The sequence below is a fragment of the Oryzias latipes genome, chromosome 2 (genome assembly GCF_053564925.1).
Source record: "Oryzias latipes strain Hd-rR chromosome 2, Olatipes_Hd-rR_3.1".
Lineage (NCBI taxonomy): Eukaryota > Metazoa > Chordata > Actinopteri > Beloniformes > Adrianichthyidae > Oryzias > Oryzias latipes.
Window position 1 is genome coordinate 261602 of NC_136238.1, and position 69717 is coordinate 331318.

Here is a 69717-nt window from a genome sequence, read left to right on the forward strand (position 1 = left end):
TGCTCTGCAGTTCCAGAAATCTTGTATTTTTCCAGGGCATTCTTTTTTGTTTTCAGGCCATCCTTTGAGTATTGTTCTTTTCAGTTCTTTCATGATTTCATCTGCATTTGTCTCTGTTCGTATCTGTTCTGTTCGGTCAGCAGTTACCGGCAGAGATGTCAGAATCATGTCCACATATGCTTGTATTTCTGCTCCTTTTCCGCTGTCTTCTTTTTCATCTGTGTCCACTGCTCTAGACAAAGTGTCTGCTGTGTACATGTACTTTCCTTTTGTGTACATCATGTGCACGTCATATTTCTGCAGCCTGATTAACATCCGCTGTATCCTTACTGGACAATCACTCAGTGCTTTAGACATGATTGACACCAATGGTTTATGGTCGGTTTCCACTTCAAACGTTTGGCCATAAACATATTGATGGAACCGCTCACATGCATACATGCTGGCTAACAGTTCTTTTTCTATTTGAGCGTACCTGGACTCTGCACCTGTCAACGCTCTGGATGCGTAGGCTACAGGTAGCCACTGCTCATCGTGTTGCTGCAGCAGCACTGCTCCCAAGCCATGCTGTGACGCATCCGCTGAAATTCTGGTCCTCTTCTCTGGATCATAGAACTTTAGCACCGGTTCTTGTGTCAAAACCTCTTTCAGTTTCCGAAAACTTTGCTCTTGTTCATGAGACCAAATCCATTCATTTTTCTGTTCAAGAAGACTCCTAAGGGGTGTTGTCAGGGTTGCCAGTTGTGGGACAAACTTGGCGAGATAGGTTACCATCCCTAAGAACCGCCTAACTTCATCTTTGTTGGTTGGTCTTTCCATATTGTTTATAGCTGAAGTCTTTTTTGGGTCTGGCTTCACTCCCTGTTCACTAACAACATCTCCCACAAAGGTAAGTGTCTTCACTCCAAACTCACATTTGTCTTTATTTAGTTTCAGATTTACTTCTCTTGTCTTGTCCAACACTTGTCTCAGTCTTTTGTCATGTTCCTCTCGAGTAGTTCCCCAGACAATGATGTCATCCATCATGGTCTCTACTCCTGGTATGTGTTCATATATCATGTGTATAGTCTTGTGATAGACTTCAGGCGCAGATCTAATTCCATATGGTAGGCGAAGAAACCTGTACCTGCCTTCGGGCGTGTTGAATGTACAGAGTTTTGAGCTCTCTTCGTCTAACCTCAGCTGCCAAAATCCTGACGAGGCATCTAATTTACTGAACCATTTAGCTCCAGCAAACTGTGCCATGATTTCTTCCCTGGTTGGTAACTTGAAATGTTCTCTTCTGATTGCTTTGTTTAAGTCTCTTGGGTCTAAGCATGTTCTGAGAGCTCCTGTTTTCTTTTGAATGACTACCAGTGAGCTGACCCATTCAGTTGGTTCATCTATCTTTTTGATGACCTCAAGTTTTTCCATGCGTGCTAGCTCGTCCTTCAGTTTTTCTCGCAGCGCAAATGGAACTTTCCTACATGGATGCACGACAGGAGGGACACTTTTATCCACGCATATTCTATGCTCTCCAGGTAAACATCCTAGTCCTTCAAAGCAATCTTTGTACTCTTTCATGAGCGAGTCATTATCATTTGTCACTTCTGGTGATGTCACGACAAACACTCTTTTGACTAGGTTCAGCTTTACAGACGTGCTTAGCCCTAAAATCGGTTGCACCTTCTTATCCACGACGAGTAGTTGTGCTCGTATCTTCTGGTTTTTATGTTTAAATGTTGCAATGCAGCCTCCTTTTACAGGAACGCGTTCGCCTGTGTAGCCAGTCACCTTCGTTTTTATTGGATTAATTTTGCTCTTCACTGTCAGTGTTTTGTAATCCTCTATCGATAACAGATTTATTTGTGCACCCGTGTCAATCTTGAATGGAATTATTGTTTCATTCACTTCAAGTGGCACTATCCATTCTTCTTTTTCTGCTGTGCCTACATGCACCATGTCCACAATGAACTCGTCTTCCTGTTCTTCCTCATCAACTGTGTGGACTTTTTGTCTTGTGGGAGCTTTACAACATTTAGCATAATGGTTGCTTTTCCCACAGTTGTTGCAAGATTTTCCATATGCAGGGCATGATCTTGGCTTGTGGCTGTTTCCACATTTGCCACATTTAAAACCTGCATGTTTCTCCTCTTGTTTAGGATATGTTTTACTTTTCTTTCTTTCTTTCTGTATTGCATGCACTGTTGTTTCATCTCTCCGAAGCTCTTTTGCTTGTGCTCTTGTGGTCTCTGCTGCTCGACACATAGAAACACACTTATCTAATGTAAGTCCAGTTTCTCTAAGCAGTCTTTCTCTTAGTCCATTATCGGCTGTACCGCAGACAATCCTGTCTCTCACCAGTGAGTCTCTCACAGTCCCGAATTCACATGTTTTGCTTAATGTGTGAAGCTCTGCTAAGTATTGATCAAAAGGTATTCCTTGCTTTTGATCATGGGTGAAAAACTTGTACCTTTCAAAGGTCACATTCTGAGTGGGTACAAAATACTCTTCAAATTTTGTCATTAGTTCTGCCAGAGTCAGGTTAGCTTCATCCAGCTGAAAGCTGTTAAATATATCCAAAGCATCTTCTCCAATAACATGCAATAGGATATTAGCCTTAAGTTTTTCATCACCGTTCCCTGCTCCACTTGCTGCCAAATAAATGTTAAATCTTTGCTTGAAACGTTTCCAGTTGTCAGCAAGATTGCCTGTCAATTGCATGGAAGTGGGCGGACTTAGCTTATCCATGGCGAGTCGGGGTATTTGGGCATCCACAGTCCTCTGCTGCTGTGCGTTATTCACCAAATCAGGAACAAAATCCTCTTCTGTTTGTTCAATTTCTCCCTCGGCTCCCGCTTCACTGTCACTGCTGCTCGTAGCCATCACTCGATGTAGCACACGCTGTCAGCCTGTTGCTCCTCGGCATGTTTTCACTCACAAGAATTTTTCTCTTTAATCTTGCTGCTCACTTCTGACACCATGTGTTGTCTTGCTTATCTTAAAGTAAGCCAAGTCAGTCGTTGGGTTTCTATGACTTTTTATTTAACAGTCTCTTTAACGTACTACACAGTGCATGGCTATCAACCGCTTCCTAGCTCTCCGCTCGGGGCACTCCCCACGTGACCATTCGCTATGCATTCCGGGTAACACATGCATGCTGGGTAATGGAGTTCAACATTACTACTTCAATACACAACACCCACTAAGTCCATTCAGGGTAGAGTGTGTAAGGGGACAGCCCTTTATGGCCCCACAATATCATGGTTTTGACTGAAAAGTGATGCCCTGACAGAACAACAAGGTGACCTCCTCAAAAACGGTTTAACTTTTATTTCCATAGATAACTTTTAAAAAAAATACAGACCCAAAACACAAGACTGTATTAATCATGTTTCCTGTTCTTTGTGGGATTAACATTTGGTGGGACAAACCGAAACTTTTGTTAGCACAAGAAATTGACAACATAAATATAATATTGCTCATAATGGATAGGTGCATAACCCACTGGTGGAGCATTTTCTCATGACCCAGGGTTTTTCTTTATGGTGAACAGTGTGAGAGATTTTGTTATCATTGTTACTGTTATTATGGCTATTGTTCTTATGGTTCTTATTACTGTTTTATGATGATTATTATTATTACTTTAACCCTACCCCTGGTCCTGTTTCTAACCCTAACCTTTAGTTTAATCTGAACCCTAATCCCAACCCTTAATCAGTTATTAGAAATTTAAATAATCTTAAACATAAAGCAATAACATGGTTGGAAGGAAAAGGTTTTGTTTCACGTGTCTTTTTGCCTGGTTAGCAGTATGCATGCAGGGGAGGGGCTTAGAACGCACAGGGCCCATGGCTCAGGACACGCAGGGCCCATGAGGCCGACGCGTGCTCCTTGGTAAGACAGTGTGAATAAAACAGCCACCTTTTGTCTCTCACTTCACTTTTACGCCTGTCCAGCCAAGTTGTAGCTGTTGTGGTGTGCATAGAGCCTGATGAAGGCAGAATTTGCCGAAACGCGTAGCGAGCACACTTTATTCTAATTTTGTATTGTTTATTTATTTATTTTCTTACATTTTTGTGAATAAAAACACTCATTTAAGTGGTTGTCCCGCTTTTTTCTTTTTTCAAAGTTTGCAAGTTTTTCTATTTTTGATTACATTCTTGCCTGGTGGAAAAACCGTAACACCTGCCATGCACTTCTACGACGGAGAGGAGGATGGAGGTGCTTGGACCACGGTGCGCTACGGGAGGAGACACTACAGAAATCCCCGTGCGCTCAGCTATAACCCTTGTGCTGTCTTAGGGGGAAGAAAAACATGGATTAAAAAAAAGGTAAGGAGGGGGGGTCATTTTAAAAACGCATACCCCCCTTTGGTATTGACCCCAGACAGGTACACCCCGGTACACCCCACCGCAATCGAAGAGGGTCGAGTTCCTGAAAAAATTTTTTTGTACGTTTCAGGCACCCTCTATATCCCCGACTGGTAGAGGGCGCCAAACCCCCCTTTTCTTTTTTGTCCCCGTCCAGCAGAGGCCGCCATTTCTCCATTTTAGTTATACCCCCCGACCACCAGGGGTCTTGTTTTCCACCGTTCATTTCTATACCCTGCCTCTAGGGGTCACTAATACCCCATTCTCTTTTATTGCCCTCAGCCACCAGGGGCGCCACTTTTTTAGCAACCACCTTCCTCCCGCTGGTTCGTGGGGTTCGATTGACCCCAAGTTTTTTTTTTTTTTTTTTGTGTGGCCACTGAGGGGATTGGCGCTGGCTCATGGGGTGCGATTGACCCCAAGTTTTTTTTTTCTTTAGCATTCACTCTTCTCTCATGGCCCACCACCTGGGGTCTCGCTTTACCGGTTCCCTTTCACCCGCTGGCTCATGGGGTGCGATTGACCCCAAGTATTTTTTTTTTTCTGTAGCATTCACTCTTCTCTCATGGCCCACCACCGGGGGTCTCGTTTTCCGGTTCCCTTTCACCCGCTGGCTCATGGGGTGCGATTGACCCCAAGTATTTTTTTTTTTTCTTTAGCATTCACTCTTCTCTCATGGCCCACCACCGGGGGTCTCGTTTTTCCGGTTCCCTTCCACCCGCTGGCTCATGGGGTGCGATTGACCCCAAGTATTTTTTTTTTTCTTTAGCATTCACTCTTCTCTCATGGCCCACCACCGGGGGTCTCGTTTTTCCGGTTCCCTTCCACCCGCTGGCTCATGGGGTGCGATTGACCCCAAGTATTTTTTTTTTTTTCTTTAGCATTCACTTTTCTACATCACCCTTGAGGCTTTTCGAAGTGTACTGTTTGTGTTTACGTTTCTTTTTTTTTTTTATGTGATCAAGAAAGGTCAAGAGAAACAAATGAACAAACCTAAATGGTTTTCTGCTGCTTTTTTTTTAAAAAAAAATAACCGGAAGCAATTTCGGCTTCCATAGTTTTCTTCTTCCGTTACTAGCTAGTTAGTTCAAACCAATTTGGTCTCCAGAGAAGATGCTCTGGTTGTTTTTGCTGTCCTGCAGTCTGTTTCTGTCCAATTCCGGACAGACAGTCAACGGTGAGTGGCTCGACCCGTTTGACATGCTAAACTACGAGGCGAGGACCAAAACAATGAAGAACTCTGAGGTTGGTCAACGTGGGATGTTCGTCAAATCCAATTTCTTTGAAACAACTTATTTTTTTGATATTCAGTTAATCTTACTTGCCCCACAGTCACAAGCCAGCAACACTGGTGCTGCTGATCCGCAGCAAAGGGAGAAGGTAAACCAGCCTGTGGCCCACTGTAACCCACATGTCATGGATCTACAGAAACAGGTTCGTGTTTGAACTTTCAAAGAGAAACTGATGGTTCCAACTCTGTACGGGGTCTCACGGACCCCGCGAGACAGCGCGAGGTGCCACTGTTTGGTTCCAAATCGGTACGGGGTCGCTGGGACCGTGCGAGACAGCGCTCGGAGCCTGTGTTTCGTTCCAACTCTGTACGGGGTCTCACGGACCCCGGGAGACAGCGCTCGGAGCCTGTGTTTCGTTCCAACTCTGTTCGGGGTCTCACGGACCGTGCGAGACATCGCGAGGTGCCACTGTTTGGTTCCAACTCTGTACGGGGTCGCTGGGACCCCGCGAGACAGCGCGCGGAGCCTGTGTTTCGTTCCAATTCTGTACGGGGTCTCACGGACCCCCGAGACAGCGCGCGGAGCCTGTGTTTCGTTCCAATTCTGTACGGGGTCTCACGGACCCCGCGAGACAGCGCGCGGAGCCACAGTTTGGTTCCAACTCTGTTCGGGGTCTCACGGACCGTACGAGACAGCGCGCGGAGCCTGTGTTTCGTTCCAACTCTGTACGGGGTCTCACGGACCCTGCGAGACAGCGCGAGGTGCCACGGTTTGGGTTCAAATCGAGATGGGGTCGCTGGGACCGTGCGAGACAGCGCGCGGAGCCTGTGTTTCGTTCCAATTCTGTACGGGGTCTCACGGACCCCGGGAGACAGCGCTCGGAGCCTGTGTTTCGTTCCAATTCTGTACGGGGTCTCACGGACTCCGCGAGACAGCGCGCGGAGCCTGTGTTTCGTTCCAATTCTGTACGGGGTCTCACGGACCCCGCGAGACAGCGCGAGGTGCCACTGTTTGGTTACAATTCTGTACGGGGTCTCACGGACCCCGCTAAACAGCGCGCGGAGCCTGTGTTTCGTTCCAATTCTGTTCAGGGTCTCACGGACCGTGCGAGACAGCGCTCGGAGCCACAGTGCGCGGAGCCTGTGTTTCGTTCCAATTCTGTACGGGGTCTCACGGACCCCACGAGACAGCGCGCGGAGCCTGTGTTTCGTTCCACTTATGTTCGGGGTCTCACGGACCGTGTTAGACAGCGCGCGGAGCCTGTGTTTCGTTCCACTTATGTTCGGGGTCTCACGGACCGTGTTAGACAGCGCGCGGAGCCTGTGTTTCGTTCCAATTCTGTACGGGGTCTCACGGACCCCCGCGAGACAGCGCTCGGAGCCTGTGTTTCCTTCCAACTCTGTACGGGGTCTCACGGACCCCGGGAGACAGCGCTCTGAGCCTGTGTTTCGTTCCAACTCTGTACGGGGTCTCACGGACCCCGCGAGACAGCGCGCGGAGCCTGTGTTTCGTTCCAACTCTGTACGGGGTCTCACGGACCCCGGGAGACAGCGCTCGGAGCCTGTGTTTCGTTCCAACTCTGTACGGGGTCTCACGGACCCCGCGAGACAGCGCGCGGAGCCTGTGTTTCGTTCCATATATGTACGGGGTCTCACGGACCCCGCGAGACAGCGCGAGGTGCCACTGTTTGGTTACAATTCTGTACGGGGTCTCACGGACCACGCGAGACAGCGCGAGGTGCAACTGTTTGTTTCCTAATCGAGACGGGGTCGCTGGGACCGTGCGAAACAGCGCGAGGTGCCTGTGTTTCGCTCCAATTCTGTACGGGGTCTCACGGACCCCGCGAGACAGCGCGCGGAGCCTGTGTTTCGTTCCACTTCTGTTCGGGGTCTAACGGACCGTGCAAACAGCGCGCGGAGCCTGTGTTTCGTTCCAATTCTGTACGGGGTCTCACGGACCCCAGGAGACAGCGGTCGGAGCCTGTGTTTCGTTCCAACTCTGTACGGGGTCTCACGGACCCCGCGAGACAGCGCGCGGAGCCTGTGTTTCGTTCCAACTCTGTACGGGGTCTCACGGACCCCGCGAGACAGCGCGCGGAGCCTGTGTTTCGTTCCATATCTGTACGGGGTCTCACGGACCCCGCGAGACAGCGCGAGGTGCCACTGTTTGGTTCCAATTCTGTACGGGGTCTCACGGACCACGCGAGACAGCGCGAGGTGCAACTGTTTGGTTCCAAACCGAGACGGGGTCGCTGGGACCGTGCGAGACAGCGCGCGGAGCCTGTGTTTCGTTCCAATTCTGTACGGGGTCTCACGGACCCCGCGAGACAGCGCGCGGAGCCTGTGTTTCGTTCCACTTCTGTTCGGGGTCTAACGGACCGTGCAAACAGCGCGCGGAGCCTGTGTTTCGTTCCAATTCTGTACGGGGTCTCACGGACCCCGGGAGACAGCGCTCGGAGCCTGTGTTTCGTTCCAACTCTGTACGGGGTCTCACGGACCCCACGAGACAGCGCGCGGAGCCTGTGTTTCGTTCCAACTCTGTACGGGGTCTCACGGACCCCGCGAGACAGCGCTCGGAGCCACAGTTTGGTTCTAATTCTGTTCGGGGTCTCACGGACCCCGCGAGACAGCGCGCGGAGCCTGTGTTTCGTTCCAACTCTCTACGGGGTCTCACGGACCCCGCGAGACAGCGCGAGGTGCCACTGTTTGGTTCCAATTCTGTACGGGGTCTCACGGACCACGCGAGACAGCGCGAGGTGCCACTGTTTGGTTCCAAATCGAGACGGGGTCGCTGGGACCATGCGAGACAGCGCGAGGTGCCTGTGTTTCGCTCCAATTCTGTACGGGGTCTCACGGACCCCGCGAGACAGCACGCGGAGCCTGTGTTTCGTTCCACTTCTGTTCGGGGTTTAACGGACCGTGCAAACAGCGCGCGGAGCCTGTGTTTCGTTCCAATTCTGTACGGGGTTTCACGGACCCTGCGAGACAGCGCGCGGAGCCTGTGTTTCGTTCCAATTCTGTTCGGGGTCTAACGGACCCCGCGAGACAGCGCGCGGACCCACTGTTTGGTTCCAGTCGGCGTTGGGTCTCACGGACCCCGCGAGACAGTGTGCGGAGCTACTGTTTAGTTTTAGTTAGTGTTGGGGTCGAACGGACCTACAAGAGAGCGTGTGGAACTATTTTTTTTTTTTAGTATACATTTTTAGCAGATTTTCACTGAGACTCTTTTTGTGAGAGATTAGGGTCCAAAGCTTCCTCTGATGGTCTGAGTCTCAGAACTCAGGTCAGTGTCCCTAAACTTGGGTCGGAGCCTCTTTGTAAGCCCCCTTGTATCTAACGCTACAACTAATTTTGTTTCTTTTGGTATTTGGTAAGTAAATACCATCGACTTCTGCTGACTTTTCCAACACACTCTTGTTTTGTTTTTGTTTTTCTTTTTGAGTAGAGCTGCATGAATGTTCTTTGGACCGTTTCATTTCCACCCCACTCTGTTGGTGCTACGGCGAGCGGGAGGTCTGGGTCATCAAAGTAACGTCACAGCAGACAGCTCTGGCTGCCATTCCTTGTATATGGTAATCACTTCATTTAACCTGTGTATATGCTGACCAAAATCATGTAACCTTTGTGTGTGGTAATCACTTTATCTAACGTGTATATACTGACCATTATACGATTAAAAATGTACACACCAATGTATTTTTTTTTTAATTTTTCAATCTTTAAAAACCGAGATTGTGTGATGTATCCAATAATTAGAAAAATATCTCTTCAAATAGTCATGTTGGGACAAAACCCATGAGCAAAAAAGAAAGCGAATATGCAACGTTGAGGTTCCAGTTTGACTTTTATTCGAACAAGGCAAAAAAAAAACTGTACAGTAGGCATCAGGGAACAAGCTCTATTGAGTTATCATGGAACTGGCATCTATACAACATGAGCAGTTAGCCATTTTGTTCAACATCCTACATCCTACTCCGTTTTTGGGAGCTCTCCCTGACCCGGACGATGCGCTCCGCTCTGCGAGACCTCTGAGTGGCAACGAGCCTCGGTAAGTCCTGTCTCTGCGGCGATACTCCCCTGACGACTGGGAAGTCGGTCGAAGGACGGCAATCTCCTCCAGATTGATTCGAAGCCCTCGGAGCAGAGTGTCGCCATCGCCGGACGAAGCTGCTTTTCGTTTCCCACGGACGAGACGGACCCTCGACGGGTCGGCGTGTCGACATCGTGGGCTCGGGCCGCCAGAGCAGAGCCGGGCTCCGATTGCTGGAGATCCCCTCGCGTGGGTTTCGGGGCTCCAGCCGTGGCGTCGCCTTCGTGCGCCTCCGAGCCTCGCTTCAGCATCCAAGGGTGGGCCAGTATGTCTTTCAGCATCGGTCTCTCTTCGGGCGTCCTGCTCAAACACCATTTTATCAGGGCCACGCAGTCCTCAGAGAGGTCTTTTTCGAATCTAAGCTCGCCCAGTAGGAGCTCCCTGTCGTTTCCAAATGGTATGTCCCCGTGCACCATGTCGTACAAAAGAATCCCCAACGACCAAACCTCAGATGGAAGAGCTTTGTAGCATCCTTGTGTGAGCCGTTCGGGGGGCCCATATGCCGCAGTCCCGTGGAACATGTCGTACACTTTGTCGGGTTCAAGAAATTCGGCGGAGCCAAAGTCGATGAGTTTCAGCTCGAGCGTCGTCAGGTCCACCAGCAGGTTTTCGTCTTTTACGTCCATGTGCACAACACCGCGGCTGTGACAGTGGAGCAAGGCCTGGATGACCTGACCTAAAAATTCTCTGGCCGTGTCCTCGCGCAGACGCTTACTGATCGTGATGTATTCGTACAGATCTTGCGTGTTCTCTGGCTTCTCCGTGACTATCACCCAATTATACAGGGTCTTGTAAAAGTCCAGCATGCGGATGATCCCAGGAAACGGAGGGTCTTTGGAGACCATTTCCAAGGCGACAGCTTCGAATGGCTTACTGGTCCCATCAACCTCGCAGCATCTCGTACGCGAGAGCGGGATAATCTTCAGGGCCACGGAAATCCCGTCGCTTCGCCTCTTTCCCAGAAACACTTTGCCGAAGCCCCCCTTGCCCAGGCAAAAGCTGGTCTTCCAGTACTTTTCCATGGCAGAAGGATTGATTTTTCTTTTTCTCTCTCTCGAACTGTCGCGCTCTTCACGGAGCAACTTCCCTCCAGTCTTTGTTAAACTCGCGTAAGGTTACTATGACCTCTCTTGGTTTGCACGGAACAAGTTTTAAAGGGCCTGTGATCCAAATCTTCTGGTCTAGTTTCCGTTTCCGGTCCGCCGCACTCCCGTCAGACTTCAGCGAGGCAGAGTCAGACAGAGAGGGAGAAGGAGGACACTGGAAGAAAAAGAGGAAACGTTAGAAGGTGGGGCCTTCATTCTGAAGGAGGAGGAGGCTGATTGTAAGCCCCCCCCACACCCGCTGCAGGGAGAGAGGGAGGGGCAAAGAGGACAGTGAGGTCCAACCACAGAGATTAAGACTCAGTGCAGCGTGGCAGATTTCTACCAAGGGCCCGTGCAAAGCCAGTTGTCACGCTGCAAAGAGCAACACAGAGGAGGGCAATCTTTCCTTTGCATACTCCCCTCATTTTCCACTTTGCAGAATCTCACAAGGCTTCGTGTTGCTGAACCTGGATCGCACAGCTTAGAGCTCAGGACCACGTAAGTGAGTTCATACTTTAAATCCTAATTGATCAACGGTTGGCTTTTCTCTTTTTTTTTTTCTTTTACAAAACAGTCGCCCTTTTCGAGCACAGCTTATCGTACCTCGAAGAGTCTAAAGCTGCCTTTGTCCGGGGTGAATGAGGGTCACTACTCCAGAGGCGTCTCTGTGTAACATTTCCAGCATGTGTCTCCAGTTGTAGTAGAACGCGGGCTTGTAGCTTCCCACGGAACCTTGAAAGTTGACAAGGAACCCTTGGTAGTCTCTCACCGATACCTCAGGCAGGCCCACGTCTGGTGCGAACTTCACGTTGAAGTAGTACACGGGGTCCGTGCGGGGGGTTTCGAGCCGGAGGCCCTGCGAACCGCACATCTGCGCGACCGCGGCGGACTGATTAAACAGCAGGCACAGGACGCAGCAGGAAGGCTGCGGCACGATGTTCGGCTCGCCGTCGCCCGAGCGCTGCACCTTATCTCGTTCCAGAACATATTGCTTGTAAGCCTCTGGGGACATCAGAGTCGTCAAGGGGCCCGTCCGCACGTTGACCAGCATTCCTTTGCAGGAGTTGCGATTAGCGCACCTAGGGAGCCCTCTGTCATTCAGCATCTCCGTGAGCAGGGCCCTGTCGTACGTGTTACGGGCCAGGGCTCGTCCCGGCACCGCGCGCTCCGCGAAAGATGCCATGAGCGGTTTCGGGTTCCTGGCCAGCAGCTCCAACACGGCCAGCACGGGGGTGCAGCGTGGGCACATGGGATTGGGGTCGCCGTTTGCCTCGCACGAGCATCTGCCCGGCCGAGGCTCGCACTCCGGGAAGAGGACGGCGAGGTCGGCAGACGACAGGTGTCTTCTCTCTGCCGCACGCTCCAAGACGCGAGCCTTGATCAGCTCCCTGCCGTCTGAGACTTTGCCCTCGTCCAAACATGGGGCGTCCGAGGGAGGCTCCGCAGCCCGTCGACCCGGATCCGCCGCTTCGCACCAGAGGGAGCGACGCGCGGATGGCTTCCCGCGAGGCACGGGTTTTGAGCACAGCGAGCAGGAGACGCCCTTCTCTCGGACCCCGTCCGAACAGCCCGGGCACATCCAGAGGCAACATGGTTTCTCGACGAGTCCTGCAAAACAGGCGCACGTGGAACAGATGAACCCGCGGAGGGACGGGCAGCTGCTGAAGTGAGGCTCCGTCAGGTACCAGTGTGGGTCATTCACGAAACAGGTCTCGCACACCCTGGCTTCGCAAGGACATCGGAGCTTGACGCCGGCTCTGCTCCTTTGCTTGCTGCCTTTGACCAAGGTCACCAGACACGACAGGCACTTTGCGCACCCCGACCGCTTGTCGACCCTCGCTCTGCCGACCTTGGACGCTCCGCCGACGTAGCTGATCGTGGAAACTCTCCTGTATAGATTCGTAGACTTGAGAGCGGCCTCCACTGAGGCCTTCTGACGCTTTCTTTTACACTCCATCAACAGTTCGACGGGTACCCTCCCTGCAAAGGCGTCGTGAGGGCCCTCTCGAGGAGCTTCCCCCTCTCCTCGCGACATCGTCGACATAACACCCGTGGCCCCCTCCGCCGTCCGAGGAAGCTCAGTCCACGATGGAAGCGAAGCGGGAGCTGTGCTGCTCCCTGTACAGGGCCTTGGCGCTAGACCCCGTGCCAGTGATCGGCGGCGTGCTGTACGCCCCCGGAACTGAAGGCGTGAGCCTGAGGTCTCTCGGAGAGGGCACGACCAACTGCTCCCACCACAGGTTCAACTTTAGGCATGCAGTGGACGCGTTGCTGCGACATGGCACGAAAGAAGGGCCCTGCACTTGCGCGCAACGGCTTAGCGCGTCCGCGGAACAGCGCTACAGAGGGGGGGACGGCGCAGATGTTCCGAACCCCGAACGCCGCCGACGGGGCGCCACCAAACCGGGCGGGCAGGGCTCCTCCCGCGAAATCGCCAGAGCCCAGTCAGAAGTCCTGTGGGCGTACGAAATGGAGCCGGTGGCAGCGGCGTACAGGTGGCTGATGTGCAACCGGAGCGCGAGATACCCCAAATGCTGCGACTCTGTGTTGGTCTACCAGGTAGACCGTTCCAGGACCCTGCCTCCGGGACTGTACGTGTACAAATCACGCCCATCCCACTTCGGATGCACCGCAGAGAGACCCCTCTGTGTGGTGGACCAGTTTAATTTTCGTGTCCAGAGACGGGGACCGGCTTCGTTGGAGGAAGAGCAGCATTGCTTCGAGAGCGCGCTGCCCAAGGAGATAACCCTGGAGCTCTTCCCGGGCCGCGACAACTTCAGCGCCCTGTACGTGATAGGGCGCGCCATCACGGCACCCACGCCCGAATACGGAAACAGGCTTTTCGGAGAAGCCCTGGCGCTCGACCTGGTGTCTCCGGAGACCAGGTCTGCAAGCACCACCTGATCGGCATGAGAACGGAGCAAGCCTGCGTGATAGACCTCCGCTGGAACTCATTCGACGTGATGAGCGCTTGCATGAAGGCGGTTCCGAAGATCAGGGGAATGCAGGCGGTGGTCTGGTCCAACCACGTGCCCGACCCTGTGAAGATCGAGTCCGATGTGCTGGCCTGGCTCTTCGGGTACGTCACCGTGCTGCCCGCGGCCGTCCGCAGCGTAGACTACAAAAACGAGACTCTCGGCGTGCGCTACATCATCGTAGACGTGGATGGTTTTTCGGGGACTCTGCCCGAGCCACCCGAGGGTGAAGCCTCCTGCTTCGCGCACACGTACTTCGAGGGAGATGTCGGGCTCGCCGCGGCGGCCATCGGTGAGCTCCCCGAGGCCTCGAGCAGGATGGGCTCCCCGCGGGCAGGATCTCCCGCTTTCTGGTACGAGCTGCCTGCATCCCTGGGCGCCCTGAAGCCCACGCCTTTCAGCAGCGGCTCCAGGTCTCGCCGTGTGTGTGAGCCGCAAGGCTTTCGGGACCAGTTCAGGACCTGGGCTCTCGGGAAGACGGACGGGGCTTGCTGCCTCGCCATAGCCGTGCAACACACCCTGTACTACCACGCGAGAGACAGAGAGTACAGACTGATGGTAACGCACACAGTGTTGGACGGCGACACCTCGCTGAACATTTACAAACTGTGACGCCGAGTCAAGATGACAGGGGGGCGCTCGTGATGCTTACATGGCGGGCGTCACGTGAGGGATATTAACAGACTTTTCAGACTTTTCTTCGAAGCGCGAAGCGATCCAGTGAAAAGGACGAGGCAAAGTTATAAAAACGCAGTGAAAAAAAAAAACTAACCGCGTCTGTGACAAATCATAATCATTATCATCATCATCATCATCATCTGAGTCCTTTCCTCTGTCTCTCACCCCTGCCCAACCATTCCTCTGTGTTATGTTTTTTTTGTCAGTTGCGCAGCTGAGCCCATGGATCCAAAGGACGGCGTCTCCAAGTGGCTGGTGGCAGCCGCAGCACTGCACGCAGGTGCTCTGGAACTCCACGTCGACCGAGACTGCTTCGACTGCGTCGAAGAGGCCATCTGTTACCTCTGCAATCGGGCTACGTGGGAGATTCCACCGGGGGAGCGGGACCGCCTCGCAGCAGAGCGCAGAGATTACTTCTACCACCCGCAAGACCTAAGGGGCTCGATCGGACTAAGTTCGTTTTTCGTCTCAGGCCAGTGCAAATATTGTCAGCTGTGCAGAGGGGTGAAAATACGTTTCGAACCATCGTTGTGTCGCCACGTGCTGGAGGTGGAAGATCGCTGCGATAACCGCGCACCGCAAGAAGTGGGGCTGAACCTGCGGCGGTTGGAACACTTGGCCACCCTCCACACTCCGTACTTCGTAATGCTCTTCGTCAGCCTGGCCAAAAGGAGGCGCTACACGTTTTACAGATCCCCCGGCGAGTTGAGGGACGTCGCCAGGCACCTACTTCTAGCGCTAGGTCCCGACGCATCCCGGCGCTCGCCTCACGACCCAGAAGAGGGGCTTCACCTTCATGCCAGCATCCTCAAGCTCTGGTGGAGATATCAGGACAAGCAGAGCACCAGGCTAGGCGTTTCGATTCCCTACTACTTCAACCTGGGCTCGGAGCTGGAGAGCTGGTCGTGGACCCCGTCGACCGACCGCTTCGAGCTGAGGATGCCCGAACCCCTCTACGGCTTCGTGAGGAACCATTGCCTGTTTCACGAGCTGAGGGCCGCACCCGGACCCGAAATGACGAGCCAAAGGACACAGAGTAAGCCGCTGGTGAGGGTGCGCGAGGTGCGCACCTCGCTCCACGGGGAGGTCTCCGTCGTCCTGAGTGTGTTGGTTTCCAACAAACACCTGGAGCAAACCTTGCACGAAGCCGCGAGGGCTTACGAGAACCAATGCAGAGCGAGGCGGAGGGTCAGGCTGAAAGACGAAGGACAGGTCTTTTCACCGGGGGTCGGGCAGCACTACCCTCAGCTCGATTGCATCGCGCTGGAGCAAGCGGGAGGAGCGCCGTCGACTGTCATGCACGTGGTGACAACGTCGGGGGCCGGGTGGCTGCCGCTCCACAGCTGGCTGAGGGAGACCCGAGGAAAGCAGGTCCGCGACGTCGTGGTCCGCAGAGCGCTGGTCTGCGTGTTGGACTCCCTGAGAGACCTCCGCTCCACCGATCGCCATCCTTGCAGAGTTCTGTACCAGAACGCAAAGGATGACGACTCTTACAGCCGCACCTCCAAGCTCTCATGCGCCTTCGTCATCCACCGACACACAGGGGAGACAATGTCGCTGCTCCCCTTAGTTTCCATGCCCGGGCTTTACAGGGCCTCTGCGCTGACCGACGACGAAGACAGTTTTCGTGCCGCGTGCTCCAACTTGGCGCTGAGCGTGCTGCGCGCCGGAGCGCTCCCGGACGATGGCTCGACAACGGAGGCCGCCATCTCTGAGTTTTGCAGGACGGGCATGGCGGACGCTCACCTCTGGTCCACGGTGCTGGATTGCCTCGGGAGACCGCCGCGGTCCGAAGAGACGGGGCGCTGGCCGCGGGCCACGTGGCTGGGGCCCGGGTCCAGGGATCGCAGCTCTTTGAGAGAGCGGTTCGACTGGTTGACGCGGTGCGACGGGGCCGCAGCGGCGCCCGGGCTCGCCTGCATGATAGAGGTCCTGAAGGAGGACGAGTTGTCCTCGCTGGGGCCAGCGAGGAGGACACTGGAGCGCTGTAAGACCCTGGCGGAAATTCTGTCTTGCCAGGCTTCGGGACGCGCCCGTGCCACCAGTCCAGCCCGAACCAAGACCGGCAGGAGGAAGCGCAAGAGTAACACGCTGAGCAATCCGCACGTCACAAAAAGCATGACGATGGATCCCTGTCAGCCGCTTTTTCCAGAGGCATCCCAGTCCGCGAGCCAGCGGACGCTGGAAGAATGCTGCGGCCTGGAGCACATTATGAAGATGAGCAGCGATCTGACAAGGGAACTGGCTCTCTCTCGCGGGTCGTCGAGCGAACCTTCGAGCAAGCCGCGGACCGTGACCTACCTAGACGCGGACGTGAACCCCCTGAACGAGGACCTCTTCTCTGCGGAATGGGAGAGATTGGATCGCCGCGCACCCAGAGGCTGCCACAGTTCGCCCAGTGCCAAGGTCGAAAAGCGGGACGCCCTCGCCGAGCTGCAGGACTTCGGACTTTGCGACGAGGACGAGGCGAGCTCCCTTCGCTCGACCGGCTCCCTCCACACGGCAGGCTCCCTCCACACGGCAGGCTCCCTGGACTGCATTGTGACAGACAACACTACGAATCTCTTCTTCGCCAGAACTGACATCGACAATTTCCAGAGCAGCGACATGGTGTACAGAGTCTTACAAGAGTCCTTTTACCCCGAGCAGAGCACGAGTGCGGACACGACTCTAACCCTTCTTCGCCTAAAATCGGAGGACCCCTTGCCAGAGACGACCCGGTGCGACGGAGAAGAGGCGCTCGTCGCTTCGGGAGGACTCAACCCCTCGGGAAGCGCAGATAGGCAGTCGCTTCAGGGCCCCATCCGAATGGAGGACAGTCGCGGCGAGGAGGACAGTCTCAGCTCGGCCAAACGCGAGCGGGTGCAGAAGGCTAATTGCATGAGATGGAGGTCCAGAGGGCTCTCGCGGCGGGAGAGGCAACTGTCAGACTGCGCCCGCTTTCACCCCGTCACTTACCTGGTTTCGAGGGACATAACCGATTTGATCAGCAACCTCACCGTGAAACGTCACTCAGAGGAGGACTGCGTCAGCAGGCCGTGCCACGGACTCAACAAGCCGGAGCGATGCGATGCGTGGGGCCCGGGCGCAAAGGACAAGCAAATGCAGCGGGGGCCAGCTGTATTGGACCTGGTACACGGATCAATCACTTGCCAAAGGTTTCTGTGGAGGATGGGCAGAGAGTACTCGCACAGGGACGGGGATATGACGAGACGGGGGCACGCCCGGTGCACGAAGCTCTCATGGCCCACAGGGTTTGCCTACGTGCCGGCGGTGGAGCGCACCGTGCTCAACTGCGAGCTCTCGGAGCAGTGGTACTTCACCGTGGACCTCTCCGCTCCGCCGGACCGGGGTTTCAGGCTCACGGAGATTCTCGTGGACAGTTTGCCGAGCTTGTGCAAGGAGGACACGCCACATCTCCTTCGAGTGCTCGGGAAAAAGACCAACTACCTGGGTGCCGTGTGCACCGTCCAGGACGTCCAGGGCTTGATCATACACAGGATTCACATGGCCTACGAGTCTCTGGTGAATCTGCTGGACATGCACACGCGCCTGCAAGTCCACTCCTTTGCTGCACGCACCTTCGCCCTACACTGCGTGACCAAAGACACGGAGGAAATGGCGCTTGGGGTGTTTGTGGGCGAGAGCCCCGGGTCTGTGAACCTCGGGTGCTCTAAGGGGTCGCTCGTGTCGTGGTTCTACGACGACAAGGTACTGCTGGCCTACCACGTGCTACAGTGCCTCCTCAGAGTTCAGATCCTTTCCCTGAGGGTTCTCGGCTTCACCATGAAGCGCATACAGCCGGCTCGCATTTGGAGGGTCAAGACGGGATTTAGGGTCGACCTGCTGGCGTGCCTTGTCGACACGCTGTACGTCTGGGACGGGAACGGGCCCGCATGGGGCGCCTTGGAAGGTCTGGCCGCCGTGTGGGAAACCCTCTCCCAGCTAAACCTGCGACAATACGTGCCCGACGCGGCAGCTGACAAGCTGAAGCGGGCGTACATCGCCGTTTTCGGAGCGTGCCCGCACTCCGCTTACGGCTCTCCGATGTGCTCAAAGGGCGGCCGCAGTAAGGAGCGCAGCTGCGTGTCGTGGCTCCAGGCCGGGGATATGAGAAACTACTTCAGAGAGTGGACTTTGCCCGAGGACGAGGAGCTCATCCACCAAGTGTACGGGCTGTGCGGCTTTTCCGAAAGAGCCACGGGACCGCGAAGCCCGCTGGAGGACGTGCTGGGTAGAGACGGACGATACGAAATGCTTTCTCTGCCCACAGAACAAGGCTTCGAGGTGCAACCCTACGGCCCGTTTGTCGTACGGATACAAAATCAAGTCATCAAGTGGAATCGGGTGATTGTGGTCGAGCCCGCTGTCGCCGGGCCCGTGACCCTCGCTCAGCTCAACCCGTTGGAGAGGTACGACCTGGTCACCAGAGCGCTCGCCGCCGCCTTTGCCAATCAGAACGAAGAACTCGACGGGGAAGGAGTGGCTGGAGACGGGTGGACCTCGAGAGGGTCTGAGCACACGCACGGTGACGGGGCGGGGGAAAGCTCTCTAGGGCTCCCTCAGCGGGAAGAGGACACTCAAAGCAGCATGTACTATTAGGTTTCATCCACTTCAATTTGCTTCAATTTGTAGCGCACGCACCGTCTCTCACTCGGCAACGGGGCAGTGTACCGAATGTTCCTTCTGACTGTGTAGTGACCCGTGTCGCTTCTACCGAGAGCAGTCGCCATGTACCATTTTTGCAGTTTACTTTATCTCGCATGAAGCAAAGAAACTCACCCTCTGACTGCATTGCGGTTGTGTTCATGTACTTGTGTTCATGTACAGTATTTCCAGTGTATTCCTTTTTCACAAAATAAAGAATTCAGTCGTGCACCACAGAATTTGGTATGTCTTTGATTTTTATTTCCATCACCTCATCGAAACAACAAGGAAAAATAAAAAAAAAAACATCTGACAGAAAACAGCATAGCTCAGCATCGTAACACTTTGGGTTTCAAGGGCTCGTAATGGTTTCGGGTCCACACGATGTGAGCGCAAGCCCTATCGTAGATCGGGTACGACGTCTCCGTGAGGAGTCCCAAGCGTTTGCCGTGAGCTTCTAGCATGTATTTTACCTCCTGTACACTGAGCCACCTCTTCTCCTCAGACAAGAGTCGCTTCAGCTCAGAGACGTTTTTGGGTCCGTTGACTGTCAGGTACGTCTCTCTGACGTCTGCCCTTTCCGCGTTGAGAAACACAAACTCGGCCGTCCTCGTCACCAGGGACGCGCGGGTTTCCCCTCTGGCCGTGTCATTGAACAGGAGCTGGGCTACGCTGTGGAATCCGCAGTAACCGTCCGAAGGAACCTCGATCACATCGAGGTCGTGTAGCCTCGCGTAGGCGCGGAGCGAGCCCGCTCTGTGATTCGGTCCACTCTCGAACAGAAGTTCGATTGGAGTCGTGTGCGGCGGCAGGCCCCTCAGCTGCCACGATGATCCGTCGCATTCCAGAAAGCCCTGCACCCACGAGTTCCCGTGATGGCTGTTGCAAATGTGAAAGAAGGTCCCCTGCGAGCAGACCGTGACGTTGCGCCCGAACAAACCTGCCGCTATGGAGACGACGGGCAGAAATTGTTCCGGCGCTGCGTACAAGTCGCCGCACAGGGCCTTTATGTCTTTGCAGGGCCCTAGGCCTGAGGTAGAATTTCTATCGATGATTTTCGAGGTCAAGTGTACAACAACCGCGAGGGCTTCCACCGTCAGGGCAGCCGAGTCCGACTCTCGGCGTCCGTACGCGCCGACGAACATCAGCCAGAGCGCTTCCGCCAGGGTTTTGCACGGGCGCGACGCCGAGCTGCATACGGCAGGTTCTGAGCTCGGCACGGCGTCCCTGCGCGTCTTGGCGAAAGTCGTATTCCACACGTTCGTCAGGCAAGGCTTTCTCAGACTCGGAACCGAGCTCACCCCAACAAAGCCCGGCCATTCGTTCGCGTCCGCGGTTTCGCTGGGAAAAACCTTTTGGTGCGCAAAGCCGAGACTATCTGGAGAGTCCACCACCAGCAGCGTTTCCAGCGTCGACCGAGGGCAGTCACGCTGCGCGAGTGCCGCGCTCGGAACGTCTTGATCTCCGGAGGCGACCGGGGGGTCTCGAGGGGCGCTCTCAGAGCAGGTCGCTACTCGTTCCGTCCCGTCTGCAGTGCCTGGATGGCGAGCGGTCGAATCGACGTACTGGTTCCCTGGTTCCACCTCGTTTTCCCAGCAATCTGGGTCGCTCTGAACAGACATGCTCTCCAGGTCGCGCGTCGCGCAACTGAGGATAGAACCCCAGTCGTCGTCGCTCTCGCTCAGAGACAGGAGGCAGCCGTGCCAGGGGTCTGAGGCTCGAGCGTCGAGGCTCGCTGGAGGAGCCGCGACGGGCCGCTCGTCGCCGCGATCTAAGGCGCCTCTCAGACTGCTGCGAATCCCGTGGGCAATGTCGCCCAGGTAGGCGTAAGGCGGGTCGTCCGGAGACGACTCCGCGTTGCCTAGGCGGGCAGCGAACCACGAGTCGCGTGCCTCGATCGCGCTCTTCACCGTACAGGGAATGACGTTTAGGGCCATGAAGAAAGGCAGCTGAGCCGTGAGCTCGGGCACGTACAGCTGTGCCGCGCGCAGCACGGTTCGAGCATCGAGCAATCCCTCAAACACGATCAGCATGGCTCTCACGATGCTGCGGTCGTTGTACCCGCGGACAGAGTAGCGGCAAGACGGGTCTGGGCCGACGTCGTCCTCTCCCCAGTCTCCTGTCGTGGCGCGTCGGTCGATCTTCAGTTCCATGGCCGCACGCAAGTGCCTGTCTGCGTCCGTTCCTCCCGGGTTGCGAGCCAGAACCTCGAGAGCGCTGGGACGAGAGTGCAGAGCGTTACCGTACACCAGCACGTACCACGCCGCAAAGTACAACAGACCCGCCACGGTGACTCTCACCGCGGACCGGCCGTCCGCCTCTACTCCTCGCCGGCCCCGCTCTACTCCTCCAAGGTGACGAGGCGCAGAGAGTCTCAACCCGCTGGCCGCGAACGATAGCGCCAGGGTGGAATTCACAAGCGCGTCGGGTAAGCTTTCCCCTTCGGCCGCGAAGCACGGCAAAACGCCTCTCGCCAAAGCCTGTTGCATCGCCTCCTTTTCGCTCTCACTCGTCAACCCTGCGCGCGTCAAGAGGTCCAGGGGGCCCTCGAAATAACGTTCGCAATGCTCGCGCTCCACAGCGACCCACCCTCCAGAGGCGGTGGGCAGAGGCGAGTCTGGTCGCACGAGGTCCTTCACCCGTCGCCATCCTCGCGCCAACGTTTCTAGCGCGTAAGCGGGACTCGGAGACGCGGGCAGAGCCAGGGCCTTGAACAGCTTGTGGCAGGACCTTGTGGGGTTGACAAACACAGGCCAGAACAAGCTGGCGTCAGCCCTGAGCGAGCTGGGTCGAGGCACTTTTAGGCTCAGACGGTCGAGAGCGCACGGCGACACTTTGGGAAAGTGAAGCGCTATGGCGGCCGCTATCGCTTCGGGATCCTGAGCCCGGGCCTCGGTGTGACTGGGGATCTCCGCCAGGGCGACCGGGGTCCCGGAACCCGAGCGACGGAATGTCCTCGGCGCAGGGAGCTCGTACAGCACTTCTCCGGCGGGGGGGACCCGCATGTCCCGCTCCTCGAGGCGATCCCTCGGGTCGAGCCCAGGAGAGACGAAGCCAGTGTTCAGCGCTGCCGTCTCAAACAGTCTGGGGTCCGGCGACACGCTCGTCGTCAGGATGCCTTCTCCCCGGGCGTCCTGATCGTCGAGGAGCATGGGGAGATGATCGTTTGCGTACAGCACCACGATCTTTTCCAAATCCAGCGAGCCGTTTCGCTCGTAGGTTTGAAACGCGACGCAGTGCGCGGCCACCGAAAAAGCCCAAGCGTACATCGCAGCAGCCCCTCCGTGCTGGCGCGTCTCGCAGGCCGGCAAATCCTCTTCTCCTTCCCCGTTCCCTCCTTCTTCTCCTCGTCTGGGGATTTCTCCTTCTCCTCCACCCCCATCTTCTGATTCTGCAAAGTTTTCCGATACGCAGCAGGCGCCCGAAAGGTCCGTCGCAGGGAACGCGGCTTGCTTCTCGAGCGGAAGGAGGGAATGAACGACCCAGCACAGTTGAATCACGGCCTCGTTGCGGACCAGCCAGTCGCGTTCCCGAGAAGCCTCGACCGCAGCGCACTCCATGAGAAATGCGCAATGGGTAAAAATCACCCGACGGCACTCGGAGCACGACAGCTCCAGCATGGAGCTTTCGCAGCGCCGCACCGCCTGCACAGCGGACCAAGGGGTGTATCCGCAGAGCCTCATCTCCCTCACAATGGCCCGAGCCACGACGCCAAGGTCCTTCGCCTCCCCCGGCTTGCAGCAAGGACAAGTCGGGTGGCCCACGAACCTCATCTCACTGTCTGGCGAGCGCGGGACCTCGCGAGCGTCGTAGAACTCCTGAGCCCAGCCCGGTTTCAGTTCGTTGCAGGTGCCACAGTTCCGTTTGCGCATAACGAGCCAGTCAGATCTCAAGATCTTGTGAAGAACCGGCGCGAAAGCCACATCGACGAAAAAGGGCCCGAACATCTCGATCCCGACGGTTGCGTGTTCGCCCCGCCTGAGCCACTTGCTGGCGAGGTGCAGCAGGCCATCGTCATTTTTCTGCTCGAGCACAAATCGTTTCAGGTCGGGCAGGTGAGAGCAGACGTGAGCTGCGCTTCGCAACCGGCCGAGTGCCGCCGCACACTGGTCCACCTCTGACAGCCAGGTTCCGTATTCCGCCGCGTCTCTCAGGTGGACGCTGCCACGGATCGAGGCGAGGCAGTTCCGCACCGTGTAGTAATGCGCGGTCTCGTCCCCGTCCTCCGGGTCGATGCCGCGACCGTACCTTGTCTCGTGCGACAGCACGTAGGGGACCATTCGGCCGGACGAAGCCTCCTCGAAGGTGACCGGCCTGACCGAAATGGATGCCGAGACCCCATCAGATTCCTGGTGCACTGGCTTGTACACCAGGGCCCTGCGCAGGGAGCGCGCGGAGGAGCAATGCGGACAGGGGTCATTCCGGCCGTCAGGTTCAGCGTCGACACCGCCGACCGTCAAGTAATCGCAGTCGACGTCCATGGTAAGGGGGGTGGTCGAGTTGGGCCCGCTGCCGGCCGCGTTAAGTATCTTACCGTGTCCCGTCCCACCCCCATAGGCACACCTTCAGAACGCGAAGAAGGAGCCGGCGGCCTCAAGCCGGCGCCTCGATGCTTGGGCCTCCGTGAGCTCACCGCGTGCCTTGCTCAGGCTGAGCTCCAGAGAGCCTTCGTTCCTCACGACCTTTCTCAACTGAGAGATCAGTAGGGATCTCTCGTAAAGCAGGCTCTTGACGGAGATGTCGCCGATTCCGATTAGGCTCTCGAGAACCGCCAGGTCGCTCCTGATGTCAAAGTAGGCGTCGTTCAAGTGAAAATCCCAGCTCCACATGCCGGAGCCTGCCTCGTCGAGAAGATCGCGCACGTCTTCCACGTGCCCTACGAGGACCCTGTCCCGACCTTCTGAGCTTCGAGGTCTGGCTCGGGAAAGTTCGACGTCCAGCATCCTGAGCGTCCGGGCGCAATCGTCCCCAACGCGCCTGGGCACCAGCAAAGACGCCTTGACAAGCAAGCGACCCACGTACGCTCTTGCCTCGCTCCACGGCTCGCCGTGGCTCACCCCGGGTCTGTCCCGCACGATTTCCACAAATTCCAGCGGCGTAACATCCCTGGAAATCTTTGCGCACATCCCCCTCCACACCTCCATGTATCTCACGTACAGGTCGGTGTAGCGCTCCAGGATCATCCGCAGCGCCTCGCCGTCCGTGTAGCAGGAGTTCAGCGCTTCGCACATGGTCGCCGCCGCCGACGCAGACTCTCGACAGGACTCTCCCTGCCCGGACTCCCCACGCGTGCGATCGTGAGTCCTCCTCGCGGAAAGGCGGACCATTTCTCGGACCAGGTTGTTACGGCCCAGAGCAGCTTGAACCATGAAGTGCAGGCGTTCGTCGCCCGTGTCGACCCTCAGCTCGGGATACCTCTCCAGCACGGTTCTAAAGCCCAACATGAGCTCGGACACCGTTTTCGTGTAGCAGCCCAAGGTCCGTCTGTAGCTCTCGGCAGCGGACTTGCAGTGGGCGTCGTAGGCTTCGCACTTGAGGCACCGGGCAGGCCCTTGTGGTGGATCTCCCGGACCGAGGCCTCCGTCGCTCAGAGAGTCTTCGCGCCGGCGTCTTTCCCGTCTCACGGGTACCCAGGAAATGCTGTACTCGCGTTTGTCCGCGGGTTCGCCCTCAGGTTCGCCTTCGCTGCCTTGAGAGTGCACAGACATGCTCTCTTCGCTTTCGCTGCGCCTCAGGTTCACTAAGGACCTCTCGGATGGAGAGTCCAGATCGAGCGACTCGCCTTCTGTGTACATTTCTACGTCGTCTTGTGGGAACCTTCCGGCTCTGCGCTCGCCGCGCTCCCCTCCGCTCGTCTCACGCTCCCTGCGTTCCACGCTCTCCCTCCGAGCCCTTTCCTCATACCTCCGAAACGCAGACTCCACAGCCTGGACCAGCGTTGCCTGCTGCGATCCGCTGGCATGTCCGGCGGCCCGGCTCCACGCGGAGCAGAAAGTCGCGGTCATGTCCATGGGGTAGAAGCCTTCAGGAGCAGCTCCCTCGAAGCCCGTTTGCCTCCGAAACGTTTGGGAGGGGGCCGTTCGGGGCCAATCGTCCGCATGTGTGATAAGTACATCTGCTACATCTACGCGTGCCTCTGCGCCGGCAAAGCGGAACTCTCGGACGACGAGCTGGCCTACCTGTTCGGGACACGGGGTCGAAACCTGCGAGCCCGCCTTCATCCGCAGTGGCTCGAAGGCTACCGTTTGAGGTGCCGCCACGCATACGAGCAGGAACGTCGGCGGCGCCTGCGCCAGAGCCCCCTGAGCTCCTCGTCGACGCTTTATGCGACGCGGCTGGGTGACGGTGCGCTGATCACCGCCGACGAGGATGGAAGACTGCTGAGCATCCAGCGATTCGCGGAGCCCCGTCCTCCCAGGAGGCTGCGGCCCGCAGACAGCGCATTCGCCGTGTTCAGGGAGACCCTGTCTGTGTTCTCGGACGTGGCCTTCAGGGCGCTCGCAGGCGGTGGGGCCGAGCCCGCTTTGGTGATCTCGAAGCGCTCAGAGATCGAATCGGGCGGCTCTTCCCACTGGTGGCCAGAAACGAGCGTGGGCTACGAGGTCGAGGAGAGGGACGTGAGCGGAGCCGAGGTCGTCCCGGGTATCATCTACGCTTCAGATGGCCTGTCGCTCTACCAGGTGGTGTCTTCTTGGAAGGCTCGCGTTTGCCTCGTCTTCTCGCCCGACTGCCGCGAGGAGGTTGTCCGCACGCTCTGCGCCCTTGCCTTGGGCGACTGCGGGCTGGGGACGCGGTTCGCCCTGCGGTGCGTGCTACCCGGAGAAGGCGACCGCGCGTTCGACCTGAGGGAACTGGAGCCTAAAGATCCTTGGTTCCCGGGGCCCGCGCTAGGCCCCGGCGCCAGCGGGAGGCAGGGATTTCTACGGGAACTGGACGGAACGGCGGAAAGTCGCCACGGCGCATTCTCCGGCCTTGCGGCTCTGAGGGAGGTGATCTCCACGCCACTGGCGTTCTCGGTGCTCGCCGAGAACGACCACGTCGCCGTGCTGAGGCACCTTCTCAGGGATGCTCTGGTGATCGTGCCCAAGTCGAGTCCGAACGCCAGAAGGGGCACGGGCCACCAGGACACTGCAGGTGTGAGCAGAGGCGGGAAGACGACAGCACGGGAAACCCGGGAGGCCGAAAGCAAAAGCGAGAGCAGATTGAGGACGAGGACAGCTGCGGAAGGCCCGAGCGGACGGCTCACCGAATGGTTTCCCAGCGGGCACTCTGTGCTGGAGATCGAGACAGGCGCGCCAGGGGCGCCCCGCCTGCTGATATCCTCGCCGAAGGTCGTCCGAGGGAACTCTAGATCACCGTCTGCAAGCAGGACGCCCACGTTGCGTGTCTACAGGACCCCTCGGTACAGCGGTGTCATGCCGCAGGGCTTCAGGTCAGAGGCGTACCTCTTCGATCGGGCCGTGTGTCTGATCCCCGGGGGCATGGACGTGATCGCTCCTCCTCAGCTCGACGGCGCGAGCTGCGCGGCAGTGCTGTACGCGCTGGAAGTCTTCGCGAGGCTGGCGGGCCCAGACGTACCGACGAGCCTATGGTTCTCGGGGCCCTTGGAGTGGACAGAGGCGCGCGCACTGGTCCTTTCTTACCTACGCATGGAAAACGCGGGCTTCGAACGAGGTTCCAGGGAAAGCAGCATTCGCTTCGAGGCGAGCGACTGCTCCATTCTGTCGAAGCTCAGGCAGATCGTGTCAGAGCACGTACCTGGCACCTGTCCTCGCCTAGCGAGTCTTGGGCCGTCCGAGTCGCCCGAGCGCCCGATGCACGAGGATTTGGAGGGGGACCTGGCTCTGCTGCGGGGCACCCCGAGCAGGGCGCCGCTCTCGGACGCCAGGGGCATCAAAGAGGCAGGTCCGCCGGCCCGCGTGGATTCTCCGTCGATCTGCGAGAGGACCACGGGCCACATCGTCCTTTTCGGGAGGGGGCTCGGGCCGAGCTCTCGTTTCAAGTGGGTCACGATAGGCATACGCACGCTGGGGCCCGCCGACTTGAACATACTGAGGGTCTGCGGGGTGTTTCACTCGAGACGCGGCCGTCACAGGGCCCTCCTGAAGATTCCCGACACGCAGGGCGTGCGCCCGGGCTCCCGCGCATCAGGTGGCGCCCGTTGCACGAGGCTCACCGAGGACTTGCGCGAGATCGCCGCCTCCTCGACTATCCCGCCGCCCGACTGCTACTTTCAGCTGAATTACGCCCCGGAGACAGGGAGGGAACGTATCTGGAGCCGCTCCGGCCACGAACTGGAGCGCTTCCCGCTCACAGCAGACACCGCGTCCAGCCTGGAACGGGCCGTGCGCAGCGATCAGGCCATTGGTTACGAGGAGCGCAGGCTGTCGCGCATTTTCAGATCTTCCCGCCGGACGGCCGGGCGTTGCGAGCTGGAGCTGGCCTTAGACGAGCCTTTCGCTCGAGGCCCATGTGGAGGAGAGCCCCCGCACACGCGTTCGTGGCTCAGGTCGCCGGCGGCGGACCGACAGTGCCGCAGCGCCATCGGGGACGGAGAGTTCTTCCCCACGGTCGAGGTGGCGAGGGCCGAGAAGGAGTCGAGCGGGAGCGTCTCGGAGGACGCCCTCTCCCATCCCCTGCGTGAATACAACCTGAACCTGGCGGCGAACGCGCGCCCTAAGCGCTTCGCTCTGGACAGGGCCGACAGGTGCCCCGGAGAGTGCGGCTCTGCGTACGAAGCCTGCCTGGATGAAGCTGTGATGCTGGGCCACTGCGCGAGAGTCCTGGCGACGAGGGGGGCAGAGAAGGACTTTGACGTGAGCGCCTGCCTGACTCGCTTCTACAGAGCCGTGCACCCTTGCGTGCCAGAGATGAGCCGGGGTGACGTGATGCTCGACTACGAGTTCGTCCTGCACGGACGGGGCCTTCTGCCCCCGGCGCACGCTCTCCTGGGCCACCTGGCCGAGAGCTGCAGACTGACCTGCCACCCGGCCTGCAAGCTGTTCACGCTGAGCAGGCACAGGGGTGCGTCTGCCTGGACCAGGGGAACGGACGCAGAGGTCCGCCACTCGCGCAGCCTCAGGGTCAACACAATCGGAGCCTTCCTCTGCTCCCGGGACCACAGGCTGGCTCCGCTCCTGGCCAGGTGCTGCGAGCCCAGACCCCTGAGCGCTTCCGAGCTCTGCCCCGGGAGCGAGCTGCTGCCTCGGGGGGATGAGGAAGACCTCCTCCTGAGGGCGTACTCTGAGACGCTGGGACCCGCGCTGGTGTTCGAGAGGGTCGAGACCTTCCCGGGCAGAGTTTCGACGAGCCTGGGGGACTGGAGCTTTCTTAGGCTGGCGAGCGAAGGGGCCTCGAGACCCGAGTCGACGGCGTCCGCTAGACGCCCCGGCATGTCCGTGATAGACGGGCACACGGTGGCGTTCGCTTCTGAGTCTCCCCTGTTCTACCTGAGGGGCAAAGGCCCATTGGTTCAGAGGCTGGAGTCCGTGGCCGTGGTCGCGGAGAACTGTTCGCTGTTCCGGACCGACGCGCTGACGAACGAAGACCCCGCGTGGCCTGCTCCCGAGCCGCTCGAGGCCAGGGCACGCATCAAGTGCCTGGACAAAGCGTCCGCCATCGACAAGATGTTCATGCGTCGGGGGCGCAGGGATCCGTTGGAGGGCTACGCCACGAGCGAGAGCTCCTGGGAAAGACTGAAGGACGCTCTGTGGACTTTTGCCAAAGTCCCGGCCGAGACCTCGCGCCCGAGCGACTGGGAGCGAGACTACCCGGTGTCCCGGAGCTCCAGGTCCGCGGGCCCGGAGGGCGCAGGGGTCGAGATCGTCAGATGGCTCTGCGGGGCTCCGCCGGAGGAGTTCACACACCACGGCCGCCCCGGCGAGGGCCTCGGGCGTGTGGAGATGGCAGACGGGCACGCCAGGGCCCTGAACCCAAGAGAGTGGAGAGGGTTCGACGTGCTGCGATCGCGCGTTTTGACGTGCCCCTCGGAAAGAAGGTGGACCAGAGGCCTCTGCGTCGTCACGAATAGAGGCACCAGTCGGTTTCAGCGCGAATCTCGCATGCCCATCTCCAGCCTGATCGAAATAGCGGAGCCCGGAAGGTGGTACGCGAAGCCGGTTCCCGAGGACGACGGCCGCGAGCCGGAGGCCGACGGCGAAGAGGAGCTCGAGAGCTGGAGCTTTCGGGCCGAGGTGAGCTCGGCCGGAGAGTTCGCCGACTCGCTCGCGAGAGCCATGCTCTCGGGGAACACTCACGCAGAGCTGGAGATCAGATGCTCGAGACGCGGTCTGTACGGTTACCTGCAGCGCGCGGTGGCTTGGTTCGCGGGAGCCACGGGCCCCTTCAGGAGTCGCGCCGTAACTGTGTACACCCCGGAGGCAGACTCGCAGACTTTCGCCTGTCGCTGGACCCACGCGCTGCCGAGGGACTTGGACGTGCTGAGGAGCAGAAGGACGGGGTACCTGGTGTCCCGTCCGGACGGCCCGCGGGAGGACGATGCTATCGCGCTTCTGGTCGAAAGGTCCAAAGGGGTCATACCGGTGAGACACTCTGGCAACTTGGTGCTGCATTCCGAGCCCAGGACCCTAAGGGCCGCAGCGATACGGGGCGATCCCGGCCTGCACGTGCTCGTCAGCGCACCCGAGGACGCCGAACCATCGGAGGAGCAGCAGGAGACTCTGCGAATGCGCAACAAAGATTCGCTCATGGCCTTCTGCGAAATGAACGGAGTGCCTGGGGGGATACGAGGCCCCGAGACCTGGAAGGACCCCTCGCCGTGGTCAAAGAGACAGCCAGGATCGTTTTGCTCAAAGGTGGCCGAGCTGAAGTTCAGGTGGGAGTCGGGAACCGAAGCGCCGCTTGAAGCGCCAGCTCGAGGACCTTGCGAATGGCTTCCCCGTCTACGTTCGAGCCCTCCGAGATGGCAGAGGAGCCCAGACGGTCGACTCGTGCTCAAGCGAGACAGGTTTTGGCATTCGGTGGACACAAAGGCGTCGCTCGTCGAGATGAGGCGCCGAGCTGCCTCCCTGACGCTCAATGCAGAGGCGGGAAATGCACAGGTGCAGACCGAGAGAGCTGAAAACGATGAAGACGAACGGGTAGAAGAGGAGGAGGATGAAGAAGAAGAAGAAGAAGAAGACCAAGATCTAGAAGGGGTAGCTGTGGATGAAGGAGAAGAAGGAGACCCTGCGGTACCAACGCCCGCGCCCCTGAGAGTAAAGTGCGACTTTCGAGAGAGAGGCCTTTCGAGTATCCTCACGTTGAACTCTCGACTGGAAATCGAATTGGTTCCAGACGTCCCTGCCGTGGAGGGCCACGTTTTTTTCGCACCCGCTCCCAACCCGGCCTGGAAAAGGCATTTCGATCTGACGGAAAGAGGCAAGCTCGTACGCTATTACAGACCCTGTTCGTTTTCACCCCTGACGTATCACGTTCACACCGTTTTGACGTTCGGCTGCGGCCTCAGGCCAGTGTTTGAGCACGGATCGGCAGACCCGGCGGGGGATAAGATCTTGGACCTGGTCCTTTGCGCTCTGGCGCTGGGCAACGTGCTATCGACGGACGCGCCCCCGGGACGGTTCAGTGTCACGCTGGTGGTGCGCGGAGGCAGAGGGGAGATGCTGAAGCGCGCCCGAGAGCTCTCCCGTTGCGTGATCGTGACGAAGGCAGGGGCCTACGAGTTCGAAGAACTGCCCGAGAGATTGGACCGCGAGTTGGCCGCATCGCCGTCCTCGTCGAGCTACGGGGCGCGACCCGTCTACGGCGAACCCAGGCGGTTCCTCTCAGAGAGCGGAGCGGCCACGTTCGCTCAACTAACAACCCTCTGGCCTCAGGCGGGGCTCAGGTCAGACGTGAAGCACCCGTCGTGTTCGGGGGACCCGCGATGGATAGGACTCATGGTTTGTCTGGCCGAGTGGCAAGGTCACCGGCTCGTCGCGAACGCGCTGGTTCCGGGTGCCCTGGAAGCCCTGATGGCTCCAGAGATGAAGCGAGAGCCGTGACGGCTCGGAGGTCCGTGGCCGAGCAGTACGACAGAGCCTGTGCGGCGCGCCTGCTGGGCCACGCGGACGCAACGCTGCTAGAATTCGCGAGGACTTTCTCCGAGCCCCGCACGGCCGCCTCGACCCCAGCGGACCCGGGCGGAGAGCGAGTGAACGAGTTCACCCTGTGGCTCGCGGTGCGAGGCATAGAAGAAGGAGAAGCCATCGCCAGGCGGCCGGGCCAACCCCTCACGTTCTCCGAAGCCCTGGAGGTGTACGCGAGGCTGAGCAGGGAGTTCGGCACAATCTCGACCGAAGAGTCGTTGCTCGCGCTGGACTCTCTCAGGGACTTTTTCGCGTTGGTGCTGCGCTACCCAATGATTCCGAGGCTGGTCGCAGACACCAAGGAGTGCCCTGAGTGCTATTTCGAAACCGACATTACCCTGGACACTTGGGAAGAAACCAGGAGAATGTTTTCCTGCTGCCACTTCACGCTGAGGCACGAGGGCGCGGAGCCCCCCGTCGACCCGGACTCTGCCGCGTCGGCCGCGCTGGACTTGGGCAACAGCGAAGGCTTCGGGGAGGTGGCCGGGGCCAGGCCGAGCGGAGGCGCGTTTCCCGGGACGGAGCGGCCCGCGGAAGGTACGGGTGGTGGCCCGAGGTCCGTGAGGTTCCTCGAGCAGCTGGAGTCGATCAAGCGGCGGGACGAGATGGACAAACAGATAGCCCTAGGGAAAGAAGTGGTTCATCAGCTCCGATCGTACGTGCGCACGCTGGAGGAGCTGGAAGCCCCGAGGTACCTGAGCACCCATCCCGTGCGCTGGCTGCACCGCTTTTACGGTTCGCTGAACAGGAGCCGAGAAAGGGCCAGGCTCCTGGCGACGCGTTGCCCCGACCCGGCGAGGGAGGACTATCGCACGCGAGCGGGCCTCGAGGTGGAGCAGCTCAAGCTCTCTTTGGCCTCCGTTGCCTCAACGGGTACCAATGACAAACTGCTCTCATACGTGTGCATGGCCTCGCTGGACCCTGTCCGCAGATACACGGACAGGTACAACGGGACGGCCGAGAGGATCGTTCTGTTCAAGCACCTGGTGGCGTCGGGGCTGTCGGTGGAGACCTCGTGGAGCCTGGTGAGGAGCGTGTCTCGGGTAGCGAAGGTTCCGCTGATCGGAGCGACTTTGAGCGAGGGAGTGGACAGACAGCTAAAACACACGACAAGACCCACGCCCTATAACAGAAAAATCGCTTCTCTGGTCTGGCTGTTCGCTCACATCACATCGTACTGCACACTGCGCAAGCTTCCTCATGGATACGTGCTCATGGGAGACTCGCCCGAGGAACTGTCTCGGGACGGGATCTACGTGTTTGATGACGACCACGTTGGATTCAGGCTGTCTGCGAGAGGACAAAGAGGATCGGACTCGGCCCAACCCGTGGCCTCAGCCCACGTGCCCTTCGAGCGCATCGCGGAACTGCTTGCGATGCGAGATCGCGTTTGTGAGATTTTTCGCCGATAGGCTGGCGAGGGCCAACCCAGAAAGCTCGTACGACGCTTTGGTGCGATTCGGACACGCGCCGTTGACCGCCCTGGTCAACCTCCAGTGGAAGAGGGAGGCGCTGCAGAAGCTCAAATCGGATCGTGCTCTGCGATTCTTAGAGCTGCCTCTGGAGAGCGCGGCCCTACGGGAGCAGGACGCGTCCGGCCACGTGGAGACGAGAGAGGCGAAACGCGCGAGGCGCAAAGGGGTGGAATGGAAGAGACCTCTGTGCTCCAAGCGAAAGAAAGGGAGGAAACTGAAAGAGAAGAGATATGGGGATGTCTAAGGCCCTCCTGTGTCTTTGTGCTGCTGTGGAACGTGTGCGAGTTGCTGGTTCTATGTTTGTTGTTTTGTTTTGTTTTTTGTTTCGTTGTCTTTCGTTTCATCGTTTCTTTGTATCATTGGGGTGACATGGTTGGGAAAATAAAGCCGATACACCAAACCTGAATTTGAACAAGCGCTGTTTTGTTTTTTTTTCCGTTCTTTTCTTAAGGGGGGATGAAGGGGTAGAAAAGATGGCAAGGCATGCAAACCAACACATCAGACACATTTTCGTTGGAGATTTTATTGAAGGTAGCGTAGGTACAACACAGCAGAGAAACAACAGCCTCGAGGTACAATGTTCAGCGTGAGATGCGAAGACATCGGACGAAAGGTAGCATGTCGTCATCCCACGCGGATTTGTCTGGATCGCTGCGACGAGGGCGACTCGTCGCTCACGCGGATTCTCTTCTCCTCGACCCTGCCTCTGTGGACCTCGTAAAAGCCCGCCGGAGAGGGCATCCTCCTTTTGCCTCGGGAGCGGCATCGGAGCGCGTTTCCATTTTCTCCGAGCGAGGCTCGGACTGGCTCGCGGCCCTTACTGTGGCCGGGAGGCATTTCAGCTCGCTGCTCTGACCCGATAGAGAAACGTAGTCGTCCAAGGCGGCCCTCACGACCAGTGGCAGGAGTCTACCCGGGTCGGCGTCGGCGAGCGCTCTCTGAAACTGAGGCCGTTTCACGTGCAGGTGGACGTTGGTAGAGAGCATGGACCACTGGTTGTGCCTGGCGAGGGTCTTGTCGAAAAACATGAGCACCAGGGTCCTGTTGTCGAACATTTCGCTCAGCACGGCGAGTTTTAAGTAAGGGAAGAAGCAAAGAGAGGCCATGATCACCAGAGTGTAAAAGCCGTCTCTCCTCGAGTGCTTGTCGCTTTGCTTGTTCACCATTTTCTTCACGAAGCGCTTGATCCTAGCTTCGGGTGAGCAGAAAAGGGTGGACACGGCGGCTGCGCTTTTGAGAGCGGCGTCCCTCACGGTTCCCAGATCTCCTAGGTCCGCTCGGACCCGCTCGCCGACGGTCCGGAACTCGATACAGCCCGCGAGCCTGAACACTCGAGAGGTCCATCGGCAGCGCTGCGACGGGACTTGACCCTCTCCGCGCTCAACGGTCCGGTACTCGTCTGCAAATTCCCGCGTGAGGATGGTGGAGAAAAGTGCAATCATGGCCGGCAGGCAGGATTTCAGCACCCGCGCCGATACGCCGCACTGGTCTTCGACCCACGGACCTCCGCGAGGTCCGCCCGTCCGCGGGTCAACTTCCAATGCTCCGTAGCCCACCGTCGCCTCCGTCCCAGAGTACCAGGGCCCCCTGAAGTCAGGGTCCTCCCTGCGAAATGCGGCTAGCCCCACCACGGGGCAGGAAAATTCCCCCGACGCCGAGGCGTAAGAAACTCGGGCGGCCATAGCCCGCACGAGGGCGCAGTCGAATCCCGAGCACGAGTGCTTGCTGAGGTGCGCTGAGCATACGTAACAGCCCGGGATGTATCGGTCGTCAAAAGCGCATTCCTCCTCCACGCAGTGGCTCACCCACTGCGGATCGTCTATTAATTCTGAAGGCCAGCGGTCCATCGGCGCTTCCCTTAGCGTCTCTCGATTCTCCTCCTCTCCCTTCGTATTTCCCTTAGCGTCTCTCGATTCTCCTCCTCTCCCTTCGTATTTCCTTTCTCTGTGTTCTTCTCCTTTCCCTTTTCTTTGTTCCTTATCAATTTTTATTGCCTCTCTTCACAGGCGAGCAGGGGACAGAGCGCCGACCTCATCCTGGTGGACGAAGTAGGCTTCGTGAATTCCAAGGTGCTTCTGGCCGTCCTGCCCAACATCGCGTTCAGAGGACGGAAACAGGTTCACATCACCAGCCACGTCAACAACACGCCTTGGCTGAACAAGGTCGCGGACATCCGCGACGACCGGGGAGGCCCCGCTTACCACGTGGTGTCTCAGAGTTTCAAATGCGCATACCACGAAAGGGATCCGGGGCTCACCTGCTGCTGCCTCGGCGTCTACTGCCCGCAACACATTTCGGTGGACGGGCAGCTCAAGGAGCTCATGAACATGGTCTCACCCAAGGGTTTCGAGAGCGAGGTCACAGGCAGCAGCAGCACTTCGTCCGAGGACATCAAGACCGACACCACAGTCCCGTTCGAGGCTTCCGTCATCAACAGGTTCCTGTCCAACAACTGTTGGGCCCTGGAAGACGTGGCCCGATCGATCGTGACCAAGGCTTACTTGTGTCTGGACCCAACCTTCGGGGGAGGTTCCAGGTCCTGCGCCGGAGTGTGTTGCGCCGTGGAGATCGCTGGAGGCAAGCTAGTGGTAGGTCTCCCGCCCACGATCGGCGCCTTCCTTCTCTGTCCCCCCTAAACCGGACACCAGAAGATCTCTAAAAACGTACCCGTAATCGGGAGCCGGCCCGGGAAGAGCTCGCTCCTGGGGCCCGGGCTTCACGTCCATCAGGGTGCAGATGTACGCGCTCACGCGGTTCTCGTCCTGCACGCTGAGGGAGGTCTCCGCGTCTGGCACGGAGCACGAGATGAGCTCCAGGGCCTGTTCCCAGACCCCGCACTCGCAACTCCCCACGCTATGCCCCGACAGCTCCATCAGCCAGCCCGTAATGGCGAGCGCCACCACCGTGTGCAGAGAGGCCACGTTCCGGGAGCTGGCCTTTACCAGGGCCAGGTACTTTAGGGGCCCGCCGCGCACAGACTCTGCAGAGGCAAAGGCAGAGAGAACCATCTCCTCGTGCCCACGCCACTCATGCTGGCTCATGCAATCGTGCACAAAACGTCTCGGCACGCTGTTTCCGAGGGCAAGGGTCACTGCCTCCGAAAGCTCCACGGGGACACGCGGGCCCGAAGCCAGAGCTTCTCGTCCCGAGTGCTCGTTCCTCGAACTCAGCACGTAATGAGAGACGAGCGAGTCTGTCACCAGTATCCTCGCGGGCGAGAACGACACCACCTGACTGTACGCCGTCCTCAGTTGCCCGATGTCCATCTCGACGAACAGGTCCATGTTGCGGCGGAACGAAGCGAGGGCTACCATGAACTCGTACCGGGAGAGTAGCAGCTCCCACGGCATGCTCATCAGGCTCAAGAGTTGTCTTCGAGCCCTGCGGCACGCGGGGCAGAAAGACATGTTGACAAAGCGTAACCTTAGTCTTACTCGAAGGGTGATATTGCAACAAGTGATGATGATGATGATAATGATGATGATGATGATGATGATGATTAAGAAGCTGAATGTGATCGTGTTGAGCGCCCAGCGGTTTCCTATGTGCAATTCGTTTCTCGCCACAAAGTACCTAAACCCGCTTTCTCCCCCGTCTCTTTGCAGATCATGTCACTGGACGAGCTGGAGATACGTGACCTAGATCAAGTCACCAGGGTGTACGCGGCCCTATTGAGCGCTCACGTCAGGCTGCTCAAAGTCCTTTTGCCCTCAGCGCACTGGAAAGAGGTGCCGGTGGTTGTGGTGTTTGAGCAAAACACCTACGTGAATGCGCTGGCCGACCTGAAGGAGCTGCTCGAACACGCTCTGGCACGCGCTGGCTTCAGGGTGCTCTTTTACAGCAAGTGGTCCCAGGTCAACTCCAGGTACATGCTGGGGAAACACGTCAGTGCCAAGACCAAACTGGCCATGGTGCTCAGCACCGTGTCCGCCATAGAGAGGGACGATCTGGGCTACTGTGAGTGCGTCATGTCCCTCGGCTGGGCCGTGCTGGCCGAGGCTGTGGGGAAGGGCAGAGCCGTGGAAGCCACCCTGGGCGTCTCTCGGGGCGCCGGCTCCAGCACGAGAACCGGCTCCTCCATGGCCGTGCACATGTACAGGAGGTCGAGGAGCGGTATCAATTTGGCCACGGACGCGACCGCTCGAGCTCTGGAGATCCGAGACACCATCTCCCTACCCGACAGCAGGTTGGCCGACAGGTTGCACGCAGAGCACGGGAAGCGGCTCTTGGGCAAACTGAGGGAGGAAATGGCTGCCGTCTCGATCAAGGAGTCAGCCAAGGGCGGCGGGGGGACCGTGGTCACCGGAGGCAAAAAGTCCAAGGGGGGCGAATACACCAGGGACGACGTGCTCTCCGCGTTTCTGCTCCTTTGCCACACAAAAGACGAGATTCACGGGGGAGAGAGCTCCGTGAGAATATGCGGAGAGGTTCATTGTACGTGAAATGCAGCTGTGTTTTGTTTTGTTTCACCTCAATAAAATGAAAAGGGAAAAGGCTCAAACGCTTGCTGTTGCCGGTGGTCACGTTTCTTTATTTCATTTTATGTCCCCCATTTCAAACTCCCGGCGTTAGGGTTTCGAACCCATGCTCCCCCTAAACCTTTCACTGCACGAGCGTCGGGAGCTCTCGACAAAACCCAAGCACACTGGTTATCAGATAGCAGAACCTTTATTGAGTCTCATAAGATAAAGATGGTAGCGAAAATGTGAACAGACACACACACAGCAAGCAGAACTTCAATCGTCGTCTTCAAACACGACGCCTTTAGGCTCAGAGAAGAGGGGGAAGGAACCCGGATCGAACCAGTATCCTTCTTCGTCGATGGCCAGGCCCAGTCCTCGCATGTGGTCTACAACGTCTGGGTGGTGCCACCGGAGTGCTGGGTCGTAGCGATCATAATTTTCTATGCTGCTGTCTTCCTCATCGTCATCGGAGGAGCTGTAGATCTCGCTTCCCGATGAATCGGACGGGGGCTCGAAATCGATCCGCGGCTCTGCGATCCCAGGGTTCGACGAGAGCTGGAGGTAAAGGACGCTGTCCGGTTCGGCCTCGGTCTCCTCAAGGCCCGAATCGCCGTCATGCTCCGAGCGGGCCATCTCTCTGGGCGAGAATACGGGAACAACACCGTCTCCTTCGGGACTGCGGGCCGTGGTGAACGATTCAGTGTCCGTTGTGACCGTGAAGGAGGATGCCCTGGTGCGCGTCACATCCGAGGAGTACAAGTCTTGTTCTGGAGTGGTTGACATTGCTGCAGTGGCGGATGGGCTTGTTGTATCAGACTGCTTTCGTGTGAGTGTACGCTCCAGAAACAGACAAGTAGACAAGACCGAGGCTTCGTCTCTTCGCTCTTATGCTGCTTATGGGCTCAAGTAGACGGGAAAGGCTCGTCCGACCTCGTTCATCTCCACGGAACATAGACCGGAGCTCTGAGGTGTAAAGTGGTTCCGATGAAAATGGGTAGAAAATGAAATAAAATTAAAAAAAAAAATTATTACACACACTCTAAATTTCTAAATTCAGCCCCGTTGCCTTGCGCTTGTACGGGTGCTTGCTGCGACGCTCAGGACTTGTTATCTCGGCAGCCCCACGCGTATCCATCCTCTTCGCTGTCGTACTCCGATGGACCTTTCGAATCCGTGACTTCCTCGTCACCACAATAGATCGAACGGATTCCCCTGGCGAAGAGGCGCTCCACGGGTTTCAGGTCTCGACGGACTGGAGGGGGGAAGCCAGGCCAGCGTCTTTCGGATGGGTCGAGGTCCCAGTTAGCCAGACTCGGGCTGACGGGGCGAGCGGCATGGCGGTGCTGGACTTTCACACGATCCGTTGCCCCGAGCCTGAGGTTGCCAAAGCTTTCCCGCAAGCGGTCTCGCTCATCGCCACTCTCGTCGTCCTCGGTCGATCGGTCGCCATCCTCGCATCTCCGCCCCGAGTTCAACCACCCCCCGGCCCTTCGATAGTCCCCGACGTCCGGGATCGTCTCTCCCTGGGGCCGGCTGTCTTTCTCGCGCTCCAAGAGCTTGCGTATCACTTCGTAGTCGTGCCGCGACGCCTCGTTCTCATCCTCGTTGTCCTCCTTCCCCACCACCTCGTCCTCCCGTTCGTCCTGTTCGGAAATCGTGTCCTTCACGCACAGCTTTATCACGTCTTCCGCCGACTCCCCCAATATTCTGGACTCGGATTTCGAGTAGGCGTACCACCCGGCCCCGTCCGGGCGCTTGCGCACCTGGTACTGGACCGTGCAATCTCTGCCTCGCACCCACACGTCGCACGCAGCTTGCTTGAAGACCACGCGGTAGCTGCCAAAGCGGGTGCTGAGCATGGACCTAATCGTTTCTTCCTTGTCTCCGAACTTGGGAGGGTCCATGTCTTCGGTGGAGCGAGAGCTGATCACGGCGGCCTTCGCGGGTCAGCGTCCAGGGTTAATGAGCGGCGGTTTCTGCGCCCAAAAGACCTGCCATGCTCAACAGTCGGAGAGAAAGAAAGCGCAGGCGAACGCCAATCTCGCGAACCGACTGTCGCGCAGCCTGACGGAGAGGCTCAGCTCCAAAAACTCTTCTCGAACCAGCCACCTCGCCCCGAGGAGATCCACTCTGCGCCAGAGCTCATCCACAGCCGGGTCCCCCTCCACCAAGGCGAAATACGTGGCGTAGAGAGGTGCGAGGATCGAGAGCAACTCCTGACCAGAACGTATCTCTCGAGCGGAGACGCCGCATTCCTCGACGGGGGCCTTACGATTCTGGGGAGGTGCGGAAGCGAGGCCGCCGCTTTGCTTCTCCACGGGCAAAGGGTACCTGGCATACAGGTTGTAGAAGCGGCCTCGGCTCAGGCGGCACGCGTCCCCGCAAAGCCCGATCAAGGCTGAGTGCGCAGCGCTCGAGTCCTCGGTGAGCCGGGAGCACAGCTCGGGCTGCACTTCCCAGAGAGCCAGGGCGTCCGTGAGATTTCGGTGCCTCAGCAGAGACAACTTGGCGTCTTCGAAAGGCGAGTCGACGACGACCAACCTTCCGTCGGTGGTGAGCCAGAAAGATTTCATCCCGAAGACGTCCGAGAGCCTTCCCTCGCAGCAGAATTCGGGATCGCCGTCTCCCGACATCATTACGCGGTTGAAGCGAACTCTTTCGAGATCTGTTAAAACTCCCGGCAGGCACGCGTCTCTCGGTCGCGCCGCATCGCTGACGGGAATCCCGGAGAAGAGCCAGCAGTACCTGAAGTGGATTTTGAGCGGCAGCACAAACTCGCTCACGGCGGCCTTGCAGGGACGTCTTTCTGCGTCGCGGGTTCGGCGAGCCCAGGCACTGTGCGCGATGAGCTCCGCCGGACACAGCGCCTCACCCGCTGCCCTCTCCTCGAGCAGCGAGCTCACGCGTGGACCTGGGCCATTGCGCCTAGCGCGCCCTGGCCTGTCGAGAGCCCCGTGGAGAGCTCTGTCACCAGACCCTGATGACATCCTTTGGTTGCGAAGAGAAATCGTGCGCGATCCCGTGCCTGGCTCCAGGCCGCCGGTGCCTTTGGCTGTGGCTGTGGACTGCGTACGGCTCAGGCTCTACAAGGATCAGGTCGAGGAGGAGAGCAGGCGCTCGGAACGGGAGAGGGTCTCGGAATACAACCGGCTGATGACAGACCGAGTGGCGCAAGCCGTCTTGATTCGCGAGCTGGGTTTGGAAGGCGCGAAGGCGAGGGTGCGCGAGATACGGGCCTCTGGAAATCTAGAAGGGGACGCCTCCGATCGCCTCATGTATCGATTTCGGCGCATGGTAGAACGGGTGTTTGAATATTTCCAAACGAACGGCATGCGCATGGAGCCCTTTCAGATGGAGCTCTTGAGAGGAGTCGTGCTGGGCGTCACCGAGGCACAGTTCGGAGACGAGCTCTTCAGGCACAAGCACGCCCTGCTGAGCACGCTGAACCTCGCGCCTCTTGGTTCCGAGAGCTACGATTACCAGGACCCGGCGCGCAGCCACCTGCACGAAGTGGAAAAGGAGTTTGCTCGATACGCCAACCCGTACACCCTGTGCCTCGCCCCGAGGCAGTGCGGCAAGAGCCTGGCGATGAGGCTGATACTGGCGGCGGTGCTCTTGCACTTGGACATCAACGTCATGGTGCAGGCTCAGAACAAACACATGTGCACCACACTGAGGCTAGGGGTGGAAGCCGCCATGGAGGAACTCCAGAGACTCCCATCCTTCCTTCAGACCGAGAGGACCGTGAGCGTTCACGGAAGCCCCGAGAACCGGGTGTACAGATTCGATCCCGGGTACAAGGGCTCGTCCTTCGCTCACTTTCTGTCCAGCAGCAACGACGTGAGTGGGCACTCTTTTACTAGTTCTCCTCGTCCGTCCCTATCTATCTCATTCTCTGTCACCTCGCTCCTTCTTCTTGCTGTCTTTGCTTTTTTCTTTATCTCTCTCTCCTTTCATTTTATTTCGTAACACCAACTTCAGACATCTGTGCCAGGTAAGTGACTCTTTATAAGGCTCGAGGATTCTGTTTCACAAACATTATGCAGCCAGGCTCGCATCAGGAGTCAAACTAGTCCAGGGGATGGAGCGACGACAGGGAGACGAACCTACGGTCTACAGCAACATCGTCCGCAGGGACGGCGTGTACGTGCCGATCGGCCTAGACCCGTACTTTGACGTCTCCATGTCGCGCAGGCTCGAGTGGTTGAACAGCACAAATGGAGGCCGAGACGTCCACCCGGACGACAATTCGTATTTTGCGCAAGAAATGGTACGGCTGGGAATGCCCAGAGAGAACGATGAAACGGGTATTTCGCAGGCCGCCCAAGGCCGTGCTCCCGCCGAGCCCACGGGGCACAGTCGATGTTTCTCCTGCGGCATGGACGTGGTCGTTGCGGCGCCAGGCGAGACCTATCTGAACCAGCACGCTTTCGTCTCGGGAGGCGCTTGCCCCGTCCTGACTTCAAACTACACACCTGAGCGCATCGCCATTGAGTTGGGCCAAGCCAGGTTCACTAGAGGCCTAATCGCTCACCCTCAGGCTGTGTGGGTGCCGGTCGGGACGGACATTTCTCTGAAAGTTCATCTCACCCACGGGTTATACGTAACGTTGTCCGAGAAACTGTGGTGCTACATGTGCGGCCGCTGCCCAGGGGAGCACGGGCCTCGCTGTTATCACAAAATAAGAGTGCTGGCGGGCGCTCTACAAGACACCCTCCTAAATTCGGTTCTGTGACGGGTCACCGAGCTTCGGAGGCGAGTTCTCTAGGCGCGAGCGAGCCTCACCCTGCGCCTCGTCCCCGTCGGGCCCGAGAATCTGAGACGAATTTCACTTTGTGGATTGTTACCGAAAGAGAAGGAAAAAAAAAAGTAGGAAAAGAATATCAGCAACATCGCACCCTCTTGCAGAACGTCAGTCACACGATGAAGCGTGCGAAAAGAAGGGTGAACACGGCAGAGCAGCAGCAGCAGCAGCGCTCTGGTCCTCTGGGAGGAACTCAGAGGCCCTCGCCTGACCGCGTGTACAAACCCGTCTGCTACCTGACAAGAGGATCTGAGGAGAATGAGTGGAACGTGTGGAACGCGTCGTCCGAAGCTGTGAACCTGCGCCCCGGAGACAAATGCTCGGCGAGGATATTGGATCGAAACTTTGAGAGCTGCGCGAGCATTGTCGTGCAAGCACTCGTAGACCTCGTCCTGCTCGGGTGCTCTGGCAGAGCCTGCGCCCTCGATCGAGATGTGCGCTTTCACACAGACGCACGCGGCGTCCTTCAGTGCGCGGCGCGCCAGGACGAGCTCACGAGACTGTGCCTGTCCAAAGGAGTGGACTGTTCTCTCTTCCTGAATTGCTACGCGCAGAAGCCCGAGGACGAGAAGGGCGAGGACTCAAGGCTCGGAGCCCGGCTTCAGGTCTTGTTTGCGCGCTCCGTGAAGGAGATGCTCCGCAGGCAGTACGACGTGACGCACCATTACCCCCTGTTCCGTCGAGCTTTGAGCCTGCACTACACGTCCGAGGTCCGGTCCGGGCCGCCCGAGGTGGAGGACATGGTGGCGCCAGGGGGGCTGCTCGACCGTAGTGCGGAGGAGCACGTCACTCTGCACGGTGTACCACTGGTGGGTTCGGACCGCTTTTCGTTTTCTCGATGGAGGTACTACGAAGAAGACGAGGACCCTGCGGAGGACCACCGAGAGGGCGAGGCTCGGGACGGCTCTGTCGACGAGACAGAAGGTGACAAACTCGACGTCGAAGAGCCCGGGAGCGCAGAGGCTGAGGGGGAGACCCCTATTAGCGGAGGAAACGGGAGCTCCCGCGAAGAGGAGGTCGGCGGCAATGATGGCGAGGACCTCGCGAGCAGCGAGGACGAAGACGTGGCCGCAGTCGATCCGGGAATCGCTCACGGGGTCGGGGAGATCTATGCCGCCTTCAACAATCTGTCCGGAACGCTGACGGACGGCCCGAAGGGCTTTCCTTACGCGTTCACTGTGTTCACGGGCGCGGAGCTACGCTTCAACGACCTGGTCGACTACTGCCTGAAACGAGCCTCGGGACCCCTGGGTCCCTTGCCCGCGCGCTGTCACTGGGGATCGATAAACCCTGTGCTCCTCATGGAGGACCCGGTTGATCGCGACACGGGGAAGGTTTCGCGCAGGTACACCGTAACCTCCAGAGGCCACCTAAGCACCCTGATCGCAAGATCATCCTCCTCGTCGCCTTGCGACCGACCGCCCCCTTGTTACAACGAGGTCTTCCTGCCGGGCAGACCCGTCAGCAGGCTGAACTTGGACCTGGACCTCAAGTGCTGTCGGGGATGCAGCGAGAAGTTTTCGAACAGGACCGACCGAGCCACCAAGGCTCGCCTGTGTCAGAACGTAGTCTCGAGCCTCGTCCTCGTCGCCGCGGAATCTGTGCTCGGGCTGGCCGGAGTGAAGCGCGCGGAGGTCGAGGGAAACCCCGAGCTTTCGGGGGAACTGTGCCGATCGCTGGGCAAGTTCGCAGCGTACCAGAGGGTGTCCACGGCCAAGGCTAAGCTCAGCATGAGGATCCTGTGGTACCTGCCCGTCGAACTGTGCAGCTTCGATGGGATCGAAGTTTACGGGCGGCTGCTGAGAGAGATGGAGAGAAGGTCCCTGCGCTACTCTGTGCTCTCATACCCGGACGACCAGTCTCAGTGCGGGCTGTGCGATCTCAGAAGAGCGGTCGGTGAGCGGAGGGTGTCCGGGTCGGGATGGCTGAGGACCGAGGACCCGAACGCCGGCTCGCGCAGGCGCTCGGCGATCGACAAAGCTCCGTATTCTTGCAGAAAGTGCGTGAGACTTCCAAACTGCAGCAAGGACGGCTTCGCTTTCGAGTACGTGGACACCTTCAACGCTCGAGAAGACTTAGAGGATCCTCGCTTCGAGGACCCCTGCGCTCTCTCCGTGGGCCTCTCCTCTAACCCCATCGCTCCCGACGTGACGTCGCTCGGCGCACGCTTCGAGTGCGCAGTCGGGGCGGAGAGAATCTGGCCTGGTCCCGAAATGGAGCGACCAGGGGCCCCGGATCGAGCGGTGGCAGAAAGCGAGGCTCGGAGACTGTCCGATCAGTGGGGCGTGCCGGTGACGCTGAGGACGACCGGATCGGGGCTGGTGTACGTGCAAGCCGACGAAAAGTCTGAGACCTACCCGTGCCCCATTCACGGAAGGGTACATTCCAGGACCAAGCTTTGTGCCCTGGTCTTTGACTCACACACCAAAGCCAAATGTTTTGTGGCTTGAGGAAGGAAGACGGGTCAGACCTGCTTGTAACTGATGCTCCTAAGGGACTTACTGGGGGAAACTGGGGTTGTTTGACATCCGCTGTTTTTTTCTTCCGTTTTTTTTTTCTTTTCTGTTCTGTTTCTCTGCTTTGAAAATCAGTGTCTTACAAATGGATCAATACATATGTGTGAAATAATAAAGTTTGCACCAAACCCCATTTGAGTCTTATATGTGTTGCTTTTTTTTTTTTGCTTGTTTTTCGAGTGTCAACATTTTATTTCGCCTAGGTTTGCACTTTGGATGCAAATGCATTGACCCTGTGAGCAAAAAATAAAAAAAATAAAAACAGACGAGGTTAGACAAGAATCACAGAGGGTGCTGTTTTCTAGTCAGAGCTTTATTTGGAACGCTCAGCAGAAACTGAAGCAGCAAGCAAAAGAGTGTATGTGTACAATCGCCCAGACATCTCAAGACAGGAGACACAGAGCCTGTTGGTTTTTAGTTGGAGCTTTTGAAATGACCCACGATCGCACGGTCAGTATGGGCCCCCAAGATACACCATGTCAGCATATCTCATCCACTCATTCACATCACACATTCTTCTGGCGCTTCACCGGTCTCAAGACGGGCTCGGCAATCGACGGGCTCAGTCCCTGTCGTACGCGCCACTCGGCCCGGCTGACGTGTGTGAATATCGCGTCCGCCAGTCGGGCGGGATAGGCGTGAAGCTCGTCCAGGGAGTGCCCCTCGCGCTTAGCGCCCCTGTCGTAGGGTCCCCGCTGAGCCGCTTCCACGTGCTTGCGCTCTCTGAAACCCGAGCAGTTCTTTTTGCACAGCGAGGCCTCGAAGGGGCTGTTGGTCATCAGCCTCGTCCTCTTTCGGTAATTGGTGCCGTACATGCAGTAGTCCAGCCTGACGACGCGACTGTCTCTGCAGCCCGAGGTGAAGCTTTTGCGCTTGGCCCAAGTCAGGTACTTGTAGCTCTTGGCGCCCCTTTTCGCGTCCATGTACTCGACAAAGGAGCTGAGAAAGTGCTTGCCGGGGTCCTCGTACAGCCGGTGAGAAACCCAGCGCTTCCATAGCATGCTGGAATCCGGGTTCTCGACAAAGTACAGCATGCGAGGGTTTTGTCCATGAAAGTGTTCTATGATTTCCAGCGTCTTGGTCACCAGCGAGTCAGCAAGTCTCAGGTCCCTGGGCGTGCAGGCTCTGGTCCGGGCCAAGCTGTAGTTTTCGCACGGAGGCCCAGCGAAAACAACGTCGGGCGCGGGCCCCCGCCAGTCCCTGCTCGGGTCCCACTGCCTTACGTCCGTCACTATATCGGCCCCGTGTCTCCCGTCCATGTCGAGCCTACGCACCGTCCACCCGGCGGCAACGAAAGGCCTGCATATGCTGCCGGTCCCGTCGAACAAACTCAGGAGCGTCTTGGGTTTCGACACACAGCGTCGCGACGACGGAAATCCCTGGTCCAGCGCCATGGCTCCGCGAGCCTGCGAGCTCGTTAGGTGAATTAACTTATCCCCCGTTAGTCGAGAGGAACTCCGACCTCGGCGACGGAAAGCGAACCATTGAAAACTAAAAAAAATAAAATAAAAACAACAGGGGGCCATGTAAAGCGAACCATTGAAAACTAAAAAAAAAAAATAAAAACAACAGGGGGCCATGTTTCCCAGTTGGCAAGTGCGGCTGCTTTTAGCGGTGGCCCTCTTGGAGTGGCGTACCGTCGCGAACCCGCAGCAGCAGCAGAGCCCCGGCTGCAACTGCACGAAGGACCTCCTGCGGTACAGCTCCCCCGCGGGCCCCTGCTCGCCCGAGTGCGCCCTGATCGGCCTCAGGCACGCTTACCACGGACTCGGAGGCAACGACTGGACGCTCGAGGTGTCCGGCCGGCAGTTCGCCATCGGCGCAGCACAGGGTAGGACGCTGTGGGGGACGACAACGCGCAAGACCGAGCGCCTCTGCCAGGCCACAAGCGCCGTGTTTGACGGCGCCCCAGCCCCCAGGCGCGACTCGCCGAACGCGCCTCTGGACGTCAAGAGCTGTGACGTGATGCTGCTCGAGGTACCCGTGCTGCTGCACAACGACGCGGGACGACAAGGCGGTCCCTACCTCCGTCTCCCCGCACGACGAACGAGCGCAAGGAGACAGAAGCAGGTCGAGACCGGCCCGAGAGTGCCTGCCGGGGCCAACGAGACCCTGCGCGAGATGAGTCGTCAAGGATGGGGAGGCGCGATAGGAGTGAGGCTCGTTCGGCCCGAGCCCAGGAGCAGAGACCTGAGAGTCGAGGAGACAGCCGCCGTGCTGGATTGGTTATTGGGCGGCTGCCCAGACCTGAAGTTCGCCGTGTTGGACGCGGACCCGCGTGAACCCGGGTTCGGGGCCTACTTCGGAGTCCTGCGCGACATGTACGGGTCACGCGTGGACGTCATGCCCTCAATGTCCGGGAAGACCATCGCGCGCCTCATGTCGGCGAAGAACGATAACGCGACGCGCTACGCTTGCACCAAAACTTACTCCGAGTGCTCTGAGATCGGGACGCTGTACGGGGAGGACGGGAGGATGCTGCACCGAAGGCACGGGAGACGGCCTCTGCTCGAGTGTGGGCGCACGGCGCCCCACGGGCGGAACTGCACCATGTGTCAAGAGCGAGGCACCGTGTACGCGTTGTGCCCCACGGGTCTGAGGCCCGCGGAGGTCGCAGAGAAAGGATCCCGGACCCCCGGGAAGCCGGCCCTGTGGCTCGAAACGAGTCGGGCCGAGGAGGCCGAAGCGGCCTTGCGGGAAGCCGGGGAGGTGGCGGCTCAGCATGGCGCCTTGCTGGACCTGGATTCCTGGATGGAAAAACTGGAGGGCCCCTGCAAGTGGACTGAACCCGGGCGCTGGCCCCCGGAGAAGCACAACTCGGTCGAGTCGATCGCTGGCGAAGCGCCGCTTGGCCTGACGGGGCCGTCCGTTTTCCTGGAGCTCAGCCGCAGGTCAAACAACCGAGCGGGGATCGCTGTGACGCTGCCGACGGCCCGCTACGAGCCGGACGAAAAATGCTCAGCAATGAGGATGCGCAACAGACACATGGGAAAAAAGAGCTCAACCGATCGTATGTATTCGGCGGGTGAGCTGCGGGACATCGTCTCGGACATGGCGAGGTGGGGGGTGAGCCGGTACTCCCTGGGATACCTGGACCACACGTTCGGGCGTCCGGAGGGAAGTTCGCTGTTTGCAGAGCTCAGCACAGCGATCGACTCCGCCACCCGACGCTCCGGCACCCTGCACTACAGGTACACGAGGAGCTCCTCGTTCGACGACGGGGGCTCGTCCCACGTCGAGGTCGACGGCCTATACAAGCTACAGAGCGGGATATTTTTTCAGCGAGCTGCAGAGAACGCTCCGCTGGCCAAAGGCTTCGTGACGATCCCGGGTGTTCCCGGCTTGAGACTGGGCCTATCCTCTCGCATGAACATCGGTGATCCTCTGAAGGGTGGCGGCGCCCAGCTGCTGCGAGAGCAGGCAGAGATCGCAGAGTCCGTGCCTGTCGGGGCGCAGGTTGTGAAACTGACCTCGGGAGGGAAACTCGTGGCGTTCGTCGAGGCGGACAGGATCTACGTTCACGAGGCCAAACGGCAGGGGCACGCCAGACTCCGGACGCAGGTCTCGAGAGCGCGGAGCATGGAGAGCCCGCTTTGCCATCGAAGACCGCAGGGCGACCACGGCGAGCTTGAATGCTGCTCCCGACGAGTACGCGAGGCTCGAACGAGAGTGAAATTGGAACTGTCCGTGCCCTCGGCAACAAAGCCAGTGACCAAGGCCCGTCTCCGAAAACTGATGGACTCTACGCGGTGGTTACCTCCACCGGTTCTCACGAGGCGAGAGGAAGAGTGGCTGTCGCGCGATGGGGCTTCGGAAAGGACACGACCAGCCGTCTCCTGGCCCTGGAGGGCACGCGACCAGCTGAGTCTGCTACTCGAGTGCTTTGGCGAGCAAAGCGGTTCGTGCCTGGAACTGGCCGACTCTGCGGAAGGAGACTGGCCAGAGGGAGCGACGGGGTACCCCGTGGCGGCGCGGATCGCGGTCGACTACGGAGACGACATCCTGCTCAGGATCCTGTTACGAGCGGACCACGGAGCCGTGCGTGCCGCAGTTCCTTGCAATTTGCGGCCCTTCTCCTTCGGCTCAGAGGGGCCCGGGGACGGCCCGCAGAGCTTCCCCGGGTTTTTCACGAGGCCCGGAGAGCGGGTCCGCTCCGCGTCGAGGGACTACGCCCAGGAAGCCCGAGCTCTCGCCCTGCTGGCCTACGAGTCGCTCGCGCTGCGCCACTGTGGCGAGGCGAGCTCCCCTCTCTCCCAGCTCCTGGACTGCCTTCGACAAGCCAACCAAAGTCTGGCGAGCCTGGGCTCCGAAGCTTCGCTGGTCGAGAGGCGGGCTCGAAAGAACGACGCACTGGAAAGCGTTGTGTCCGAGCGCCGAGCCCTGGCAATGGAGCGCTCCTCCGCGTTGTGCTTGACTGCGGTGGCTGTCTCCGTATTAATCAATGCCGCCGCGATGGGGGCCCTTTGCGCAGTCTGCTCTCGGTCTCGGACTCCCAGGTACAGGAAACTGAAATGAAACGACCGACAAGGGCTGCGTGCCTTCTTTCTACGGTCGCCCTGACTCTGTTTCGCGTGACTCTGGGTCCCAAGGCGACTCGCTCGGAGGAAAGCGGACCCTCTGCGCCTCGAGATCCCAGGGTCATACTCAGACCCGGGAGGTGGAAGATACTGCGACCGGGAGACAGTCAGACGTTCCTATCGTACCAGTTCTACCTCAATTCAAATCTGACTTTCTTCGTTCCCTCGGACTATCCGGAGTGCGCCAAAGTCTCCTGCCGAGGCCTGCCCGACGACGGCGAGCGGCTGGGCTGCGACGTCCTCTGCGGCTCTGGTAGCTGGCGGGACGCGGACGTCGCCTTGTCCACATCCGTCCGCAGCCACTATCGGACAGCGAGTGAGCTGCAGGCTGCCTTCAAGGACCTCGAGGCTCTGGCCGACGCGCACCTGGGCTCGGACCTCTACTCGGGAAGTCAGCCGTCGGCGACGGTGGACGTGATGGGCTACCACAGGTCTTTGATAGAAGAGGCCAGGGCGGCAGCCAAGGCCACAGAGGAAAAATTTCAGAAAAAGCGCGAGGGAGACTACGAGAACGACGACGATTCTCAGCCGAGCGGTAGCGCCTTCGCTGCGAGGATGAACGCGTGGAGGAGCGGAGCCCTGCTGCTCTCGGCGCAGCTGAACGCCGTCACCTTTGCGTTGGTCGGGGCTCGAGAGAGACTGGCGGTTTGCGCGCAGGGCCTGATGAGGGCCGACATGACGGGCTGCGCGCCCGGATCGCCCTCAGAGTTTCACACGGACGTTCCCACAGCCGCTCGTCCAATCCTCTCTCGTTCGACCCACGGTGGGCTGGCGCTGGACGTCGAGAGAAAAAAGTGGGAACCCGTGCTGCTGTCCCGCTGGTACATGGCCTTTGTGGACTCGTCCTCGGGAAATCGGACGTGCTGGCTGGACAGGGGCATGGTGAACGACTCGCGCTCCAGCTACAGGGAACCCAGATGCGACCGGAGAGGCCTGTGCGACTCGCTACGGGTCGACGGAGACACGCTATCCGCGTGCCAAGTGAAGCGTGGCAGCGACATAAGCCAAGATTGTCCATTGGTGTGCGGGTCTGCGTGCTTCGGGCCGCTCTGCTACGACAGCCATTTCAACTCGTACACCCTGACGAAGGGGGTCGAGGCAGAGAGCTGGAGGGGCAGGTCGGGAGAGATACTGGTGGCACGCGAACCCCAGACCCTCTCAGGAGCACACCTCGCGAGAGGTGAGGACGAAAGAGCGACTGTCCTCGAGATGCGAGCCCGAGCCAACGCAGTCCTCGATCTCCTCAACCGAGGGGTGTCCGTGACTCGAGCCGTCGAGACGCTGAACGCCACCTTCAAGGGTTACGCCAAGAGACTGGAGTCCAAGGCGGACGAGCGTTCACTGAGGGAGCGGCAGTGCGAGAAGGCGGCTGTCCGCGGAACCGCTGCAGCCTCGGTGGCTCTCTTTTTGTCCACCGTGACCTGCCCCGTGCTGGTATTGGTGATCGTGAAGATGAAGTGCTGATGGGATGCTTCCCCCCATCCCGGAACACCCCGAAGAGGAGTGGCAGTGGGAGGCCGGCGCTTGAAGGCTCGAGCCCAGACGCCATAAGACCGTCGTCCAGAAGATCCGCGGCACACTCGTCCTCTCGACCAACGCGGTCAGCTTTACGAGAGACACACGCGCCCAGAAGCTCCTGGTCTTTCGGAAAGATGCTGTTTCTGACGGTGTTAGCCTACAGTGCCCTGGTCACGTTCTACCCATGCAGCGAGGCGAAAGAAGCGGACAAGGCTAAAGGCATCAGTGACAAGAAGTATGTGAAAGGGTGTGAGGTGGCACTGACTTGTCCACAACCGAATCCAGGACAGTTCAAGGGCTTCGCCTGGTTCGTGGATGTACAAGGGACCAAGCACGGGCTCTTTCGCATCGAGAACGGGATTACCACGAACTACGACCACAAGGCCAGCGTCGGCGCCAGTCACTTTCTGCTCGGCTCAAATCTGCTCATCATGCCGTTTACGAGAGGATACGAGAGCTCCTACGGCTGTTTCCGCTGGGCGATCGCGGGCCATCAAAGCGAGCAGTACACTTTCTTGGTTTCAAACTGCACCGTAACTTCGATCTTCAGCAATCCCTGCTCTTAAGGTCCCTCGCTCTGTTGACAGTGTCCTCCCTGGGTCTTCGCCACACGAATTGAAACCACTGACACTTATCCCTGCTACTGCCACCACCGCATTTGACATCACCGCCGCCTTCATTGCAGCCGCTGAACTCCAGGGAAGAAGCTAAACCATGGCCAGCTCAAAACCCTCCACACCCAAACCCCGCTCTTCGAGGTCGAGCAAGAACGATGACGAGGAAAGACCCGAGCCCCTGATACCCAAACGCAACCGGTACTCGCACAAGACCAGCCCCTCAAGTAGGGCAGCTCACAGCTTGCTCGAAGGAATTCTCCCGAGAGCTGCCAGGCGGAGCATCTGCGAAACTATGCCCGCTCAAGATCAGGAAGGGGTATGCAAACTGGTGCACGTGATGGCCAACGCAGCCCTTTTGAGGGAGCAGAAGGTGCTTCGTGCGGAAGAATCCTGGAACAGGGAGTTCGAAAATGCCTTGGCGAACTACCTTCCGGTGAGAGAACACCACATCGCCTTCCTCACTCACAACATGGTCGTGACCATGATCGGAGCTGTGGTCGCCAGGGCTCTCGAGCAGGCGACCAGGAGCGGGGCGACAAAGAGGCGGGGCGACAAAGAGGCTGGGCGACGGAGCCGACGAGTCCGAACTGCGGGGTCTCACCCTGGACCTCTTGGCCGACCGACACTATGTGAGAAACATCGCCTGCCACGACTGCTCCAAGACCAGCGAGGTGGAAGACGTGGCGTACTCCGGCATCATGGCCGTGAACATGACAAGGGCTCTCCTGGAGGAAAGCTTCAAGCGCAGATGCAGACTGAGCGGCAGCCCGACGGGGAGCAAGACAGACGACTCCTACAAGGACCACGCCACCATGACCGCTCCGATGGCCAACATCGGCTTCAGGCACCACTATGAAAACAACCAGCATCACCCTGAGCACTACACCAACAGCGACAAGAGGATGCCAGACGTGTATGTGGTGGAGGCCGTGGTGGACGGTCTGGCCTGCGTCTTCGAAAGAGTGAAGCCCCCGCACGTGAAGGCCTGGTTGGGGATGTTCAGCAAGGAGAGGTTTCCTCACCCGCAAAACAAAGACCTGGCTCGGATGGTGCTGGACGCGCTCCAGGAGTACATAACGGACGCTGACTACACCGCACTCGAAGCCTTCAGGGCCTCTGTGTTCGCCATAACCGGAGAATCCTGCCCTTGGGCGCGAGTGTCCATGACAAGCTGCTGCGACCACAGGCCGCTTGAGGGCGACAGATACTCGGAAAAAGACCTCTCCACGTACTTCGAAGACCCGTGAGGATCCGGCTGACGTTTCAGACACCTGCCGCTCGCCGCAAACAGCCCAAGAGTTTAAAGTTTCATGGCTTATGTCGTTTTCTGTGAAATGTCAGAGAGGAAAAAATGAAGGTGTAAAAAAAAATGAAATAAAAGACCTGTCAACTCAGAAATGTGGTTTGCCTTGCTTTCGACCTCTGTGTATTTGTCAACCTAACAGCTTGCAAACAGCAAACGTGGGACCAAAACACACATGCTCACACAAGTCAGATACCACAGACGGTTGCGTTTATTCCAAAGGGTAAAAAAAAATCAAGTTGTGCTTGCGTGCAGACATATAGGACGAGGACAAACGCACAGAGGAGCGGAGCCCTGTTGCCCTGGACCAAGCCGAATGCAATCACCTTCGTGCTGTCGGGTGGGCGCTCGAGAGAGAGAGGCTCAAGGTTTGGGCACAGGGTCCGATGAGGTTGAGAGGCATTTTTCCCATCTCGGAATTCCCCATAGAGGAGACTGTCGGCAGCGGGAGGCCGACGCTCGAAGGCTCGAGCCCGGACGGTATAAGACCGTCGATCAGAAGATCCGCACCACACTTCTCCTCTCGACCAACGCGGTCTGCTCTGCTAAAGACACGCGGGTAGAGAAGCTCCGGGCCTTTCGCGAATATGCTGTTTCTGACGGTGTTGGCGTGCACCGCCCTGGTCCCGTTCCGCTCGTGCCACGAGGTGAGAGAAGCGGTCGAGGCTCACGGCACCCGTGTCAGCGCGGATGGGGGAGAGTGTGCGGTCGCACTGACTTGTCCGCGTGAGAATCCCGAAAGGTTCATGGCCTTCTCCTGGTACCAGGTTGTACGTGGGACCAAGCGCGGACTCTTTTACATCCAGGACAACGGAACTGCCTTGGAGTACGAGCTCGAGGAGAGCATCAGCGCCACTCACAAGTTCCTGGGCTCGAACTCAACTCTACTCATCTCGCCAATTTCAACAGGATACGAGGGCTCGTACGAATGTAGCCGCTGGGCGAACGTGGGCCATCGCAACGAGCAGTACAGTTTCTCTGTTTCAAACTGCTCCGTGACGTTGATCGTCAAACCTCTCAGTCCCTCAGTTTGGGCCAAGGGGGGCTCGACAAAGCCCTCTGTCTCGTCCCTCACTCTGTTGACATTGTCCTCCCTGGGTATCCTGATACTGCTTTGACTTGAGCGGCAACAAAATTTTGCTGATGCAGCATCGCCCATCCTCAAACCTAACGACTTCATCCCCTACGAGCCCGGCCTTGTGCACTTACTGCTTGTTATACATTTTTGAAAGGTCCACACTTTTCACGGTATGTGTTCTTCTCAATGAAATTAAGCGAGAGAAAAATGATGATGTAAAAAAATCAATAAAGTACCGGTCAACTCCAAAATGTGGTCTTGCCTCGCTTTCACCCTCTGTGTAACGTGTCAACCTGACAGCTCGCGAAAAATGCACTTGTCACCGTGACACACTCAAGTTGTTGGGCTTGTGTGCTGAACATGTAGCTACATGAGCGTGTGTTGTTGAACGTGCTCCCTTGAATAAAATCATGTGGTCTCTCAGCTCACTTGGGTGCGTCTTTGTCTGTTTTCACTTCTCTCTCGGTCTAAGGGACTAGAGACTCTGACTTTTCCTCCCCGCTTTGGCCTACGTGTGTACCTAAGCGCCCCTCGCATATATGATAAAGGCACAAAAACCCCAATGCGATACAAATGACAGACACAGGACAAGCTGAGGTTTTCAATGCTGTTTAATTCACAACAGTGAGCGTACAACGCTAGAGAGAACAATTGTGTTAGGGGATAAATCAAGACAAGCGCCGTGATCACACCCGGACGGGGTGTGCGTTACGCTGACTGAAAAGTTTTTTCTTGATGCAGTCAGAAGATTTCGTCCGCCTTCTGCTGTGGGGAATCTTCGTTTTCAACGCAGGAACTCCGTGCCTCGGGATGGGCTGCTCCACAGGGGTACGAAAAGAGGAGGGCGGGAATCTCCGAGGCGAAGGTTCCCTCTGACTGCCGCCCATTCGCTCGCCCTCGCGTTCCCTCGGCGCATGCGAGCGTTGCACCGTCCTTCCCCGCAAAGGGCGAAGGGGAGTCGTATTCTCATCTGCAGAAATTCTGGCAGTCGAGCAGGTCAGGTCGTTCACTCCGGATCCCGTCCCGCTTCGGGTGCCGACGGCCTCGAGGCTCTCGCGGTCAACTTCGCTCGCGGCTGCGGAGATGACCGGAGACTTCTCCAGAGGTAGCTCGCGATTTGAGTCGTCCGTCATCGTTGCTCCCCTCTATCCGGGTGGCTGAGCGCGAGGTTCTGATGAGGTCTGGAGGACAAGGCGAAACTCTGTTGAGCCCGGGTAACTGCCGCTTTCAAACATGACTCGGAGGGGGTGATACTTGGGGCAGCGGTCGGATCCAACCTAGCGCCGCAGCCGGAACGACGACGCGTTTCGATCGGCGACCGGGTTAGGCTCTGGGCTCGCGGCTCTCACTCGCAAGCCGTCAGAGGTATTTTGTTGCGATCGTAGTTTCCGTGACGCGAACCCAGACTGAGCCGAGGTATACTAATTGCCCCGTGTCCACTCGCTGGACAATGAGACGATGGTGAATGAAAATTACAGTTTCTGGTGGTGGTACGAACGGAACGAGTGGGCGGCATACACCATGGTCGCAGCGCCTTTGATGGTGCTGGGCTTGGTGCTCATCATGCACAGGTTCTGCAAAAGGCCCGCTGGGAACATCTACAAGCCCAACGCTCAACGGGTCGGTGCTGTGTACCAGCCCACGACCGAACGTCAACCGTCCACCTTGTCGAATTGGCGTGAGACCGTCGAGACCTGCAACTGCCGGGGTGCAGAGCGAAAAGTGGCAGAGAGCCCGGAGCCCGCAGCCCTGAGTCGCTCAGACCAAGTTCTGGAGGTCCCGATCGATGAGAAATACCCCTCGGTTCTGTGAGGCAGAGCTAAAGGGGTGCGAGAATTTTTTTTTTCCTTCTTTCTTTTGTTTGTCTGCTTTGTTAAATAAAAAAAAAGAAAGCTGCACACAGCTGAAACTTGTACCCTTTTATCTCTCCTAGTTTACGCAGGTCTGCAGTGATAGCAGGAGGAGCAGCCCAGAAGACAACGAGGCCAATTTGCTGAGATCCTGCTGTGGACAGTTCTTCATTGTTTTTCTTTAATTGTAACTAGCGTGTTCACAATGTCAAGTTGTTGAGATCCTGCTGCAGACAGTTCTTCTTCTTTCTTTTTTCTTTTTTTTTTTCATTGTAACTAGTGTGTTCACAATGTCAAGCTGTCGACACAATAAAAAATGCACAGATCCAAATTATGCTCGAGTGATGTTTTATTCTGGACAAGCAACTTCATCTATATCCCTGCAACAATTACAAGGCAACAGACGACACCTTGCCGTATCGTCTGCGCTTCTTGCCATAGGGGCAGAAAACACACAAAAGGTATGCCACTACGATGAGCAGAGCAGGCAGCCATGAAGACCAGACTCCGAGTGCAAGGCCGGTCCACGAGCGGCGGATGAGACAGAGTTGAGTTGTGATGCGGGGAAGACTCTGAATACATTGGGGCGAACCTCCCCTCTAGGTTTTCTCAACCAGTGGGACGAGAAGTCTCACGACGTCCAGCGCACCCATTGCCGACGCGGCCTTAGCTGCCTTCTTGGTCTCACCGGTCCCTGTGTGAGACAACGGCCCTAGTTGAAACCCAAAAACTTGAGGGAAACAAATCACAGTGTCACATCGCTGTTACCTGTCGCTTGCACATCCACCTTGGTCGCTCCGTCTAAAAAGATCGCAAACGCTGAGCAGAAGCAACGAAATCTGCCGGACGCAACCCACTGGTCTTGTGTGAGTTCCTCGAAGTTGTAGGTGGGAAAAGGCCAGTTGTACCTCTGGCATAATTCCTGTGAACGCAAAGAGAGTTTTTTTTTTTTCTCATGCACAAACAGCGGCATTGGGTCACGTGAATAGGATACCCACTTGCAGTCGGCCGACGTAGTTCTCCGCAGTGGGCAAACTTGCGAACTTAGCGACAAGCTTCGATTCCCATTCATCTTTCGTAGCCTCCAGTGACGGGAGCTTGGCGTTGTCTGCAGCGGATTCTTTCAGCACCCCCAATAGCAAAGCTTTGGCTGCGGCTAATTTTGCCAACCTCTTTTGAGGTCCGATGCCTAGGGCGAGGGAATCTTCCTTGACGCTGCCCTCAGCGAAAAGCCGCGCACTACATTTGTACATCTCGAAGAAGTCGTCTCTTGAAATTATAGTGTCGTACACGACTGTTAAATTTCGCTGATCTGCGAAGGATTGAAGTCTGTCCACCCAATTTTCCTCCTTTCCTGCCATCTTCTCTACAGAAACTGAGACACGACGCGGTTCCTCCTCAGTATCCATTCCATTCTCTGGGTCACTTTTATTTTATACTGCCTACTCGTCGGACGGAGCATCGATGACGGTTACGGTGAAGAGGCAGGTTTCGCATTGGAAGAGAGTCTCTGTGAAGCAGGGACACGTTGTTTTTTTTTTCTACATCTGTTGCTCGGGTACACAACAGACAGACACACACACACACACACACACAAAAATACAGTGCAAAAAAAAGGACTCGGTGTCCAAGCTCCACCAAAGTCCACGAGCGCATTTTCACTGGGAGCCCATCATCGTCTCGTGGCACGTGAGCAACGCAGCCCTAGGGGAGTAGGTCGAATGATGAGTAGTAGATGTCTCTCCGAGGACTTTGTGTCCACAGGCATGGGGAGTTTTACCTCGCGCTTTACCCTTCCGGCACCTCGAACAAGTCTTTTTCGAGATGCTCAGCAGGCTCCTAGCCACGAGCGGATGGAGGTCCCCCGATCCACACACCAAACAGCGTGAGTTCAATGAAGCCTCGATCTCGCGGATGATGGATTGCGTCAATGATCCCGGCCGCAGGCTATCGAACAGCGCCATCAGCCCACCCTCGCCGAGCTCTCGCTCGTCCGGCGAAGCTCCGCTGACATCCAGGAACCCAATTAAAGAGCACACGGCCGCGAGCTGCCAGGTGCTCACTCGCGTCTTAAGCTCAATGTCCAAAGCCGCCCTGGTTAGCAAATCTACGGCTCGAGAGATCGGCGCTGCAAGCGGCTCGACGTCAGTTGGTCGGAGCTCACTTAGTGGCTCTCGGAGCGCGCTCAGCGGCTCTCGGAATGCAACGCGCTTAGAACGCTTCAGCGCAAGAAACCTCACCAAGAGACGCACAATGTCCTCTTCCCTCACAGGGAACGCAGCTCCTCCGAGAGCGATCAATACGTCCTTCTCCGCTCTCAGTATCCCCTCACCAGTAGAGGATGCGTCGGCGACCGTCAGGTTCGGCCCCGGCTGGGATTTGACGGTGGAGTTGGCCCAGACGCGATTGCGGACGCAGATGTCGTCCAGATCGATTTGAGAGCACGTGGCGTGCATCTTCGCAGAGAGCGAGAAGCAGGCCGCTCGGACATTTTCCGAGTTCGTCAAAAGCTCCACGAGCTCGGACTCAGTGTCACGCGTGGCGACGTATCTGTCCATGACGTTCAACGAGCCCAAAAACAGTGAACGAACGTCTGAGGTGTCGACGTTCAGTCGCCTTATACTGTCCGCGAACCAGCCAGCAGCCTCTGACCTGCGATTTCGGTACTCCCAAAACAAGCCGGAAGATGACAACAGAAAGCGGTCAAGTCCCGCGCTTGAGTCGAACAGGTCGAGAAGGCGAAGCTGATCCTCCAAGCCTTTTCTGAGGTCTTTCGTGTCTGTCGCTGCCAAACCAAAGTCCAATGCGGGACACGACACGTACGTCTGCTGAGTAACTTCCATGATGAGTGTAAAGTGTGCTCAAGATCGAGTTCCAGGTTTCTAAGGGCCACAGCCAGCGCTCGCACAATAGGTTATCGAGATTTCGCTTGTCTCGACCGAGGCAAGAGGCACACAAATCGCCTAGACAAGAGCGCAAGACTTTGAGCAGCTATGGAACTAGAGTTAGCCAACTAGTTGGCTCCACACGCTGAGGTCCGACTCCGAGCTGAGTCGGCCGTACTCCGTTTGCTCCGTTCGGAGACTGAGTGAGGTGGGGGGAGTGTGGCTCGCCGTTGGATGTCCATACAGCAAGGCAGTCTAAGTCGGGGGCTTGGAGCTAGGGAGAGAGGAGCTTATTTCAGCACCACAAGCGTACGTCTCTCTGTCTGTGCTAGTGTTCACTGTCCCTCAGGTCAGCTGCGACGATGTTTGGCAAAAGGACAACGTACAATGCTACCGGCCCGTCACCAACCAACGCGTCCTCTGAGATTCACTCTTCGATCGCGTTCAGTGTGGTACCCATGCTTCACTTTGCGGTGATGGTGCTGGGCTTGATCGTAAACGTTTGCATGATAAACCTGGGATTACGGCTGTGCAGACCTCCGAAGGCTCGTTCGCGCTGCGATTACTTTTTCGTGGTCGTCGGGCTCTGCGACATAGGCACATTGTCCGCGACGCCGCTGTGGGTCATGCAGAACATGGCCAAAGAATGGATCTTCGGATATGTCGTCTGCAAAGCCACGAAGGGGGTGATAACTGTGAGTCGCCTTTGCTTTTTCCTGTTCTTTTCTCTATCCGGACAAATGAAAAACCTCTGCTTTCTTCAATCCCTCCTCATTACCTGTTTTGTTTTTTGTTTTTTTGTTTGCGTATTTGTTTCCTCCACAGTTCTGCCTGCAATACGGGGTACTCATGATGGTCTGCATCAGTATAGAGAGATACAACAGGGTGGTCCTCAGAAAAGCTGCCTTCTCCTCTCTTAAGAGGGTGAAAGGAGAGTGGGCGAGGAGAGCTTTCCTGTCCCTGGTGTGTGCCATTCCTCCCTCCGTGTCAGCTCTGGTGAACATATCCAATCACGAAACCTTCAAAGTCGGTCTGATTACGCTGTGCGCTGACACCTATTCCCCGAGCGAAAGGTTCGTCATCACGTGGATCAGGATGACCATCTGTTTTATCGCACCCTGCATCATTCTGGCTGCTTGTTACGGCGCAATCTTCTTCACTGTGCGAAGACATGTTAGAAGGGGGTCGGCTCACTTAAAGAGAGAACAGCTTCCCCTTGCAAAATCCTACATCCTTTCATTGCTCACTGTCATAGTTTTTGTTTGCTGCTGGACTCCCTGGATCGCTGTCAGCATTTACTACTCTCTCACTAAAACCCTGGTACACAATCAGCTGAAATTATTCCTGGTGACCAACGTGAGCTTGGCCGCAAGGAACATGCAATGCATCACCACCCCAGCCCTGTATCTGTCCATGAGGACCCCCCAGTCGGTCAGAAGAATTGGGTCTACGAGCACCAAGAGTGGGTCGAACACCTGGAACTTTTGCAATTATTCTTTGTAGTTGTCACAGGCTGTAAAATATACAAAATAAAGACACGAATAAGCGAAACAATATCAAACCCATATTTGTGTTTTGTTTTTGTGGGCGTACAACGGGGAACAGAGATTGCTTCAGAGCAGGCTCAAAGACCCCGCCGAGCTTTGTCTCGTTTTGGGAAAGGTTTTTCTCTAGCTGTAAAACAAAAATAAAAATTAAAAATAAACATCTGAAGCAATTGCAGCCCGCCTCTGAGTCTGCCCCTCCTGACAGGACGCAGAGCTCCGTGGAGTGTTCCTCGTCTGAGAGGAAGTCTCCAGCCTGCCCCTGAGCGGAACTCTCGTGACAGACGCAGTGCTCCGTGGAGTGTGAGTCGTGTCAGCGAAAGGCTCCAGCCTGCCCCCACCGAGAGGAAGTCTCCAGCCTGCCTCCTGAGCGGGCCTAAGCGGAAAAGCACAAGCAGCTCTGCGGCGAGTCACACCACAGAGCTCTGTGTCATGGGGGGCCGAAGCAGAGGAAGGCTGGAGCCTTTCGCGTCTGAGGCACACACGCGGCCCGTGCCTGCGGGGGAGCAGACAGAGAGGCAGGCTGGATCCTACATCGTCTGAGAGTGGCCCGCAGGCCGATCCGCTCCCGTCGGACGGAACGAGAAGCTCGACGGAAAGGCGGGGTTTGTCAAAGTAAAAAGCACGAGCGGCTCTGCGTGGAGTGCTGTGTCAGGGGGGACCAAGTCAAATGCAGGCTGCAGCCTTACGCAACGCGAGCCACACAGCTGAGTCTGTCAGGAGAGGCCAACTCAGTGGCAGGCTGGAGACTTCCTCTCGGTGGGGGCAGGCTGGAGCCTTTCGCAACCAGAGCCACACAGCCTCGGAGCTCCACGTCTGTCGCGAGAGGCACGCTCAGGAGGCAGGCTGGTCGGATACAGGCCTCTCTCATATGTGGAAATAAATCAGAAACGAATCGACAGAGGCACGCTCAGGAGGCAGGCTGGTCGGATACAGGCCTCTCTCATATGTGGAAATAAATCAGGAACGAATCGACTGTGTGCATTTGCGTGTGCCACAAGAGTGATGGAGGTCGGAAAGTCCACAAGGTGGAGCGATGATGAGGTTAAATGCCTCTTAAGTCTGTGGGGCGACGAGACAATGCAGACGGAATTGCAGGATCATTTTCATAACAAATTCTTGTTTGAAGACATTTCAACAAATATGGGGAGGCAAGGTTTTAAGCGCTCGTGGCTAAATTGCCGGCAAAAGATCAAAAACTTGAAATACAAATACAGATCGGTAAAAGACCACAATAATAAGAGTGGAAACAGCTGTGAAACATTCCTATTCTATGATAAAATGGAAGGCATTTTGGGTGACAGGCCAAGTTTCCGACCACCGGAATTACTGGATACCACCAGAGTTGATGATGTGCCGTCATCGGTGGACAGTGAAGAGCCGGAGTTTGAGAACAGTAACAGTACAGGTAAGGGCAAACGGAATTTATTTTAAATCTTCGTTTATGTTGTTAATGTTATTTTATTGTATTTATAATAGTATAGCAATTTAAAAGTTGTCTTAGTATTCGACAGATTAGAAAAATATGTAAGCAATTAAAATATTACAACTACCATCATTCATAACAAAGTATGATTGATAGCTAACAGGTATTTATAGTTCAAACAATGCTTCAATATTATATAATACACTATAGGCTATTACTTCCATTTTATATATTGCATTTCTATGTTTATTATCATAGACTCATGACAAACGTGATCACAGTTAGTCATACTCATTTTTGTCTTTTACAAGTAGGTCATTTCATTTGCATTCACAGTGTTAAGTACTTTTTTTTTATTTACATAAAAATCAATATTACAGCAATACAGCTATAATGTTATTGGGCAATACTCATAATGTAGTAATTGATAAAGCACTCAACAAAGAAATAGCTCATTATGTAAAACATTTGTCATTTTACAGGTGCACCTACCACCCGTCAAACGCCCAAAAACAAGCTAGAATCCACAATGGATGTTTTTTCTAGGACAATCAAAGAAGCCCTGTCTCAGGCAGATGACACAGAGCTACAGCTGAAATTGCAAGCGGCCCAGCACGCCCACGAAATGAAGATGATGACAATGGTCACACAATTTCTTGCAAGAAGACAATCGTATCAGCCACCACCTGACCCAGACCAGGCCACAGGTTCAAGCTCGTACCAGCCACCACCTCACCCAGACCAGGCCACAGGTTCAAGCTCGTACCAGCCACCACCTGACCCAGACCAGGCCACAGGTTCAAGCTCGTACCAGCCACCACCTGACCCAGACCAGGCCACAGGTTCAAGCTCGTACCAGCCACCACCTGACCCAGACCAGGCCACAGGTTCAAGCTCGTACCAGCCACCACCTCACCCAGACCAGGCCACAGGTTCAAGCTCGTACCAGCCACCACCTCACCCAGACCAGGCCACAGGTTCAAGCTCGTACCAGCCACCACCTTACCCAGGCCAGGCCACAGGTTCAAGCTATTTCCCAGATCCGGTTCACCCAGGCCAGGCCACAGGTTCAAGCTATTTCCCAGATCCGGTTCACCCAGGCCAGGCCACAGGTTCAAGCTTGTACCAGCCACCACCTTACCCAGACCAGGCCACAGGTTCAAGCTCGTACCAGCCACCACCTTACCCAGGCCAGGCCACAGGTTCAAGCTATTTCCCAGATCCGGTTCACCCAGGCCAGGCCACAGGTTCAAGCTTGTACCAGTCGCCACCTCACCCAGGCCAGGCCACAGGTTCAAGCTATTCCCCAGATCCGGTTCACCCACATAGGTTCAGTCAGGATTTTTCACACCCAGGTCCCTTTACTCAGGATCACACACGCCTATGTTTGTCCCAAAATGATGACCACCCCTGTCCCCCCTTTTACCAGGATTATGTTTCTGCTGCTCCCTCTCACTATCCCCACCCTCCATTCATTTCAGATAATCTTTAACCACTTTACCTCTTGTAATGTCACCTCCAAATATCTTGACCACCCTTCAACCTCCACCCTCTCAACAGGGCCGCATCAGCCTTATGCCTGTCAGTTTCCCCAGTCCAAAGCTACTGGAGTAAAGGGACCCAACCCGGGGATGGAACCGAAAAGGTCCACAGCTCAGCGGAATGAACAAAGAGTTGGCTTTCCAGCCCCACATCTGAAGCTATTGCAGCCCGCCTCTGAGTCTGCCCCCTTCGACAGGGCGCAGAGCTCCGTGGAGTGTGACTCGTCTCAGCGAAAGGCTCCAGCCTTCCTCTGCGTCGGCCCCCCCATGACACAGAGCTCTGTTGTGTGACTACACGCAGAGCCGCTCGTGCGGTTCCCTTCACCCAAACCTGAGCCTCTCCACGGAGCTTCATGTGCTGTCAGAGGGGAGGTGATCGGAACGCTCTTGGGCTGGGCTCTCTTGGGGTTGCTTTACATTTGGAACGTTGCATTTGGAAAGGTTTTCTCAATCGAGCTGTCAGGCATAAAAGCGGAGCCAGCCCGGAGAGGGAACTGAAACGACCCACAGCTCAACAGCAAGGAGAGAGAAAGTCGGTCATTTAGCTCTTGGCGTGAAGCAATTGCGAATGTTCTGTGAGATTTTCACTGGCTTTAAAATAAAAAAATAAAATAAAAAATAAAAAAAAAACAGGACAGAAAATCCAAACGAACACAGGAATTGTTTTTTGTATGACTTTTTTATTACAACATGTCCTAGGGATCCAACCCAGAGATGGAACCGAAACTGCCCAGAGCGCAGCGGAATTGAGAAAGAGTTGGCCTTCCAGTACCACACCTGAAGCTATCACAAATGTTCTGTGAGGTTTTAACTGGCTGTAAAATAAAAGTTAAAAAAAAAATGGGACAGAAAATCCACCTTGATTTTGATTTTTTTTTTGTCATCACACGACCCGGGGGTTCCTTCTGCTTCATGGCCATCGCCGTCCCGTCAGCGCCCTGGACGTGAGCCGTGTGTTCACGAGGGGAGCCGATCTGGTGTGCGTGTTTGTGTGCGAGCCTGCCTTGTTACAGTCAGATGTGCGACCGCGAGAAGGTTAGAGGGGTCTTTGGCAGCGCCCAGGCCTTTCGAGCAAACTGGTTTGTTTCACACAGAGAAGCTGTCCAACAGGGCGGCAGCGGTCGCGATCGACTTTATTTTTCATCAAACGGACACAACGGAATGAAAAACGTTGCGCAGGTCAGCGTCTCTGTCGCGGGCCCCACTAGCATCAGAGCAGTTTTTGGTCATAGCACAGTATACAAACAGACTTTTGACATAACACAGCAAGACACTTCACCCCGGTCGATCCTTCGGAATCCAAAATCGCACTCGCAAAAGGAATCGCCATGCTCACACGATCAACGGTCTCGCGCAGGCGGAAGAGAGATCGCGGCGAGGGAGAGCAGGGTAGAGAAGAATCCGAAGATGAGGACGCTTGCGAATACCGGTGTTCTCACATGAACATGATCGCTTCGATGAGACGCGAGATCGCAGAGCTGAAGGGCGCTCTGGACAGAACGGAAAGGGAGCGGGATAGAGGAGCGCTCCATGAACGTGTCGACCTGCGGTCAGGCGTTCGAGAGTCGAGCGGAAACCTCGCGCGAGCGGGGCGCTCGGGCGAGGAGGCTGTCGTCCGCATGGCCTACGAGCTGGAGGTTTGCAGGAGGGATCTCGAGGAGGCCAAACAAGCTCTGCACCGCGCTTTGGAAGACCGCAAAGCCCTCGAGATCGAGCTGAGGGAGAAAGCCGCCCGGAGCGCGGAAGGCGAGGCGGGTAAAAGCGAATCGCCTCGCTCTCATCCTCACCTGGACTGGGTCGGCAGGCATTTCTTGGCGGTGTCTCTGCCCGAAGATCGCATGTTCAGACCCGGGGAGTCCGTGACGCCGGTCGGGGTGTTGCAGAAACTGTTCGAGATGAGGATGGGCGAGAGGCGATCGGCGGGGTTCAGCATACTGCTGGAAAACGTCAACATCGCGCTCTCTCAGAAAGAGCCGGAGTGGTACGCGAAACACTTTGGCTTCACGAGGCCCCGCGTCTACGCCAACGGCTACAGGTGCACGGACAAGGTGGACACGGAAGACTTCGCCTGGCTCCTGTTCGAGTACGGGGCGCAGGCTCCCTTCGTCGAGCTGCTGGCCGGGCTGTTGACCGTGCTCAACAGCACGGGGAAGGGCGGCGTCACCGCCGTGGCCGTGAAACTGAGCCAGATCCTGTACTCCTCGAGCGTGACGCTGTTCAGAGAAACGGTCGCCAGGGCATCCGAGTCTTTTCTCTGTGTTCGCGGCAGAGCCGCGCAGGCTCGCGAGTCTCTGGGCGCCGTCACGGTCCCGGTCGACGCGGGGCTGCCTGAGGAACACAGCGATCGCCACAGGGGTTCGAACCGCGCGAGGAACGGCGTACTCAGGTCCGTCCTGGAAGGCATAGAAAGCCCCCGTTTCGCGAGCTTTTCTCCAAAGCAACGGGAGGAGGACGGATCCCTCGGCGCTCGAGACTCCTTGAACATTGACCGTTCTCTGTCTGCCTTCATCAAACGCAGACAGAGAGACCCAGGAGAACTAAGTGGCGGGAACGGAGGCTCGAGGACCTCGAGGTTCGATCGAGCCGAGCAGCTTCGGGTTGCCGCTCCGCACCGCCCAGAGCGAAGCTCGCTCCTCGCGAAGCGGGTGCAGATCGAGCCGTTTCTCTGACGGTCACACTGCGCAGCCCCCGCACAGACAGATGGACGAGCCGGGGGTCGACGTCTCTCCGGCCGAGGGATTTGGCGCGCCCGGTGCCCGCAAGCGCGCCAGAGAGGAACCGCGCGTCGCCGACGAGGACCCCGCGGCTCGGGCTTTGCTCTCTCTTTCGGGATACTGCCAGGAGGAGTGGGTTCGACGCATGGTGAAGTTGCACATGTTTCGAGGCGATCGCCTGAAAGTGGCTTTGCTGAGCGGAGACGCGGGCTGCGGGAAATCGTACGCGATCGGTCTGCTGGAGAAAAAGCTGAAAGCCCTCAGGATCAGCGTCGCAGTGAGCGCCATGACCAACAAGGCGGCAGGAACGCTGATGGAGTCCGGTCATCTGGACAAGGTGCAAACGTTTCACAAGATGATGGGTCTCAAAAAGGATCTGCTGGACGATTCGCTCGAAGCGGACGCCTTTGTCGAGCGCTACAGGAGATGCTACCTGGGTGCGATCCTCGCCTTCCGGGCGTTCCGCCGGTCGAAGGTCGACCGGGCCGTCGACAAACACTCCTGCGAGCTGCCGAGGCCAGAGAGCTGCTCCGCCTGCAGCAGGATCTTCGCTCGGCTGAGAGGCCGCAGCGCCTTGGCGGACGCGCCTCCGTTCTTGGGCACGAACGTGCTGGTCGTGGACGAGTACGGGCTCATGACGGCCAGGCTTCTGGAGAGGATGCTCAGAATACTCGCCCTGTTCTACGGTCCGGACGCGGGTCCTCTGATAATCCTGGCGGGCAGCGTGTCCCAGTTGCAGCCAGCCGGTTCGGGCCCGCTCCTCTGGGAGACCGGTCGCATGGAAACGCTGCTGTGCTGCTCCACCCCGCTCTTTGTCAACAGGCGGCAGTTCGACGACCCGGGCTACGCCGAGACACTCTCCTACCTCCAGTTCAACACGGTGACGCAGCAGTCCCGGACCATTTTCAGGAGTCAGCTGCTCGTCAGCGAGAGACAGGCGATGGACCCCCAGCACGAGCCTCACAAGACTCGCATCTTCCACCAGGACCAACAGCTCGCTGCCTACACAAAGGCTTACGCCGCCAGGGCAACACGAAAGGCGGAGGTGTTCCTGAGCGTGACCAAGCACGGATCATCGAGCAAGGGACCCGCCCAGTGGTACAACGTCCTTCAGCAGGCGACTCAGGCTTTACCCAAACTCTTTGCGATGCCCAGGGTGTTTTTCAAGGGCGGCCAGCGCCCACGCGAAAGGGACTACCTCAGGAACCCCGAGCTCTGGGTCGGTTGCAAGGTCAGGATGCTTTGGCACATGGACCACAACGGCATACAGCCCGTAGAGGACGGACCGGTGCCTCGTAAAGCCCTTTCGCCGGCGGCCAACCTCGCCGGGGACCCGGTTTCGCCGCTCGAAGTGGAAGGCCTGATCAGCGGGATGGCGTTCCGGAAAGAGACCCAGGCTTACGAGTTCTACGTGAGAGGAGACAGGACCGGTCGTCTTTACAAAGTGGGACCTTCCAAGTGGCACTGCGAAAACTGGACGGTGACCACGCACCCGTTGGCCTGCATGCTGGCCATGAACACCTACGACTGTCAGGGCTGTACGATAAGCGGAGAGGTGCTGTACCACCCGCCGCGAAACTTTTCCATGTCCCCTATAAAACCATCGGTGTACGTGGCGCTCAGCAGAGTCACTCGGAGAGAAAAGCTGCAGATGACAAACTGCAACTTTGCAGAGTCTGTCGGTCGGGTGGGTTTCTACGACGAGAGGCTAGTGGCCTACCGCAAACGCGTGGAGATGAACTACTCGGCCTGAGCCCTCGGCCTAGCCAGAAATCTCCTCTTCTTTACGGTCGTCGCGACCGACCTTTCGCTCGAACCATGTGGCACGAACTCACGCTGGAAGAGCTGATACTCCTCGCTTCGCCAAAGTCCGCCGCTCGAGGGCCGAGCCGGGTCGCGGCTCGCGCGACGAACCCCCGAACGAGAGGAGAGGACGGCTCGGTGGAGAAGCCGGAGCCCCCTCGAGCGGAGTCCCGGTGTGATTTGAGATCTTACATCGTGACCAAGTGGTGCCCGTGGTTCTCGCGGACATTCGGGGAGCTCTCGGAGGAGAATCTCAACATGCTTACGGTTAGGCTGCTCAGAGTTCACGTAGAAGAGGGTCCTGTGCTACTGGAGGTGCTCGCCGCGGCTCTGATCGTCCTGAAAGCGCCCAACGCCCCGCACGCGCCCACCTGCAGAGAGCCTTTGCGAGCGCTCGAGTTTCTCTGTCGTCCGATCGCGGACTAGTTGTTGTCGTTGCTTGTTTTTTTTTTTTTTTTTTTTCGTTTTCAGCCGCAAACGCAGATGTCGTCGACCAGGATACACGAGCCGATCCGCGCTTACACACACGGCTTGAGCGAGAGCAAGCCTCGCAGCCAGTCTGTCCCCTACGGAGCTTACAAGTACGACTCCTCGAAAAACTACCTCCCTCCGGGCCTGTTCCACTTTGTCAAAGACAGCAACCGCTACGTTCCCACTCTACACGGCCTCAGCCTCGAATCCGTTGGCCGCCTCAAGGAGGTGGCCGTGTGCTGCGCGAGCAGCTCCATCGTGGACAGACCGTTCCTGAACGCTCCCCACTTGTACGAAGTGGAGCTGATCAACACGGGCCACGAAACGTTGAAACAGGGCGACAGGTTCTCTGTTCAGCTCCCGGACAGAAAAGACGTGGCGGCGCAGCTCGGAGTCGAGGGGGACCCGGGCTACGATCTCAACGTCAACAAGGGCATCTGGGGCGGTCTGCTCGCGACCAGACGCGTAAATTGCGATTGCGGAGGAGATCCCGTGGAGGAGGTTGTGCAGGCGCTCAAGCATGACGGTGACTTCGACGTGTTCCAGCTGGTCTCCCCTTACCACCCCCAGAGCGTGCTGGCCATAATGACCCTCCTGGCCAACGGAGCAGACTACCATCGAGTGGACATTGTCACACGAAACGCGGCCGCGTCTTTGGTGAACGACAGATTCGACTCGAACCTGGCAGCTCGGCTAGTGCAGGACCAAGAGGCGAAGCGATTCCTCAAGACTGTGATCGGCCACGCGATGACCGTCGTGGAAAGTGTGCAGGGTTTCGCGGGAGGACAGGTGTTACGAGCTCGGAAAGGGCACATCGCCAGCTCGATCCGGACTGGGGATAGGTTCGTGGCTCAACTCGACATGCATAGGTGGCTGTTGTAGCAGCAGAGACGGAAGGAGTCCCGCACGAAGAGGGGAGGACTACTGTTACCTCGGACCCAGAAAGACAGCTTTGCTTGTGCACAATCATGCAGTTTGCTTGTTGAAATTGCTTGTGGAACAGATGTTCTCTCGTGTATGAAATTGTGCTGATGTGAATAAAAGACAACACACCTTGGTTTGAGTCAGATTTATTCTCGTTCCACAACGATCCTATTCTGGTACGTGACTGTTTTAAACATAGGCATTCTGGTACGTGACTGTTTTAAACGTTGGCATAGATAATCACACCACATTCGTCTTGACCGTATTCCACCGTGCGGCCTGGTTGGACCGGGTAATGAAACTCTGAACGCAGTCTGAACCCTGTCCTTTTCAAGCGAAGGCTTCTGGCCTTGCTAGTACGAGGAATGTTTTTTTTTTTTTTTTTTTAGTTGCGAGGACTGGCTTCAGATGTAATTCTTGCAGCCGGTTCGCAGAATTGTCTGGCTCCAGATATAGGTCTGACGGCTAATGGTTTGTCTGACTTGATGAACGATGAAGCACACACTTCTTTCAAGACAGAATTTCATTTCTTTGTTTTCACATTTCATCTTGTGAGAGATGTTTTTTTTTTTTTTCCCCCCCACAGGTTACACACAAACTTTTACTGTGAAAGCCATCACAGTGTTTTTCGCATCTCTTCTTCAAATTAAACAATTGGGACAGGCGGAAAGATCACCTTCCCAAACCTTAGACACAACTTCCAGCTGTTCGAAATCAATCTCCTCGGCCTCTGTCAGTCCTTCGTACACAGTCGACACGAGATCACCGTGTGAGTCCAAAGCGCTGTGTCTCAGTTCGTAAAGCAGAGCGTCGGTCACTGCTCGGATCCTCTCGTCCTTCTCTACGATGTTGCGCATGGACAGGAACGTTTTGACGGCTGGAAGATATCCAGGAGTCAGCAGTTTCTTAACCAGAGCAGAAAAGTTGGAGTAAACAAAGCCCTCTTCGATTACGAACAGACAGGGGTGCTGCATCTGACTGGGGTGGTCGACCTGACAGCCGTAGCACTCTTCTTTACGGACCTTGCTCAAACAGGTGGTGAGGAGATGGAACACGACTATCTT

The 69717-nt window shown here is 57.3% G+C and overlaps 3 protein-coding genes across 3 annotated transcripts; all 3 read left to right on the top strand.

Moving 5' to 3' along the window:
* The first annotated feature begins 4250 nt into the window (after window positions 1-4250).
* LOC144990052 (uncharacterized) lies at window positions 4251-37125 on the top strand. Its single transcript, XM_078942552.1, has 4 exons — window positions 4251-5597; window positions 5685-5786; window positions 34626-35207; window positions 36225-37125. The coding sequence occupies exons 1-4, from the start codon at window positions 5466-5468 to the stop codon at window positions 37059-37061; spliced, it is 1653 nt and encodes a 550-aa protein (XP_078798678.1). The 5' UTR covers window positions 4251-5465; the 3' UTR covers window positions 37062-37125.
* Window positions 9049-19297, top strand: LOC144990050 (uncharacterized). The gene is made up of 2 exons (XM_078942545.1): window positions 9049-9155; window positions 14618-19297. Exon 2 carries the CDS (start codon window positions 14634-14636, stop codon window positions 19011-19013), a length of 4380 nt encoding a protein of 1459 aa, XP_078798671.1. The 5' UTR covers window positions 9049-9155; window positions 14618-14633; the 3' UTR covers window positions 19014-19297.
* LOC144990049 (uncharacterized) lies at window positions 23194-33019 on the top strand. The gene is made up of 2 exons (XM_078942532.1): window positions 23194-23212; window positions 23491-33019. The coding sequence occupies exon 2, from the start codon at window positions 25019-25021 to the stop codon at window positions 31058-31060; it is 6042 nt and encodes a 2013-aa protein (XP_078798658.1). The 5' UTR covers window positions 23194-23212; window positions 23491-25018; the 3' UTR covers window positions 31061-33019.
* Window positions 37126-69717: the final 32592 nt, after the last annotated feature.

What these genes read in the sequence shown, in the direction of transcription:
- LOC144990049 (XM_078942532.1), top strand. Translation starts at nt 25,019, where the DNA reads ATGTCCGGCGGCCCGGCTCCACGCGGAGCAGAAAGTCGCGGTCATGTC.
- LOC144990050 (XM_078942545.1), top strand. Translation starts at nt 14,634, where the DNA reads ATGGATCCAAAGGACGGCGTCTCCAAGTGGCTGGTGGCAGCCGCAGCA.
- LOC144990052 (XM_078942552.1), top strand. Translation starts at nt 5,466, where the DNA reads ATGCTCTGGTTGTTTTTGCTGTCCTGCAGTCTGTTTCTGTCCAATTCC. An exon ending in AAACAATGAAGAACTCTGAG is followed by an intron (nt 5,598 to 5,684) that starts GTTGGTCAACGT and finishes CTTGCCCCACAG; the next exon opens with TCACAAGCCAGCAACACTGG. An exon ending in TCGCTGGAGGCAAGCTAGTG is followed by an intron (nt 35,208 to 36,224) that starts GTAGGTCTCCCG and finishes GTCTCTTTGCAG; the next exon opens with ATCATGTCACTGGACGAGCT.